Consider the following 72089-nt stretch of genomic DNA (forward strand, 5'->3'; position numbering starts at 1 on the left):
TCTATGAAAATATTTTGTAAAAGTTATTTTAAAAGGCATAAAATGTTGATTTATATCATTCATATTTTCTATTATCAAGGAGATTTCATGCTCTTGATGCGGAATTCATAAAAAGTTTTAAATACTTCAATTTTTGCTTTTGAATATATACTATTTTAAGGCTACAAATGGCTCTCCATAACTTTTGAAGTCCAACTTAGAGCTAAGTTCGACTTAGAATCTTTGTGAAACACCCCCCTGGACTAACAACATGGACTGTTCACTTCATTCTTTTCATAATGCTACTTACGAGTAATGACCAGTGCTGGAGGAAGAGGTAGCGTAGACATGCTCCTGTCTTTGGCTCAGGATGCTACGATTCAGACACCCATAAGATCATCAAATGGCAAAGACCACTTTAAAGGGTCATAGCAGACTTGGTCTTGAATAATAATTTTGAAATTACATAACCTGTATTACCAAATCATGTGTATAAAAATTGTGATAATTGATGCAGAAAAAACACCATTACTTTAAAATGGTGCTTTCTATTTTGAAAATATGGATTATTGGACATATCAGTCATATAGAGGAAAGAATTTTGTCCCTTAATATCTACAGATATCATCATTCTCATGTACATGTAGGTATAATGTATATGAACACTGACATGTATAGTTGTAGTTGATCAAATGGATTGTCTAAATCTCTACAGTATCTGTCGGGAATACGAGACTGGGGAGGGGGTTCATGACAGATATTGCTACTTGTATGCATGTAAGGAGCTTGAATGCATTGTTAATATTTTGTAAATTTTGTAGAATAAATATTGCAAACGTCAGAAAAGACTGCAACATGTTACACTTATTTGTAACTCCACCGTTTGTGCTTAATGCATTGTACAGTTACATATGTGGGTGTATGAGAGGGGGAGAGAAAAGGAGAGAGAAAGAAAGAAAGGGAGTGTGTTAGAGAGAGAGCAAAGGGGAAAGAGGGTTAGAGAAAGAGAGAGAGAGAGAGACTAGAGGTGAGACGCACACTAATAGATGAGAAAGAGAGAAAGAAGAAAAAAAAGAGAGGGAAAGATTGTCAGAGAGAGAGAGAGAGAGAGAGAGAGACTAAAGGGGAGAGAAGGGGGCCAAGTAGTAGATTGGAGTGAGAGGGAAGGGAGTATCAGAGAGAGAGAGAGAGTGAGACAGGGACTAATAGATGGGAGTGAGAAGGAAAGGAAGGGGCAGATAGACAGAGAGGTACGCCCCTCTCCTTTTCGGACAAATCTTGATCCATCCATTTATGATTGTTCCAAGTATTAGAAAAACTTCAAACCGAAACTTGACGAAACGTCGATGCAATCAACATTCCTTTCAACACCAAAGAATACTCAATGCGCGAGTAAATAAGTTACAAATTCAGCGCTCATAGAATCGGGAAAAATAGCCGATCCATAGATTAAAAAATTAGACCCCCCCCCCTTGAAACAACGATACAAAACAGTTCATTAGTGCTGTGTGTTGTTCTACACCGATACTACGGACTTTCGCGGATTTCAAACAATCCGGTTGCCCTCACCCCATCCCCCTCCATTTCCCCCACTTATTTATTGTTATTATTTTGTTAAAAGTGTACCGAATACAGACTACCGATCAATCCCTGTCAATCCCTGTCAGTTTTCAGAATTTACATTCATCATACAATCTGTCGGTTAAAGAAATTGAAAAGGTTTTTGTCCGACCAAGAATTAGTACTTTAGATAATAAACTAAGAGAATTTCAATTCAAATTGCTTTATAAAATTGTTTATGTCAATCGTTATTTATACAGGTTTTAATTCATATTAAGTGATAAATGCTCATTTTGTGGAAAAGAAGAGGAAACATATAGGCACATATTTTTTGAATGCGAAATGGTGAGAAAATTATGGGATCAATGTAGTGATAGTTTGGATATTCCAATCCTTAAAGATATGAGCTGGAAGGAAGTTCACATTGGATTAGACGAAATAACCGAAGATAGGCAAATGATTAATCGCGTGGTTTTATTAATTAAATATTTGATATTTATTAGTAGGGAAAAAAAGAAGCCTCCAAGTATTGAAGAAATAAGAGAGAAAATATTCAAAAGTAAACAGGAAGAAAGAAAGAGTGCTACTGAACGAAATACGTTGACGCTCCACTATAAAAAATGGGAACATCTCAAGGTAAACATGGACAATATGCAAGAAAATACAAGGGATGAGGAAAGGAGGGGCCTGCCCGGTTCACAGCTGTGTGTGATTGGCCGGTCTCGACTGCCATAGACTGCCCACGTCTTCTTGTTTCGTTTTTTTTGTTTTGTTTTTTTTTTTTTTTTTTTTTATTGTTTGTTTTGTTTTCTGTTTTTGTTTTGTGTTTGTTGTTGTTGGTTTTGTTTTTAACTGGGGTAGGGGATATAACAAACTTTATTCATTCGATATAACTAAGTTGATTGTAGTCTGTACTTTGTTCCAATATGTTATAAATTATAATATGTAATAGAGATACTAGTACTACAGAACAAAATATAGAGGGGGGGGGGTTATAACAATATCAATTCATTCAATATAATTGAGATTACTGTATTTTGTACTCTGTAATTGGTTCCAATATGTTATATATTACAATTTGTATGAATTAATATTATTTATTGAGTGAATACAATAAAGAATATTACAACAACAAAAAAATTCCGCCGGATAAAACCTCATGAGGAAAATATAGCGTAATGGTTGCTCCTTCTTATAATATCCCACATGGCGAATTATCATCATAGTCCTTCCTTTCATACATCAATCGACCTGTTTACTAATTTCATATACACTTCTTGAACAATACTTTCAATTTCAACCGTTTATATTACAGAACGTATGCCTTTATCAATTCAATAAAACCAGACCTCCTCTCGATCAGCCTACGAATTGTCCAAAAATCTATAGGCAATGAATTATTGATCAGTTTCTTGCTGTTACCATGGATATCACTGCATGCCTCATCTAAATGTCACTTAGAGGAGAGAAAAAATCTTCAATTTTCTCTCATTCTCGTGTTATATCTTAGCTTCACATCTGAATTATTATACAAATACACCCCTTTCTCTCACTTTCTTTTTCTCTCTCTCTATCTCTCTCTCTCTCTCTCCGACTGCCTTTCTTTTCTCTGCTTTATTTCATCTATGATTTTACCTAACCTTGGTGTCTGACTCTCGATCATTTTTTCGCTCTGTGTTTTTATCTTTCCTCTGTCTCCCCTCCCCTCCCCTCTCTCCCTCCCTCTCTCTCTCTCTCTCTCTCTCTCTCTCGCTCTCGCGTCCCCTTGTTTCCTCTTTAATCTTCTCTTTATATTTTGCTAGGAGTCTACCGTGCTGTATTTCATCTTTTTTTTCCAGTCTTTCTCCATCTCCATCCCACTTTTTCTCATCTCTTCGCCCTAAACCTTTCCCTTTATCCCACCCCACACCTTTCCCCCGCCTCCCTCACTATCTCTCTCTCTCCCTCTCTTTCTATATTTCACTGTCCCTCCATCTCTTCCTCTCTCTTTTCCTCCCTCCCCTCTCTATGTTCCGCCCTTTCTTTCTCTCACTCTCTCTCTCTCTCTCTTCCACCCACCCTCTCTCTCTCTCTCTCTCTCTGTCTCTCTCTCTCTCTCTCTCTCTCTCTCTCTCGCACTTCCCCTCTCTCCCTCTCCCCTCTTCCCTCTCCCCCTCTCTACCTCCCTCCCTCCCTCCCTCCCCTCCCCCCTCTCTCTCTTTCCATTCACCCCGGCCTTGTATATATGCTTTCCATATTCACAGTTTCTACGTTCGTGGTAAATTATTACAATTACAAAGGACAAAACACAAAATCAGTCTTTATGGTAAGGATAAATATTATATCCAATATCTCAAAACATACATAATTATCAAGACATTAGTGAACGATGAATTGAACAATCATGATTGTAGAACTGAATGTTGCATAATCAAAATCGTTCCATGAGATGTAATACATAAACTCTTCGTCTTACATCCATTTAACTATTTCATGGACATATACATGTACATCAAGGAAAGAAAATAATCTAAATATGTACAAACTGCAGCTTTTGCTTTAAAAAGCATATTACTGGGTGTTCATATTTGCTTCTCGGCTTATTACATCCCATAATGATTAGGACGGATTTTTCGTCACGCCGTACGAATATTTCCTGGTAGTTCTTTGGTATACAGTCATATAAAATTGAGAAGATGGAAAAATAATACTGATTCAGTAATGGGCCTACGGCATTCAACTTCATCATTATGCGAAAAACATAATAATCAATCAGTATCGCGCAATTTTCAACGTCATGATAAGTCAAAGCTTTCAAAGTCAGCAAATGGAAGACTATGAACTCATTCGGAATAATTATTATGAAAGTCGTGAACATAGGAAGAGATGTTTTAGGTTGAGTGAACAACTCAAATACCAGCCTTGTATTATAAAAACAAAAGTCATGAAAGATATTGATTATTTAATACCCGTTTTAATGACATCGCCGCATATCTGAAATCTTTATGGCTCTGCTTAACTATCTTTGCAAAGTCCATCATGTTTGATGCCCACTTCAAATGACCACCTCAGCGTGACATCGAATCGGATGTTCGTTCTCCTTACCGAAGAAGTACGGCCTGGTCGCCACTCCCTGCGCGTAATCTCTATGCCATCCTCCTCGCGATACAAGCTCATGCACCCAGGGCGGATGGATGTCAGAACAACTCTTAAATGACATCGACTCGTCATCATTATAACATCGCTTCCTTAAATTATCCGTCCCCTCGTTGTCTAATACGGATTCGAGTTCGACGAACTGCATGACGGTTGCGTCAACGACGTATCCCTTCCATTCGACAACCCAGTGGCTGATTTTAGAGCTCTCGAAGACGACCGGTGATGTCGGATGAGAGTTCGTCGTGCGGTGTCCTTTTTGGCGGGACTTTTCATTTCGCGATACATGCTTGTCGTCTGCGGGTAATCGTCTGCGAAAGATATGAGCGATGCGTCGTTTGAAAGGATGAGATCGTTTGGGTTCCCGCAACACCGATATGGGTTTCCGGATGATCCAACGAACACGACGTGGAGGCTGTGATGCATCGTGGTCATCGATCTCGGAGAGGAATGAGACAAGTCGTCGAGTGACGGACCAGCAATCGACGTCGAGGCGTCCCAGTCGGGCCTGACTACTGCGACAATGCTCCATGAAGAAATCTTCGATGATCTTGCGATCGACCTCAGACGGTCCTGTAGCCTCTGATTCACACTCCATAGTAAGTTTAATACAACAGTCTAAAGACCTATATCTATATTCTTAAAATAGTCATGTTTATTTTGAGGTCAGTTTTGAGACAGTTGATTGGTGCTATCCGAGTGGTCAGATAATCGTCAGACTGATATTTGAATACACTGTATATACATTTACCAATTAACAAACAATGATAGGCCTAATCGTGTTTTTGTTCTCCTCCGATCATTTGAGCAACTGAGGCATCCATATATCAAAAAGATGGTTAACATTGATATGGTGTTCACCGCTAAGCCAAAGTGGCCTTATAGTTCAATCAAGCCAGTACTTCTCCGTTCTTTTCGACTCCGATTAACCCTCTACATACGTTTACCAATTTAATAGTGATAGGCCTTCAAGGGTTTTTGTTTACTCCGATAATAGAAATCATAAATATAATGAAGATAATTACAGTTGAAATATTTCACTCGCCCTCGAGTCAATTCAACTTAAAGACGCATTGGGCTTTCATCCGTTGTCTGTATACATCTTCTACTCAAACAGGACATCTATATATACCTTTCGTATATAATGTCAAAGATAATTAAGTTAGTTATGTTAGGCCATGAAGCGAGCTAGCGCCTCACATACCAAGGATATCAAACACATCCACACCGATCTATACTCTGCGTGAGTGCATGTCGATCATCCTTCGCATCCAGAAAACAATAACAAATCCAAAGTTCAGTTCCGTGCGTTTTTCAGCTGATTCAAATATATAGTACAGAGTTAATGGTTCCTTTACGTATATTTGTTGTCTAAATACTAACAAGTTACTTGTCCGCTGTGCATGAATATAAGTTAATTTAAAGAAATCGAGCTGTGGGTGAGACACTGCATGGTCAATCGTTGCATCTGTCTTGTATTCATCTGTTCCACAAATGAAATTATATGTTTGTTATGTTCTTGTAGACGGCTGCAGAGTAAATTATCTCATGTTGTGTGGATATATGAGTGCTATAGTTTAGATGAAACCAATCGGATATCCCCCATTGCGAAGATGACGTCACAGGCAGTGTCGCACTCGAATCAGAAAAACAATACCGATTTACCCAAGTTCAATTTCGGGCGTTGCGTAGGAGCGCAGAATGAGGGTCCTTTTTCTCAGCACAAAGAATTATTATTCGCATGATATATTACTGGAAGGATGAATGCTTTACAAGAATCCGCGTCGCACAGAATGGTTTGCATACAACTGAACTGAAGGAAGACGACTTTTAACACACCAATGACCCGAGGGATGTAGCACACAAAATGGCTCACACCTATCGCGTTTCTTCTCAAGCTTTCATCAGAATCGAATCACAATGCACCCGGGAGACAGAAGCTGCATATTCAGACAATCGAAACTGAAATAGAAAGAAAGGCAGAGAAGAGAAATAATGCAGTGAATCAGCCACGGACTTGGATACAAGCCAATGATTTATAGCAGGACATAATAAATGCTGACATTGATAATAAATCAGAACGAACTTATTGACGCGGGAGGGTGATATACAACTGAACAATAATTGTCTGATGAAAACATCCCATCTAATAGGCTCTATGACGAGGCCCCCTCCCCCCCCCCCCGCCCCTTGCTCTGTGATATTATATTGCATACGTTAATTCCTCTCCTTCATCAACACCCGGCCTCCCCCTCCCCCCATCACTCTCTCTCTCTCTCTCTCTCTCTCTCTCTCTCTCTCTCTCTCTCACTCTCTATCCCTCCCTCTGTCTCTCCCTCTTCCTTTTCACGTAGAGCTGTTTCCGATATCCCTATATATATATACCGTATATATATATATTTACATTGCCTTTAATTCCTACACAAAAATATACATAGATCAAACACTTAAAGGTAATAAAGATAAGCGCTCGTTTTCTACAGCAGCTTTGCTAAATCAATATTGATGAAAATCCGACAACTCCCCCCCCCCCCCCCCCTCTCTCTCTCTCTCTCTCTCTCTCTCTCTCTTCTCTCTCTTTCTCCACCTCACCCTTTTATGTCTTATAAGTACACACCCTCCAATACCCGCACATCCCCACACACAATTCTGATTTCATCTGATTTCAACTGAGCGAACAATACGAGAAACGTACATTCATTAATTGTGCAGAAGAATAAATTAATCATTATAAATCAAAACAGCCATGAAACAAATTAAACGTGCTTCATGCATATATACTGTCGCACGCGTACTCTTTTTTCTTGTTGTCTGAAAATATGTCAGGCGACAGTCACGTCCATAAAACGTACACGATCGAATACACCATGTATACAAACCTTACGAACGAACAAACGCTGTCAATTTCATCACACGCTTTTGTCAATGAATGCTAACAGGACAAAGCCATTAAATCAAGCAAGTATAATCAAACAGTGCATTACCTGAATGTTTTGAAGATAACATGTAGCATATGGATATAGTATATCCATGCATCTCGGCTTCAGCTTCAGCATCAATAACATTGACCGAATGGGTTGTTGTCTCCTCTCCTCGAGATGATGTATGCCTCATCGGGCCTCACGGTGGATATGATCACCACGGTTGACTCTGTGCTCTGGCATCCCAAACACAAACAACTACTTGAACTTCAGACCCGACGCTTGGCTTTCCTCTCAAGTGCGAAGAGTGGGAGCTAGAGACCGAGGGAGAGAGAGGGGTTGATGAGAGAGAGAGAGTGGTGCATGGGAGGGAGATGGGGAGAGTGGGGAGACAGAGAGAAAAAAGGAAAGAGAGAGGAAAAGAGGATGGGGAGTGCGAGAGGGATAGACCGAGGGAGCGAGTGAGATGAGAAAGAGGGGTGCATGGGAGGGGGGTGGAGAGAGAGAGTGGGATGGAGATAGGGGGAGAGGGGAGAAAGAGAGAGGGAGGGAGAGAGAGAGAGAGAGGGAGGGAGAGAGAGAGAGAGAGAGAGAGAGAGAGAGAGAGAGAGAGTGGGAGAGAAAAAAGAAGAGAGAGAGAGGAAAAGAGAATGGGGAGTGATGAGAGAGGGATAGACCGAGGGAGAGAGTGGGATGAGAAAGAGGGGTGCATGGGAGGGAGGTGGAGAGAGAGAGTGGGATGGAGATAGGGGAGAGGGGAGAAAGAGAGAGGGAGGGAGACAGAGAGAGAGAGAGGAGTGGGAAAGAAAAAAGAAAAGAGAGAGAGGAAGAGAGAATGGGGGAGTGAGAGAGGGATAGACCGAGGGAGAGAGTGGGATGAGAAAGAGGGGTGCATGGGAGGGAGGTGGAGAGAGAGGGAGGTGGAGAGAGATGGAGGAGGCAGCGAGGGGAGAAGGAGAAAGAGAGAAGGAGAAAGAGAGAAGGAGAAAGAGAGAAGGAGAAAGAGAGAAGGAGACAGAGAGAGAGAGGAATGAGAGAGGGAGAGAAAAAAAAAGAGAGGGTGGATGAGAGAATGGAGAAGAGGCGGGTGAGAGACAGAGAGAGAGAGGAGAGGGAGGGCAAAGAGGGAGGGAGAGATATGTAAACAAAGGTTGTAAAGGCTTTAGTATCTTTTATATAGTACGTTTGCTTTCCAGGTCAACAAACCCCTTTCAGACCCCCAACGCCATCCGATGAAGAACGATAATTCTTTTCTCTCCGGGTCAAATTCGAAGCATTGTGCACGAACGACCTGTAGTAGATCACAGCGATGAAATTGAAAAGATAACTGTGTGAGATGATTGTAGTGCTGCCTTAGGCGATATATCAGCTCACAAAATATTTCAATTTATGCACACTCCTAGATGCCTATCTCGAGACCCTGTGTTGACTATATGCTAAAATGACATTACAGTCATCGATAGTCCATTGTGCTATAGTGTCCTTTTGGCAGTAACCCGACGTATTCCTGTCACCTATAACCTGTATGCATACTGCATTTCAATAGCCATATTAATACAGGGTGCATTGCATTGTTATAACCTCCCTGGGCTATGTCGGGTAAACATCTGGCAAGCTGTCGTCTCCAATGGTAACAATTGTGTATCTACATATCATTCATAACTTGCATGCATAACACTTTAAAGACATCGGTGAACGATTAATGCTAGCGAATAAAAACAAATATATAATACACTATTCAGTATTCGAATTAAAAAAACATACATTTACCTTTGATATACATGTATTGTTATCCGTGGCCAGAAAACTCACCCGATGCGACGTTTACCCGACATAGCAACAACTCATTGATAATAATGATTTATCTACCAGCTGAATATCACATGTTTTTATTCAATTATGGTAGCGCCTCCGTAGATATAGAATCGACGTTGCATGTGTCGTCTGGCATTGATCAGCATATACATCAAACACGGCTATATATAGAGATCATCCAGATAATGTTTTATGTCATCGCCTTGATTAAGCTTGTTGGGGTACTTACTGAAAGATGACAAAAACAATATACACGTACTCGTTCATCATAGGTTGATGATTGTACGTGCATGATGTAATACATTTATGTATTTTCAAAATGGGTCTATTTTGTGCTTAACCATGATATTGTTTTCCTTCCGGGCTTGGTATTAACGACTTGCCATTGTTTGCACATCCCCCTGCAGCGAGACGTTTGTCCCAACAAAGCATCGAATCGATCGCTTGATCCGTTTGTGGCTGCCGCCAGAATTTGTCATTAGTATTTTTAATTTTTGTTCATAGCACCACCTATTTTACATGTGCATCGCCCTTTAAGTAATTTCTCTTTGTTACTTAAGAAAGATTTACAGCGCATGCCTAGCGCGGGTCAATGTCAATAAAAGGCCTACAAACACATTTTTAGTACGCACGAGAAAATAGTTCCATACATTCAAGCATAAGAAATAAGTTATTATCATTAATTATGTACTGAAATGTAAAGTAATGTTCATTGAAATGCGAATAATATTAGTAAATTCTGTCAAAACTAAATCGTTGGTCGTTTTAAGTAAAATTCCAGTTGGACAAATTATTTGATATCCGTGTGCCGATAAGTTCGGTGAACGCGTTGACCCTTGGCTTTTCTGAATTACGACCTGGCCCAAGCAATACGTGTTTTGTGGGGTCTTCAAGAAACGCCAAAGTTTCAAGGTATATTTTGCTGCCCAAGGATGGAAAAGTCCTGCCAACGAGGTATGTTATGGCAGAAATGTATTTAGAACAATTTCATATTACTTACATGATCTATCAGTTTGTAATTTTGATACATTATAAGTGTTTTTTCATGTTGTGATTAGTAGCGTTCAGTGAGCTAGTTTTCCACACACGTGAGATTGTTTACATCTAACGCTAAATTATGGAAAGCCATTTGAATATTTCATGTTTGAGTAATTATTCATGAATAAGAATTCTCTGTAAATCAGTAGCATATAAAACTTGCTTTTATATTCATAGTCTTAACTAGTATGCTCTTAATGCATGTTTATCAAATTTCTCGTAAGAGACTTGTAGCTCATATCATAAATGTTTTATCATGAACCCTTTTTATACTCATTCTGACAAATCATATCTGTATGAACAACTCTCGTTAAGAACATCTATTTGGTTTATCAACTCTTTAAATTGACAAGTAATCTGTATATTTACTTGTGTACATATATTTGTATCTTTCGCACGGTATTTATTATTCTGTGCTATTTTATACTTTTTATGTTCACAGTTTTCACGGCACTGTTCATCACTGTTACTTTGTTTTGACAATCGTTAAGTCAAATAAAGACATTCGTCACCAGAAAATGAACATCCGTTTCAACGTTGAGTTATTTTGATCCTGCGGCAGCAACAGTGAAAACTCGGATGGACATGACACCTGAGAAATCCATAATTGGATCAACTACTCAAGCCAAATATTTGATGTGATGTCTGGAACTGCATTCGTCCTCACCTGGCCACTAAGGAAGCTGACGAGGAACTCGGCAAGACACGGGCAATCAAACGGCTTGGAGGTTGATCATCGCTCAAGGATGTCAGGTTCATTTTCATCAAAATAATTGAAGATTGAAATCAAAGAAAGAACACTAGAACATTTATATGCGATTGAAATTTCTCGTTTGGAAACTTAAGCAATAAACAAGCTAAAGATTGATTTAGGCTTGCATATCAACTTCTCGAGAGAATTTCAGATTTAAAACCTTTAAGATCTCTAACAGAGTCTTGGTTCGTATCCCAGAATTGTAACAGCTATTTATTCTGATTTGTTTGGATAACGTAATTTAAAACAACATAAGACTTGATTCCCTTATGATGTTTGGGATTTAAATTTTCAGCTAAGATTATAATTTTCTTAAAATACTTATCTAACGAGTGGAGATAAGTTTACAGAATTTGTTATGTGTATGTAACATCTCATCAAGAATAACCTTGTGTGTGCACTTATAGATGATTTTGAGACAAAATAACATGATCAAGTTCATTTGAAAGGATATTTTTTTATTAAGATTGAAAAAATTTCTGAACTAAAAAGAAACTGATTACCGATAGTGTTTTCCTTTAAGAACAAGGGAACAAAAGGTCATAATAATTTGAAATTGATTAGAAATCGGGTTACCTTGTTGATATTGGAATTGATTTGGATTCATGATAATATCATTAATTCTATGCTACGTTTGATATTTTTATTATTTCAAAGCTTGAATGTATCGAATTGTATGTCCTGCGTAGCGCTGTGTTTTTATCGTGCCCGAATTGAGATTTGGGTTAAAGCAGTTATCTTTGCTATTTGTTATCAGCTACTGCCATTTGCTGTTACCAGCCCACTCCCACACGCCCATTTCTATTTCACTTCCAAACTTTGATTCAAATTCAAACTTCAAATTTCGGTCAAGATTATTTAAATTTGATCTCAAATACTGATTTTCTCGTTGGTTTATTTACCTCAAAAATATATCGTTCAATATGGAAGGGCAACAACCAACTGAAAATAACTTGACTACTGACTCGACTAACTTACCTCCTGAAACACTTCGCCGCTCCACTCGTCCTGTCAAATTGACAGAGAAAGCATTGCAGAATAAAGAAGACGACCTTCAAGGTAAGTTTTTTGTTGAACATATAGATTTGCATTCGATCATACAATCTACTCGAAATAGCTTATTGTCTCAAAACATTGATGGTGATAGCTTAGCAGTGAATAAGCTTGACATTACTGCTAGGCTCAATTCTTTGAAGGAGATATTTGTTGAGCTAAAAAGGCTCAATGAAGACTCCATTGATGATGAGGTTATTGAGGCAATGGATGAATCTTCTATTTCTGTTCGTAATATCTTATCGGATATTGATAAGGTATCCAACATGTCTTCTTCTAGACAACCATCAATTCGGTTGGCGCACTCAACACAATCACGACTCTCGAGGACATCTTCCAGATCGTCACGACGAGTTGCAGTCGCAGCAGAAGCCGCTGCATTACAAGAAGAGCTTACAGCCCAGAAGCTTCAAAATGAACGGGAAAAGGAGCTCGAAAGAATGGAACTTGAGGAAGAAATGAGGAGGAAGCAAGTAGTTTTCAAAATGTCCGAGCTGAAAAGACAACTAGAAGAGGAAAGACTACAAGGCAAGCTCAAGGCACAAGAAGCAATTATGAGAGTCTACGATGAAGAAGATGGAACCAGCACAGTCTCTTCTTCATCCTCGCGTGGAGGTAAAACTGTTGTCAAAAAGATCGAAGATCAGCCAAATCCAACTGATGTGATCCCAAGGGCATCTCCCAAGTTAGAAAGCAAATTGATTGATGAACCAGCCTCCATCGTGTCACAGCAAGCGCAAGTAGTGCTTGATCCCCAAGCTCCGATGTTCCAGCCAAGATCACCAGTTTTAGATCTCGCTGATGCCTTGGCTCAGAGTCGTCTACCCGTTCCGGAGCCGCCAATATTCACTGGAGACCCACTCCAATATCCAGATTGGGTGTCGGCTTTCACTACTCTGGTAGAGCGAAGAGGCATCCCTCCTGGTGAAAAAATTCACTACCTTCGAAGGTATCTTGGTGGTCCAGCAAAGGAGGCAGTCAGTGGCTACTTTCTCCTGAGGTCAGAAAATGCATTTGAGCAAGCAAAGAGCACCCTTCAAAAGAGGTTTGGCAATCCATTTGCTATTGCTGAAGCCTTTCGGACAAAGTTGGATGTGTGGCCCAAGATAACCAGCAAGGATCACAATGGGCTGCAGCGGTTTGCAGACTTCCTTCAACAGTGTCTGGTAGCCAAGGCTGAGATTGTCGATCTCAACATTCTGGATGATATACGAGAGATCAACCGAATGGTTGCTCGACTACCAGATCATATCGTCCATAGATGGAATCGCTCGGTGGCACAGACAAAAAGGGAGCGACTTTGTTATCCTAGGTTTGCTGACTTCGTTTCTTTCATTGGGAACGAAGCAGACATTGCTAATGATCCTCTGCTCACTGTGGATGTTGGCAAGACTAGAGAGAGAAAACAGGAAACCGCAGTCTCAAAACGGGTAACCCTCTCTACGTCTGGCTCAACTTCACAGAAGCAATGTCTGTTGTGCAAGAGACAACATCATTCCCTGAATGACTGTCGGGAATTCCTTCGGAAAGACATGTCCCAGAGAAAGGATTTCATCAAAAATGAAAGACTTTGCTATGGCTGTCTTGAAAAAGGCCATATGTCTAAATATTGCCAAAGCAGACTGGTCTGCAAGAAGTGCAGTAAAAGGCATCCAAGCTGCCTTCATGAGGACCAAAGAGATTCGAACAAGGCCAACTTGGCATCAAGCCAACCGAAGGAAGCTCAAACCGCATCGACCTCAAATCCTCAAGCTGTAACGCACAAAGTACAAGGCGATGAACGTAGTGACCTTACATCAATGATTGTGCCTGTGTACCTTTCTAGTACAGAGAGGCCTGACAAGGAGGTTCTAGTGTATGCACTACTAGACTCCATGTCAAACACCACCTTCCTTTCCGAAGATGTCGGCCAAGACCTGGATGTACAATCCCAGCCTGCCACATTGTCGTTGACAACTTTGACAGATGAGATATCGATCTCAACCTTCAAGTATGACAATCTTCGTGTCAGAGGTTTTTATTCCTCGGAGAAAATTCGTCTACCCTCCACATTTACTAGGCAGTCTATCCCTCTGGACGACAGTCATATCCCGACTCCAGAAACTGCCTCCAAGTGGCCTCATCTCGTGTGTGTGCAGGATATGATAGCGCCAAAACAAGACTGTCCTGTCGGTCTTCTGATTGGCTACAATTGTGCACAGGCCCTTGCTCCTCTGACGTCAGTCCGAGGCCAAAATGGCGAGCCGTATGCTGTCCAAACAGACCTTGGTTGGAGTATTGTTGGAGGTCAGTCTGACTTGTCCAACAGCTTCGATTCGTTTGGCCACACATACAGGACAGTCAGCATGAAGGTAGAGGCCCCGATCGATATCAAGAAGGTGACATTCGCTTACCAGTCTCCCTTAAAGGAAGCGACTGCATCGGATTTCCTTCAGCTCATGGAAAGGGACTTCCAAGAAGCTGAACAAGCTGATGCAATGTCACAAAATGACAAAAAATTCATTCAAGTTGTCACCGAAGGTTTACGCCAGAGAGAGGATGGGTTCTATGAGATGCCTCTTCCATTCAAGAAAGGACCGCCATCTCTTCCGAACAATCGACAGGCTGCTTTGGGTCGATTAGCAGGTCTCAAGAAACAGTTCCTGAAGAAACCTGAATATCACAGTCACTACAAGGTATTCATGAAGGAGATCTTGGCACGCGGTGATGCAGAGATGGTCGGTGATAGTAGTGACAAAGGCTTGTGGTATATTCCTCACCATGGGGTATATCACCCTAAGAAGCCTGGCAAGGTCAGGGTTGTATTCGATTGTAGCGCCAGGTATCTTGGGACAAGCCTCAATGACCATCTCCTGCAAGGCCCTGACTTGATTAATCCTCTCATCGGTGTCCTGTTGAGATTTCGCCAAGGTCCTGTGGCATTCATGTGCGATGTGGAGAAGATGTACCACCAGTTTAAGGTTGCAGATCCACATCAAAACTATCTGCGTTTCTTGTGGTGGGAGGATGGGGATCTCTCCAAGACCCCAGTAGATCATAGGATGAAGGTCCACCTCTTTGGGGCAACCTCATCTCCGGGCTGTGCCAACTTTGGCTTAAAACAGATTGCGGAGGACCACAAGAAACTCGGTGACCGTGCAGCCAACTTCCTCAAGAGGAACTTTTATGTCGATGATGGCCTAAAAAGCATGTCTTCTGAACAGGAAGCAGCTGTGCTAATCAAGGACGCAACTCAAATGTGTGCTAAAGGCAATCTACGTCTGCACAAATTTGTGTGCAATAGCAAGGACGTAACCAGCACCATTCCAAAATCGGAACGTGCCACTGTCACGAATGCAAGTGTTCAGCTAGGTGAACAAACCTCACCAATCGAAAGAGCTCTTGGGCTTCAGTGGTGCGTCAGTTCTGATGAGTTCTGCTTCCGACTTACTCTGAAGGATCAACCCCTCACTCGACGAGGTATTCTAGCTACAGTTGCGTCTGTATATGATCCCCTTGGTCTCATTGCACCAGTTGTCCTTGCTGGCAGAATGATTCTGCAGGAAATGTGCAAACAAAAGATGGATTGGGATCATCCCGTTCCTGACTATCTTCGGACAAGATGGGAAATATGGAGACAGGAGATCCTGAAGCTAGAAACTGCAAAGATTCCTCGCTGCTTCCAGCCCAAAGATTTCGGAGAGGCTGAGGAAGTGGAATTGCACCACTTCTCAGATGCCTCATTATCTGGATATGGACAATGTTCATATGTCAGATTACGAAATCAAAGGGGACAAGTCCACTGCTCTCTTGCCATGGCAAAGGCGAGAGTAGCACCGCTCAAGCAGTCTACCGTCCCCAGACTGGAGCTTCAGGCAGCAACCTTATCTGCCAAGGTTGCAAAAATACTGAATAAGGAGCTAGACTACAGCTCAGTCAAGAATATCTTCTGGACCGACTCCAAGGTTGTTCTGGGTTACCTGTACAACCAGTCTAAGCGCTTCCACATGTTCGTTGCGAACAGAGTGGATTGTATTCTGAGAACCACAAGTTGTAGTCAGTGGAATTATGTTACTAGCGGTGATAATCCAGCTGACTACGCATCACGTGGACTGACAACAGAGGAACTTCTTTCGTCAAACTGGTTAGGAGGACCAGACTTCCTTTGGGAAAGTGAAGTTGCTAAGCAAGATGTCACACTAGAGGTTTCTCCTGACGACGTTGAAGTGAAGTCTTCGACAGTACATACAGTAATGTCAAAGACCAAGATTTCAACCTTTACGTCATTTGAAGATAGGTTGAACCGCTTCGCCATGTTGGACAGCGCTATTAGAGCGGTAGCTGTACTAGTGAGGTGTTGTTACAGGCGCAAGGGACATGACATAGATGATGTTGAGATCAAAAGAGTCGCTGAGAGAAATCTCCTGCATGCTGTCCAGAAAGAAGCCTTCTGTGATGAAAGACAGCAAATCAAATCTGACAAACATGCTGTGTCAAAATCTAGCCGCCTGAGTCAATTAGATCCATTTCTTGACAAACAAGACCTCCTACGGGTGGGAGGACGCATGAAGAGGTCTGAAATGGTGTATGGAGTTAAGCACCCTATTATCCTTCCGAAGGGTAGTAGACTTTCCATGCTTGTCGCACTTCACTATCATGCGAAGATTTCTCACCAAGGTAGAAATATGACCATCAACGCAATCAGATCAAGTGGATACTGGATCATCGGTTGCAGAAGCATTGTCTCATCTCTGATCGGCACATGCACCCATTGCATTAGACTAAGAGGCAAGTTGGGTGGACAGAAGATGGCTGACCTTCCATGTGAACGACTTGAGCCATCGCCCCCTTTCACTTATTGCGGTCTGGACTGTTTTGGTCCATTTGTAATCAAAGAAGGGCGCAAAGAGCTCAAGCGCTATGGCCTCATCCTGACATGCATGGCAATGAGAGCCATTCATGTGGAAGTATTGGATGACATGTCATCCGATGCATTCATCAACGGACTGAGATGTTTCATTGCTATTCGAGGAAACGTAAGGCGGATTCAGTGTGACCAGGGCTCCAATTTTGTTGGAGCCAAGCATGAACTGAAACAAGCTCTCCGTGAGATGGATGCGGACCATGTCGCCCGCAATCTTCTGGAGCAGAACTGTGAGTTCAAAATGAATCCTCCTTCCTCTAGCCATATGGGAGGTGTATGGGAGAGACAAATCAGAAATGTGCGCAATGTTCTCAATGGATTATTGGAACAGTGCGGAACGCAGTTGAATGTCTCCTCTCTACGGACATTTCTCTATGAGGCCATGGCTATCGTAAACAGCCGTCCATTGAGTGTGGATAACCTGGAAAGTCCTGATGGTCCTCTTCCGTTGACTCCCAATCATGTTCTGACCATGAAATCCGGTCTTATACTGCCTCCACCTGGAAGCTTTGAAAGGGAGGACATCTATCTCCGCAAAAGATGGCGTCGAGTCCAATACTTGACACAGTTGTTCTGGACACGATGGCAGAAGGAGTACCTGCACACGCTTCAACCAAGAAAAACTTGGACTGAAAAGAAGACCAATGTGCACGTAGACGACATAGTACTCTTGAAAGATGAAGCCATTTGTCGGACAGATTGGAGAGTTGCGAGAGTCATGGAAACAATGTCCAGTGATGATGGTCTAGTCCGGAAGGTGCGACTTCTCATGGCGACCCCAGACTTGGACAAAAAAGGTAAGCCAGTAAATAAGAGGACAACTCTTGAAAGGCCAGTACACAAACTGGTAGTTTTGATCCGCAGCACCGACAAGGCGATTGAAGACTAAGCTTGACTTTAATAGCTGACATTCACTTTTACCCAGACAAATGGCTTTGACTAACCTGGACTTTCATCCTGCCCTGACATTTTAAGAAATATTTTCTCAATTTGGGGAAGACCATTTGTATTTATAAATTTTGCAAGTCGGTCAATTCCTTGTTTTGTTTCAAATAGATAGTTTTGTTGTTTGAAAAATCAGTTAGATGATTTGGGTGGGAGTGTGGCTGCCGCCAGAATTTGTCATTAGTATTTTTAATTTTTGTTCATAGCACCACCTATTTTACATGTGCATCGCCCTTTAAGTAATTTCTCTTTGTTACTTAAGAAAGATTTACAGCGCATGCCTAGCGCGGGTCAATGTCAATAAAAGGCCTACAAACACATTTTTAGTACGCACGAGAAAATAGTTCCATACATTCAAGCATAAGAAATAAGTTATTATCATTAATTATGTACTGAAATGTAAAGTAATGTTCATTGAAATGCGAATAATATTAGTAAATTCTGTCAAAACTAAATCGTTGGTCGTTTTAAGTAAAATTCCAGTTGGACAAATTATTTGATATCCGTGTGCCGATAAGTTCGGTGAACGCGTTGACCCTTGGCTTTTCTGAATTACGACCTGGCCCAAGCAATACGTGTTTTGTGGGGTCTTCAAGAAACGCCAAAGTTTCAAGGTATATTTTGCTGCCCAAGGATGGAAAAGTCCTGCCAACGAGGTATGTTATGGCAGAAATGTATTTAGAACAATTTCATATTACTTACATGATCTATCAGTTTGTAATTTTGATACATTATAAGTGTTTTTTCATGTTGTGATTAGTAGCGTTCAGTGAGCTAGTTTTCCACACACGTGAGATTGTTTACATCTAACGCTAAATTATGGAAAGCCATTTGAATATTTCATGTTTGAGTAATTATTCATGAATAAGAATTCTCTGTAAATCAGTAGCATATAAAACTTGCTTTTATATTCATAGTCTTAACTAGTATGCTCTTAATGCATGTTTATCAAATTTCTCGTAAGAGACTTGTAGCTCATATCATAAATGTTTTATCATGAACCCTTTTTATACTCATTCTGACAAATCATATCTGTATGAACAACTCTCGTTAAGAACATCTATTTGGTTTATCAACTCTTTAAATTGACAAGTAATCTGTATATTTACTTGTGTACATATATTTGTATCTTTCGCACGGTATTTATTATTCTGTGCTATTTTATACTTTTTATGTTCACAGTTTTCACGGCACTGTTCATCACTGTTACTTTGTTTTGACAATCGTTAAGTCAAATAAAGACATTCGTCACCAGAAAATGAACATCCGTTTCAACGTTGAGTTATTTTGATCCTGCGGCAGCAACACCGTTATATCTACAAAACATGCAGGTATAGCCTTGAATGATCACCGCCTGCACGACATTACATATAATAATTTATGGTTATAATTTTATTCATATATTCCGCATGTCGGGCAAAGAAAACAGAGGCATAGCTCATCGTTGTCATGTTTGTACAGATGTGGATTGGGAATGTATGATCCATGCATGTGGTTGCTAGTTACACGTATACTCATTTCCCATAGATTATATAAAGAGACGCTATATACACGAATGATATAATTATATCAACGAGCAAAATGTTAAGCTGCTACAACGATCATAAATGCATAATCTATCACTGATGAGCAAACCTCCAACGTCTATATTTGTTGGCATTCAAAGCATTTCGTAGTAAGTCATTGATTAACAAATATGTATAAATGACATTAATTCGAAAAGTCATCTGAAACGAGACGAGCGAAATTTAAAAATACTACAACGATCACAAAATGTCATATCCATCACTGAGCTTATAATATTTCTATATCTATGGGCATGCAGAGTTACTATGAACACGAAATGAATTCGAAAAGTCAGATGAAATTAGACTTAATCACGTAAGGTCCATTTCCTGCTTTAGATCTCATAACTGCTTTGCTCTGACCACAGAAAGAAAAAGGGCGTTCCCAAATTTGATCAGTTTGTAAATATATTTATGGATCCCCTCCACCCCCCGAAAAAATATACACCAAATTGCGTTTGTATTTCTATAATTTAAAATGCACTTTGCCAACATCGTTCTGTTGCATAGTCAGGTCAGGCTAGGGAAAGCTTTGGGTTGTTATGAGCAACCATCTTAAATTGTGTTCTCATGTGAACCTGTAATATATTTAGCATGCTGGGGAATGCACATAATTATTAAGTATAATTATCATCATAACAGTAGACCCTAATCGATACTCATATTATAGCTATTTATAGTACGTACATATAGACCGCTTCATAATAAAGGTGAGACAAAATTAGGCCAGATGAGCTAAAGTTTGGTTAATAATTACAAATTAATCAAATATACTTACCAATATTGTAGATAAAGCAAATATCCAACACTGTTCAGTATCAGGATAGTATAAATATATAAATTATTTAGCATGCTGGAGAATGCCCACACGTATAATTATCATCATAACAGCATAGAACCTAATCGGTACTCATAGTATAGCTTGTATATAGTACGTATACATATAGACCGTTTGGTAATAAAGGTGAGACCAAATTAGGCCAGCTGAGCTTTAGTTTGGTTAATAATTACAAATTAATCAAATATACTTACCAATATTGGAGATAAAGCAAACATTCAACACTGTTTAGTATCAAGATAACTGAGGCCCTACCACCGTCTGTTATAACGTATGTCCTTGTGTTCCCGATAAGGTACCTGCTGCTGGGATCGTTTCCTTCCGAAAGCTTCGGGTTTCGCGCCAACATTATGAGGCGTAGGGGTCAAGTCCAGGGTCGGAAGAGAGTGATTTTAGGGACCTTTAGATTTGCACAACGACAACGTGGATTGCTGCGATCGACGTCCTTTTAATGCACTGCCTTGAATGGACGTCACACGTATCAGTCCACTAAAATCTAAAAGTCCCTATTATTTTAGAGTGCTCGGTTGAAACATGGACCTACTACGAAGGCCCATGGTTGAAATTAGAGCTATAGAAGCGAGAAGAAGGTGGTATAATTCTATCAGCGCAGAGACAGTGTTATGATAAATTGAAACCATCGATTGGGATTTTGGTATACCAGCCATAGCGACAAAACCATAACCAGGGACCAGGGGGTGTTTCACACAGATCATTCACTGGCGTACTGATGGAGGGGCTTGTGGGCAGTTGTCCCCCGCCATTAAATTAAAACGTGGTTTATTTCTTATTCGACACCAGTGATTTACAAATGTTCCTGAAATGACATGATATTCTGGGTTTTTCAAGTTCTCACTTTTGCCCATTATGCCAGAGGCGGCATTCCCGGTGGGGGGGGGGGGGGGGGGGGGGGGAATGTGCCTCAAGTTTCCATTCATCCTCAAAGTGCCCCTTTTAACATAGGACAAGTGCCCCTTTTCTTTTCGAATTACTGTCCATTTCCTCTCTTTTTATCTCTGGTGAGTTCCTCTTTTTAGGTGCGAGAAATTCCCCCTTTCGCCTCTGATATTTTTGTCCTTTTTACTTTGACTCGGGCCCCTTTTCTTTTTTAATAAGTGTACTTCTTCCTTCGTAATAAAAACCCCCTTACCTTTCCCTTAAATGTCACCTTTCACCTCTGATAAGTACCCCTTTTATTTTGACACGTGCACTTTTCCTTTCTAATAAGTACCATATTTCCTTCGGATAAGTGCCCCTTTTCATTTTTATATGAGCCCCTTCCCCTTTTCAAAATGCCCCTTTTAACATCTGATTAATGCCCCTATTAAAATTTGTTTGGTGCTCTCATTTCCATTCTCACAAGTGCCTTTTTTAATCCCTGTTGAGTGTCCTTTTTCAGGTGCAAGAAGTGCCATTTTCACCTCTGATAATCGCCCTTTTTATTTTGACACGAGCACCTTTTCTTTTCTAATAACTGTCCTTTTCCCTTTGATGAGCGCCTACTTTTCCTTTCCCCATAACATGCACCCCTAATTCAAGGCTACCTAGAACCTCTTTTTCTTCTAAGTTTCCAGTTATAGATTATAATTATGTTATTTGATATAAAGGAACTTTTCAGTCTTTTTTCATTAGATTGTGCTTAATACTCATCAGGGTTTGTTTTTTGTCTTCTTTATAAGATGTGATTTTTCGCACTGTGACCTCACAAATCTTAATATTTTTGCTCCCTCGCTTCGCTCGCTCGAAAACGAATATTCAGACCATCACACCCAACTGCAGAGTATGTTACTTAATTAAGCAGTTTCTTGTACCACGTAAATAAAGAAACAAATATTGATATCATCCCTGGTAGAGTAATCACAATCATGACGATGCAGGGGTATATACCAATGTCTAAAAATGGTGTATGTTTTGTTTATGGTTCCTTCTGTAGGTGCCCCTTGTTTCCAGAAAGTGCCCTTTTGTGTTGATGCCCCCCCCCCCCCTATTTTGAAAGCCGCTCCGCCGCCCCTGCGTGGTGATTTGGATTTTGTTGTGACCCCCAAAAAGGTTTTGCTCATTACACCACTGGAGGCATTAGGGAAGTAGATATATTTTGTAAACGGAAAACAGTAGACTCCCCTTTTATGAAGTCAGGTTCCAATTACATTTTTCTGAGTCAGATTACAATTGCATATGGCACTCGGTACTTCCTAACATTTCGCTGTAATCACGTGTATTTGTGAAAGTGAGTGTTTAGATATATTTGTAAACGGAAAACGGTAGCCATTTTATGAAGTCAGATTACAATCACATGATACTATCTAGTATCTAACGTTGTCAATGTTTGGCATCAATACGCGTGTGTTATTTTAGTGTGACTATAATCATTTTGCTGGAATCACAGTATTTTTGAAGGTGAGTGTTTAGATATATTTGTAAACGGAATGTTGAGTCAAGTTTATTGCTGTTGTCACCGGTCTGCACCAGCTAGCAGGCCGAATAAATGACTCCTTGCTATAGTATAAGTACGTTTTAAAATAACCTGGTAAGTTTGGCAGCGGTTCTCTCTAATCTGATATGTGTATATTTAGTTGTAAATGTGTGTGAACTGTGATAATGTATGCATTTCATCATCATTTCATTCATATGAAGATTATGTGTGGCCCATGGGTAGATTGAAAATAACAGTCTGATTATGGGTAATTCTTCAAAAAATTACATTTTGCCAATCTTCCCCAGCACGGCGGTTGACATATCATTATAATAATAATCCGGTTCACAATACTGACTGAGAAAGTTGATATTTCATGCCGCACCCCCATGGTCTTTTGGCAGCTCAATATTCATATTATTTTATTACCGCTTTTTGTTTACCACTAAATAAGGTTTACTGTCTTATGCCACCTTTTTCTATCTTTCCTTGTTAATTATAAAAACTTCTGGTTATCAGCCATTCTATTCACCTGCTATATGAATAATGCTGCCTGTAAGTATCGGCTTGCATGGTGATGTAGATGCTTGAGGATGCACCATGTGAGAGAGGGGGAGGATTGAGGAGTCCTGAAAATGACTGTTGATGAAGTCTTGAAAAAGACTGTTGGTTATCTTTCTTAGCTTATAGTTCTAAGGAGAACTATAGCGCTTGGAGAGGATGGGCGGCGGAAGTGGCTCGACGTTTCGAACAGGTTGACTATCCGTCGTCAGGAGACTCCTGACTCCTGCCGACGGATAGTCAACCTTTATTTTTAATAAACCATTCAATAAGTAAATAAATAAATAAACAGATCCATTAGATTTAGCAATGAACTTGTTTACTCCAATACGTGTTGAGCAACTCAAGCTTTATTCCTTCAGATCACACTAGACGTCCTCCATTTGAAAATGACTTTAGGATTGTTATTCTTTTCTTTAATGCAGTTCTACTGGAAGAAATTGATGACTCTTAACATGATGAAGGAACATGGCATGCTGTGTTGTTTTGTACCAACTATCGTCTATCTTCTTCTGCCTAGTCTTCCAATCACTGGAGCATTCGATGAATGTGTAAAGATATATAATGGTAAGCACTCGTTACCTCCACCAGTCCAGGATCTGGCCGATTGTATTTTATGAGCCTTTACACCGCGAAAATGGCGTTATCCTAAATTTGTCATAAATGATCCTACATTTCCCCCTTCAACAGGGATCCTTTATTAAATATCATCGTTCACATATGCATTCAAGAAGAGATATATACATTCAGAATTTCAAAATGATATTCTTGGCCATTCAAAATATGATAAGAACATACTTTTTATAGATATCAGTTACAAATTGGAGTTCATTTTTAAAATATCACAGATTTATTTGGCAAAAGAATTTAGAAGAAATAAACAATCAGAAACACTTTATAAAAAGTGACCACTTTTTTCATAAATTTATTTTCTTTCAGATTTGTTTGACATAATCAATTACTTTTCCATGTCATAATAACACTTTATCGCTGATATAATGTGTTTAAAAACTGGCAAACACTGTTTGCATTTGGCTGCAAAAAAATCTTTCCTTACTATAATTTTAATACAGTTGAGAGCACTGTTATTATTTCCATGGAACCCAGACAATTTATTTTGATTTCTAAACTTAATAATTATGTACATTATTACGGGACAGCTAATACTCAAGTTTTTACCATATTTCGTTTGAATAAATACAGTAACAAGATTTACGTATACTCGTTTCTTCACTGTTATTACATAATGTACATCTGTAACTAATTTAAACGTTAACAAAGCATCTTTCACATAAAGAATTCTATATACAGCCTTTTCACACACAGCTAAAATTCTATAAACATGATTAGTATAAACGTGTTTGAAACGTGTTTAAACTAATCACGAGCCTTTCACACACAGAAATTTCGGTGCGATCGTTAATCGTTTCGTGATTAACTACTGCTCGTAAAATGCGCAGTAGTGCCATTGCGCATTGAAGGTCATGCCATATCAATCAAAGTGCACGCTCCATCCAGTTTAAACACGTCTGAAACACGTTTAAACACGAATAACCTTTCACACACAAAATGTCAAGCTCTCTAGATACGAACTTCGTATCTGCAGCCTGCTTTTAGGGGCGTATGCACCGCGACTTCGTATCTATCCCAACATCGTATAAACGATGTTCACACTGGGAAAATTTTCTATAAACATGTTTAAAACTGTTGAGTTAAACACGTTTATACTAATCATCTCTGGATACGATGAATTTTAGCTGTGTGTGAAAAGGCTGTCAGTATCCTGAACTGAAACCACCCCATGTTTACATTGACAGTTGAATGAAAGGGAAGTAGGTAATAAGATATAATCTATGGCATGAAACTAGATGAGGGGTTGAATGATAATATTCGATGATGCTACATTAATCAACATCCCAATTTAATTCTTCCCTTTTTAATTGTGATTTACACGAGCCTTCCAGACGGCTATAAACAAAAACAATGGGAAAGAGATATTGGAAATATTCCAATAAGTCACATGCAATTTGATGTAAAGTTGTAAACAATATGAAAGATAGTCTAGTTATATAGCGAAAGACTGCCGCTTTTCACACTACACTACACTACGCTTTAACACTACATGATATAAACCGGAGTTGTCGAAATGCGATGTCGCTGATGATTGTCAATGATGATACACTGACAAGAGTCGACGACGATGTCGAAGAAACGAGAGTCGATGAACTGGAAGGTAAGACTAAAAATACAATTAAGGGCCCCGTCTTACAAAGAGTTGCGATTGATCTGAATCAATCGCAAGTCCTCCAATCAATCTCAAGTTTCCAGTCTCCTATCTATTGTGTATATAGTTGCGATTTAAATCAATCGCAAATAATTTGCGATTGATATCAACTCTTTGTAATTAAACGGGGCCCCAGACCTTCAAATAAAGACGATGTTGTAGAAACGAAAGTCGACGATGTGGAACTGGAAGATAAAACTATAAGAGTATAGTTCTGACCTGCAAACGAATAAACCAGAGTCTCTGACGATGTCGAAAAGGAGAAAATAACTTTATGACGATATTGGAGAAACGAAAGTCGACGACGTGGAAGGTAAGAGTACAGGTCTGACCGTAGAGAAGAGGGCTCTTACGGAACCCAAGTCTGTATCCCTATACATTTTGTACGTGGGGTTTTATGTTATCCTTTTATTTTCTTCATAGTCCTGACTCCTTATCCATTGTATGCCAGGTGGGAAAATGGTTGGGGTAGATTTTATACTTTCTTAACTTCTATGAACAAATTATATTTTCAGGTGATTGGTACACTTTAATTTTCTGTGTTTTCATATTTTTTTGTCCATACAGGTAGCTCTTTGAGATTTACAGACCCTAATGCTCAGCTAAACATCAGCGTTGAGAGAGGAAAATACATGATTCCGTCAATGTTGTGCAACGCTGAGGGTTTCACCAGCATCACCTGGCTAAAAGATGACAGGTTTTTAAACTTTCTGTGATCATAAAACAATAAATCATTAAGAAGTTTCAGTAATTGATGTAAGCCTTTATGTGGATCGGTTGTAATTGGCTGGATCGGCTGTAAGCAAATTTGTTGTATAAAAGTGACACCTGTTATTGATAATAAGTTTTATGAAATATGACTCCGTTTTTAATTGTTTTCATCATTCTACATAATGTATATAAACTTCTGTTACTTTAAAGTCTGAATCCTATCATGAAAGGATTGTCATCAGATGAAACTTGAAAAAACAAAGTTATAAAAAACAGAACAACAAACAAAAACACAATTTAAAAATAAAAAGATTTGCAAGTTGAGGGGCAAAATTCTGTGAAATTAGTAAAGGGGCAATTATCTTTTAGTTTGAATATTTGAAGTATACCAATTGGATAAAATGATGGGGGGGGGGGGGTGTTCTCCCTTAAATTCGCTTTGGCATTCCCCTACTTTGTATATGTAGTACATATTTAGCCTTTCTCCACTGTCATATTCGTTTCAGCTTTGAGTTCCCATTTGGTTTTATGCCTGGCAGCAGTAAAGCCCACACGAGTCTGACAGACTGTAATCAGACCGTGCAGATTAAAAACACACAAAAAGATGCGATCGGGAACTATACATGCATGGTGTCCAATGGTGAAGAGACGATACAGAGGACATTCCATGTAATTGTAGAAGGTAAGTGATAAGACAGGGAGAGCAGTATAATCACCGTATGGTAATATGTCCGTGGGGTAGCCTCATTATAATATTAAATTATTATTATTATTATTATTATTATTATTATTATACTTTTGTTGTTGTAGTGCTTACAATCAAAGTCTCTACTATTTCAGCTAATGTCCCGTGTTCTATTAAAGAGTTGGGATTGACTCAATTAATTGATATAATAATGATGACGATGATAATGGTGATGATGATAATGATGATGAAGATGAAGATGAACGGATGAAGATGAAGATGATGATGATGAAGATGATGATGATGATGATGATGATGATGATGACGATGACGATGAAGATGAAGATGAAGATGAACGAATGAAGATGAACGGATGAAGATGAAGATGAAGATGATGATGATGAAGATGATGATATTACTGATGATTAAATTAATGATAGTAATAACAATAAGAATAATAACAACAATAACAATGATAATAAATTAAATTAGATTAAATGTTAAATTACTCATTTTTCAAATGATTTAGAGGATTGTACGACACATGCTCCAGTGAAAATATCCTACATCAGCCAAAGTCCAAACCCCTAGACCAATCACTTCACTTTAAACCGAACCTAAAACCCGTTAACCTAACCTAACCTAAAACAGAAGGAGCATAATTATGTTGGACAACCGATTAAAGCAGGATCAAAATCATTTCTGACAGATGAGAAATTCACTGGCGATCCATCTACGATTGACCATGCCAACTGCAGTGATATGGCGGTGAAACCTGGGGAAGACGTCTACCTCTTTTGCGAGTTCTGTGCCGGGGACAAATCACATGTAACAGAAGTCAGATGGAATAAGCTGGATGAAGATGAGAATCTGGTACCTGTAAATCAGCTAACAGATGAAGAGGATGAGGATGGGAGCCGGTATTGGGAATCACCTAACATTTACTCCAGAGATTGTTTGGAAACATAGTAAGAGTATCTCTCGATTTGATTTGATTCGATTTGAATTTAAAAATCTTTGATTTAAAAAAAGGAAAAATTATGAATAGCTTGTATATTTTCTTTTTTGAATGAGATGATAATACAGCAACAAGGTCTCTCAGAAATGTACATATATTACATTATTACCCCGGTCATCGGATTCAGGCTTCTTGCCTACACATAATGTATGCACATTCTCCGCTCCCTGGAGAGCATTCCAACCAGGCCCCAATTTTTAGATGTCCACAAATGCTGGTCAAACTACACTGACTTATTGCATCCTACCCATTAAACACCCTAGCGGAAAGTGGTAAATGTGGATTAATATTTTGCCAAAGAACATTAGTGCCAGGCGGGGATTTGAACCCTCACCCCTTGGATTGAGAGTCAAGTGATAAACCACTATACCATGGCACCTCCACCTATCACCACTATCACGTATTATACAATTCACTCCTAGATCCTAATCAAATGATTGGTCAAACGTGATCACATGTGATTCATTAACTGAGAATATCACATAGATTGATTACTGAACTCACTCGCATCAGGACAGCTTCCTGCTCGCATGCGTCATGTGTATATGATCACCATTTTTGCTTTTTTCTAGCAATCTTCCAGCTGCAGTTGGAAGGCAGTTAATAATCAGAGATGTTACAACAGACATGTTTGGTAGCTACGTCATCACTGCGAATTACACCCTCAGCGGAGCATACAAGGGAGCCTCCATACAAATCACTGTATCACGAGGTATGTATTTAACCCGTTGACAGCTGAATTCTCTTAATCCCATGGGATTAATACAGAGATCAACTGAGAATGGCTTAATCTTACCATCTTCCAAAAAAAGACATTCCAAGTAAAAATTAAATTTTATTCTAGTGCACATCATACTTTTGCATTTCATAGCCAGAGATCGATTAGTGACTGCGATTGTGGGCCCTTGGTGCATGCAGATGTTTTTTCCACCTATCTGTTATGCTTAACATGGTGTTATTTTGTCCCAGTGGATTTTTTTGTTGAGGGGGGGGGGGGGGGTCTACTTTGTAATTAAAATCTTACTCAAGGATGTTAGGATGAGCATTTGGTTTAAAGGTTTCTGCAGGCATTTGCAAGTCACATGGTCAACACAATTATTATTATTATTATTATTATTATTAATTGAATTTACTTTTAGTAAAGAATCTTAAGTCTGAGGAAGGTAACACGCATGTGACATTTCACGATCAGCGGTCATTCTAAATAATACAAAACGAAAATATGAAAATCAGACAAACTCCTTTTTCAGAGCTTGTGTTGCAGCAAGTGTATTGATATTTAAAAAAAAACTCAATATCTATGTGTACTGTTAAGAATTAATTTTTACTTTAGGGTATGCTAAATTGGTTTGTGTTTTTGTTTTGTTTAATTGGGCATAAAATAAGTTCAATGAAAAATAAACTTCACATTAATGATTTGAGGTTGCATCTTTCTTGGAATATATGGGCTCTCTTTAGTCAAGTTCGGTGAAGACAATTGTCATGGAAAAAGCAAATTTTGTCTTTCATAACAATTCTATACAGGAAGTCAATGAAGCAGGTTTTGTGTATTGCATCTCATCCTAACATTATTATTAAAGCTTATCTGCCATAGTTTACAGGAGGGATTAGACCGCCCTGCAAGGTCACTGGACAGATGGTTATCTCATCAACTCAGCTCTCAGTTAAAATAAGAAAAAGAGCATCATGGGGGACCAATGGTCACCGATTAGGCATTGTTTGTTATATAGAGGGCGCAAGTAGCTACAAGTAGTGCAGTGGGCCTTTAAGTAAATTTTGATTCTATTTTTTGTTCGTATTGCTAGCACCTGACACGATGACTGAGATCACCGTTGGCGTCGTGGTATCATTGACTGTCATCTTCTTGGTTGTTACCGTGGTAACAGTGACCTGTCACAAATATCATCTGACACTACAGCTCTACTGGAAGAACCGATTTGGAAAGATTGAAGAACATGGTAAGATCTACAAGCGGGTAAATAACCATTCATCCCAATTCCAATATGTCCATTCTTGGACATCTGAGTTGATGAACGGACAATGAGAACCTTAATGTTCAGTCTTAACCACAGTGACTGCGCTTATGGGCCCTCGATTAGACCCAATATGTAGTAGATGAAACGATCAGCAGCCCAATTAAAGGGATTGGATCTTGAAATGAAAATATGCAGTTCTGATATATAATTTCCAAACGGAAATAGAAAATCGGTCGATTTTAGTCAAGAAACATTGTTTTGAATCTAAAGTAATATCAACCTGAGAGGGAGCTATACAACATAACGAGCTTATTATTCACAATTTGGACTCGATCTCAACCGCGACAACGATGGGAATATTGTAGGGTCGCATATGCTTCCAATATGTACATTCGAACCAATTTCATGACCCCATACCAAAACTTTGTATTTTCTTTAATTGATCATTAGACTAAATATTAGGACTCCATGCTAGTCAGACTACTTTTAGAATCACGATCATATTTTATGAAGGAACAAAAATGTGGAACATAAATCTTGTCGTAATTACTAAGTCATTATTTGATTTCACTCTCTTTACGTTTCTTGCTGACGTAGATGGAATGGAACATGATGCCTTTATCAGCTTCAGCGACTCACCGAACGATGGGAGGTTTGCCATCGCCGTAGCACAGCTTCTCCTTCAGCGGGGTTATAATGTATGGATGAGAGATATGCATTCTATACCAGGAGAAGGTAAGAAAATGTCAGTTCAGACGTATCACCAGATTGCTGGAAGATGACTAAATAGAGGTGTTGTAGTGGAGTGGTTTAAGCACTTGACTTGAAATGCAAAGGTTGTAGGTTCGATCCCCGGCAGACCCCTCAAACCTTCTCTTAACAAAGACGAGGAGTGCTATATACAAACTTGTGAAATTTTGATGACCCAATTATTGCCAATTAGGTCAGAAAGGTCAAGTCGGGTCATATTGCTGACAAAGGGCGTAGTGAACAGCAATTTCGAAGGTAAAGATTTTCGCCCGAATTAACAAAGGAGGTTTGTCGACAAACCTAGGTTAATGTGCGTCATTATTTTATGACGCGTTTTGATGCGTTTCAGACCAAAGTTCAGACAAACGTTCGTCTGAAACGCGTCAAAACGCGTCATAATTATGACGCACATAAACCTAGGTTTGTCTACAAACCTCCTTTCATGATTGCATGTTTGTATCCATTGCTATTCTTCTCCATCGTTGTAGCATTGATAGCGGAGGAGATTGTCAGCATGAAACGAAGCCGACGATGTATTCTCATCATCTCTCCCGAATACTCAACATCATCTCATAGTGAAGTCTTGGTGAGTGAGCTGTACTTACAGATTCCAGGACTCCCTCAGGGTTGGGGGCACAAGTAACAACAAATAATAATGAAGACAAAAATTGAGTATATCATACATCCCGTTCCCTTTTTTTACTAGGGGTCACTATAGGCTCTTTGTTATCGTGATATTCCAAGGATATTTCAAGCCAGCAGATTTTGTATCTACACTGTATATTTGACTCTTGTTATCCTGAATAAATATATTTCAATAAAATAAACAAAATAAATTTAATTTAACTGAATTTAGGAGGAGTCATGTTGGAGATGCAGCCTCATTTTTTCTTGATTTGATTCTGCCAGGTTCACATGTACTCCAATTTAATTTCTTAATTAAGACCGACTCGTCAAGTGCATATACATAAAAATTATGAACCCCATTCCATTCCGCAAGATTATTCAAAAGTTAATGAATGGAACACCAAAAGATGAGAGTTATGTGCTATTACTCTAAAAGACACAAGTAATTTCTTTACAGGATGTTCCCTTTTGAACAAACAATGCTACACCCTGAATTAATGTTGGCTCATTGCAACGTCATACACCAGAAATAAACTATGACTGTGCATAGATTTACCATGAGCATTGCACCTAGAAGTTTAGCTGATTTATGTATGCTTGGAGCAAGCGTCATGGGAGCTTGAGCTGGCAGATACCGGCCATACGGAAGACATCATTATTAATATTCTTGTAATGTTTGATCCCAACCCCCCACCTAGACTGATTTGGCAGCTGACCAGACTCTAAGGAAGAGAAGTCGAATCATCCCCATCCTCTACCGAGACGTCACCAGGGAGCATTTCAAGCGACACCAACGTCTGGCTGAGATCATCAGGGTGTGTCCCTGCATTATATGGCAGGAGATGGAAGACGCTGGTTCCTTGGATGACCAGCTTAGTAATAACATCAGTGGGAGTAGCTCAGAAGGAGTGCATGGCAATGGCTTCAGTGGGAGTGGCCTTGGAGAGATGCCAAACAACGATGTGAGTGGGAGTGGCCTAGAAGAAATGCGTAGCAACAACTTGAGTGGGCGTGGCACAGTAGAAATGCCAAGTAATGTCTCTGGGTGTGGTACTGGAGAAATGCCTATCAACAGTAACAACAGTATCAACAGTACAAATGATGATGAAGGCACAATTGCCTGCCATAGCAACAATGGAATGAGGATGACTCGTAGAGATGGAGATAGAGATCAGCTTATTGAGGACCAGGAAGAAGGGGAGAGAAAGAAGAGGGAGATGAAGATGAAGAAGCAGAGGGAAAAGAATGAGAAAAAACTCCTTTTGAAAATGCCGCCTAAACGATTAGTTGCTAGTCATGCTGGAAATACAGCTTCAATGGTAGTTTAGTCTATTCATGTGTCGGATCATAACCCCCTTTCTTTCTCTCTCTATCTCTCTCTCTGTCTTTCTCTTCCACTTCATCTCTCTCTCTCTGTCTTTCCCTTCCACTTCATCTCTCTCTCTCTCCCTCTCTGCCTCTCTGCCCCCTCTCTCTCTCTCTCTCTCTCTCTCCCCCTCTCTCTCTCTCTCTCTCTCTCTCTCTCACACACACACACGCCAAATAACTATTCAAGTATGTACTACCATCGCAGATGTAAGTGTGAGATTAACATTTTTACTATCATGCTTTCACTACAATCATGCCACCAAAAACAAGGAAGATGGCTCCCCAGCCTGAGGAAACCCATGATATATGTGATCAGATAAGTGATGAGGTCAGAGAGTATTTCAACAGCCAAGGATTTAAAGACTTGTTTCAGACATCCCTTGTTGAAGGTGTGACAAGGGAGTTGCACCATCTTCGTGATCGACTGGAACAAACAGAGAGTAAGGTAATGGATCTGGAAATTGCGCTCCAGTCACAAGCTTCCATTATAACTTCACTACAGAAAGAGCAAACTTCTAGATCTGAAGTTATCAAGTCATTGAGGTCCAAGTTGAATGAAGAAGAACAGTACTCAAGGAGGAACAGTCTACGATTATACGGCATCCCAGAAAAGGACAAAGAGGACACCGACGCAGTGATGATAAATCTTGCAAACAAAGATCTTGGTATAAATCTGAATCTGGCTGATATTGACCGCTCACATCGTGTTGGTACCCCGCGCCATGATAAGAGACCAGGAGACAAGACGAAGCCTCCACGACCCATCATCGTCAAGTTCTCTACTTATCGTGCTCGCCATCTAGTGATCAGGAACAGGAAACAACTTAAAGGGAAACACATAGGAATTGACGAAGACTTGACAGCAGCAAACAGAATGTTGCTTCAAAAAGCAAAGGATGAAGTGAAACTCAACACAAATGCAATTGCCGCGTGGTCCACAGATGGCAGAGTAACTGTTCTAGTGAAAGCCACGAACGGAGGTTCGGTAAGGAAAAGAATACACTCAGTGACTGATCTTAAGAAAATATGAAAATATTGTCATGTAAAGCGTAAACAGGTAAATGCTGAGTTAATATACATTTATGCTCATATCAGTAGACTATATCACTCAATGTAGTGAAACCATATTCAGCTGATGAGAAATAATGCGAATACCATGTATTAGTCTTAATATCCGCTTGTACTACCGATACATTATATTATATTGCAGACTTTTCCGTTTTTGTTTTTGATAGTATATAGTTTAACGTACTATGTTGTGTACTTGTATTTTATGTAATAGGCAGAATTCTACAACTTGTGATAATTGCTCTCTTTGCAATCGAAGCTCAAGAGAGTATAAATCTTTAGCTACTACATTTAATGAAGAACTTCTTCCGGATAACAAAGTTTATACTCCTGATGAATTTTATGAATCTACTAAAAATTTCGATACTTGTTCTATAGTGACTTTATTTCATTTTAACTGCCGTAGTTTAAAGCGCAATTTTGATAATTTCTTACAATGTGTCCAAACATTTTCCAGACCTATGTCAATAATTGGGGTCACTGAAACATGGCTTAAGAGTGATGATGATGATAGCTATTTTTCTCTTCCCCAATATTCCTTCCTAAGTAATCCTCGACAAGGAAAAAGAGGGGGAGGCGTAGGAGTATTTATTCATGACAAAATAAGATTTAAAAGAAGACCAGATTTAGATGTGTTTACTAATGCTGTTGAGAGTATTTCCATTGAGGTATATAATAAAGTACAGAATTATATAGTTCTTGTTATGTATAGACCACCACACCAAGGAGTACAATCTTTTATAAATGATACACAAGCACCGCTGAATGTTATTATGAATGAGAAAAAGGAGAGCATCATTATGGGTGATTTTAATGTTGATCTATTGAAACTTGATGTTATTTCATATGTTAATGAATTCATTGATAACTTTATTTCACTTTCTTACTTACCACAAATAATCAAGCCAACCCGAATAACCTCACATTCTGCGACTACTTTGGATAATTTCTTCTGTAATAATCCAGAAAAGGTTAAGCTGAGTGGAATAATTTTAACAGATGTCAGTGATCATCTTACTCCTTTTATCATGATTTTATCTCAACCTGATACAGATGATCCTCAAATAATTTACTCAAAACGTGACTTCAGTGATGTTCACATCAATACATTTTGTTCAAAGTTACAGTCTGTGAAGTGGGAATTTTTAGATCGTCTTGATGATGTTAATCAGAAGTATGAAAGTTTTCTTGAAATATATGTGAAATTGTATAACGAATGTTTCCAAAAGGTAGAGATAAAAAAAAAGAAACATGCAAACGTTAAACCTTGGATTACAATAGAAATTAAGAAAATGAGTAAACATAAATATATTTTATACAAAAAATATCTTAAAAATCCTACGACATATCGCAGAACGACTTATGTAAATTTTAGAAATAGATTTAATAACTTGATACGTGATACAAAACGTAAATATTATGATAATAAGTTTAAGGACGTAATGAACAATGCAAAGAAAACATGGAATGTTATAAATGAAGTTTTGAACAAAAGAAAAAGTAAGCATGATGTTAATGAAATCGAATATGAAGGTAGATCTATAAAGGATAAATCTCATATTGTAAATCTATTCAATGATTACTTTAGTACAGTTGGACAGAAGATTCATGATAAGTTGGATAGTGCAGTAACTACATCATTTAATAGCTTTTTACAGGGATCTGTTTGTGAGTCTTTATTTTTTAGCCCAATTACAGAATCTACTATAATTAATATTATATCGAGTTTTGATGTAAGTAAATGTCCTGGTTACGATGAAATTAGTGCTAAAATTGTTAAATCTTCTATTAATGCAATTGTGTCTCCTTTGTGCAATATATTTAATTCTTCTCTTGAAAAAGGCATATTTCCTAATGCATTAAAAATAGCTAAAGTTATACCAATTTATAAGAATGGCAGTAAAAATATGTTGAATAATTATAGACCAATCTCTATTTTATCAATTTTTAGTAAAATTTTAGAAAAAATTGTTTATGATAAATTAATATATTTTATTGAAAAACACAATATTTTGCACAATAAACAATTTGGCTTTAGAAAGGGATATAGTACTACCCATGCATTGATTGAATTAACAGATAAAATTGCCAAAGCCTTTGAAAAGAAACACATAGTGATATCTCTCTTTTTAGACCTGTCAAAGGCGTTTGACTGTATTGACCATTCAATTTTACTTAAAAAACTGAAATATTATGGAATAAGGGGAAATGCAATACAGTGGTTTGAAAGTTATTTGTGCAATAGGAAGCAATATGTAAGCGTTGATAATTTTAATTCAGAACATAAAAGTATTTCAGTAGGTGTACCTCAGGGATCTAATCTCGGCCCCCTTTTATTTTTACTTTATATTAATGATCTGCAATATGTTAGCAATATTTTATCAGTAATTTTATTTGCAGATGACACAAGTTTATTTTTATCAGGTAAAGATCCAGTTGCATTAAATAATCTATTAAATTCAGAAATGAAAAGCATACAAACTTGGTTTACAGCCAATAAACTCTACATTAATCGCGATAAAACATGTTATATGATATTTAAGAGTAGGAATTGTAGAATACAAGATAATGTAATAAATATTAAACTTAATGATCTAAGTATAAAGAGAGAAACCAGTACTAAATTTCTTGGAGTAATCATTGACGAAAACTTGAACTGGAAGGAACATGTTAATTACATTGCTATAAAAATATCTAAATCCATTGGAGTCTTTAATATTTTAAAACACATTTTACCTCTGAAGATTTTAACAAATTTGTATAACTGTATGATTCTATCACATTTTATGTATTCTAATATTGTATGGGGTGGATGCTCATTTTATTTATCACAAAAATTGTTTTTACTACAGAAACGTGCAATACGAGCAATAACCAAATCAAACTATTTAGCACATACCCAACAATTATTTAAAAAGTTAAAAATATTGAATATATTTGATATAAATAAATTACAACTAGCATCGTTTATGTTTTCTTATTCTAAACAACTATTGCCCAATAACTTTCATGACTATTTCGAATATAATCGCAACATTAATAAATATAAAATAAGAAACTCCAATAAAATGTATGTACCTTTTTATATTTTTAATTTTTCAAGAACTACAGTAAGTTTTAAAGGCCCACAGCTTTGGAATGAGTTGCCAAACGTATTAAAAGAAATATCCACTGTTTTTACATTCAGGAAAAAATATAAATGTTATCTTCTTAATTGTGAGTAGTTTTATTTGATCTAATTGCCTTTTTTGAGATTTATGTAAATAATTATGTTGTGTTTTTATGTGATTATGCTATGTTATATTATCTGTTTGTTTGATTGTTTTTATTTTTTTATATTTTGTATAATGTATTTTTTTTTTTTTTTGAAGGGTGGAAATATAGGGGATCAACCTTGACAGGCCAATGGCCTTTGTTGATCCCTCACATCCTCCACCCTTCATCCTTCTTTCATCAGTACAATGTAAATGAATGTTGTTGTTTTTTGTATATATTTATATTGTTTTAATTTATGATTTGTTTGTATATCTTTTGATGTGTTTTTAAAGTGATGTGAAATAAATTGAAAAAAAAAAAAAAAAAAAATTGAATACAATGTGTGTTAAAATTTGTAAAGTTCACCTCAAAGATTACAAGTAAGGTTAGGGTAAGGATATCGCACAAAAATGAATACAATGGACAGAAAGTAGTGTTCAATATATATATGTATATGTATGAAACAAAATATGTGCACACGATGTTTGATGAGATGGAATGCTATTCGAAGACACTGTCGGCAGTGAAAAATGAAATAAATTATATATCAACGGAAAGCTTATAAGCCATAGATTACAATAATATCACCACTGTAACTGCGGCAAATTCGACCCCTGTTGACCTGTTATTTGGAGGGGTGCGGAAAATGAGGTTTTAAATTTTTTTTTTAAACTAATTTGTATTGTACGTTCATTGAGCTTTCCATTGATATAAAGTGATATTGTCTTCAGATAGGGTCTTTAAATGTAAAAGCAGTATGAAATCTGAAGTATGAAGTATTTATTTTGGGTTGGTATGACCATGATGATTATTGTGTTGAATCACATATTGAATTCATATGTAGAGATGTTGTATGATCCATTGGATGAGTCTCTGGACTGTGAATCCAAGGTACGGGGTTCGAATCCCTGCCGCAGCACTAACGTCCTTTGGCAAGACGTTAATCTATATTTGCCACGCTCCACCCAGGTGAGGTAAAATGGGTACCTGGTAGGATCATTCCTTGAAATGCACTGTGAGCTGATAACGGCTGCCTGAGCTAAATCTAGTGTAATAATTTCCAGAGCTTTTTGGAAGCGCATAGGAACGTTATATCATTATGTGTTATATGTGTTATAGAATGGATAATTATTAATATATAATATATTTTATTGTACATGTATATTATGGCCTTGCTGTAAAGCAGCTCTTAGCTCTTGAACATTCGTATATAAAATTCAACAACACTGCATTCAAAAAGAAAAATAAATAGCACTATCTATAATCTACTTTTATATATTTTTAGTTTACTTGTTTATGGTAAAGTAGAATGTATATTTGTGTATATCTAGAACTTGATCATAGTAGATTGCATATCTTTGATGCATGTTGATCATACAAAGATTTGTATGTTTTGTACAAATGATAATCTTTCAGTGTTGATTGTAAATCATGATATACTACATTATAGTTGATTTGCATTTATTATGCAATATTTAAAAAAATTGCATCTTTAATTCAAATTTAGTTAAATGATACATGTTCATGTATGTATCTGACTTGATTGCAAAACTGATTGGCTATTGTGTCCAGCAATCGCCCCCCCAGGCAACTTACTCCAAGGACAACTACTCCAGACATCCTCCCCCAGACAGCTGTCTCTAGATGAGGGCATGATATCAAAGAGCGGGCTTAGTCTTTTGTTGATGTAATACGGTATGATACAGAAAGAACGCTGCTTTCCTGTAAAAATATCTTCATGTCCCACAAACTATGAAAAAAACTTACAGGGAAATTTCTTTTTCATATGCAGCCTTTGTTTGCTGGAATAACTTGCCGTAATACCTTAAATATACGAAAAGTTCAGAAGTACATGTAATTTGCTAGTATTTTGTTAAACATTGTACTGAAACATAATGAATACGATTACAGTGTACTTTATTCATAAGGATGCCAATATAATTTATTGAGCTTAAGTGATACAAAGCCTTTTCATTTTGCACTGTTACGTCATTGTTATGTATGAATGTTATCTATGAAGAGCAATTCATTAACACTTTTTACAATTTAAACTTATGTATTGTTCAGGCTCATTTTGTGTGTGCATGTCAACTTTCCACTTCTTTTTATTCCTCTATGGATTGATACTCACATCCAACTCTCTCTATATTTTACTCTTAGTTATTAATGTAACTATGTATTGAAATTATGGAAATAAAAACCTCGCTTGAGGATAAGAGAAGGAAAAAAGAAAATCCTCTTTCACACTCTACCCCTAACCCTCCCTCTAAAGGCAGTTTCTCCGGTTGGAAATGTCAATTTTAGTTTCTCAATTTTTTTCGTCTAATCTCATCCAGAATTTGACCCTGAAATTATCGTCAACGAAAACAACAAAAAGGTAAAGGCAATATATATACAAAAGTGATCTGTTTTGATTACACAGAAGATCATGAAATTGATGTTCCTTTTGTTATTCGCCATTATTCTATTGCATTGGTGACGAAGCTCTCATTGGCGCAAAGTCTGAGCAAATCACGTTGTTAAGTAACCTTCACACCAACGCCCCCGGCATTCCGGACGAGCTAAAGTTAATTCGTATCTCTTATTGTCTCCTGGATCGAGCTCTCTCATTGGTGCAGAGTCTGAACCAATCACGTTGTTACGTAACCTTCACACCAACGCCCCCGGCATTCCGGACGAGCTAAAGTTAATTGGTATCTCTTATTGTCTCCTGGATCGAGCTCTCTCATTGGTGCAAAGTCTGAACCAATCACGTTGTTACGTAACCCTCACACCAACGCCCCCGGCATTCCGGCGAGCTTTAGAAAGTTAATTGGTTGTCTTCCATTGTATTCAGGCGGAGCTCTCTCATTGGTGCAAAGTCTGAACCAATCACGTTGTTGCGTAACCTTCACACCGTACGCCCCCGGCATTCCGGGCGAGCTTTAGAAAAGTAATACACCAGTTTACAGTTGTATCAGTGCGCATGCGCAGACAGAGGTCAGAGGTTATTGGCCCAAAAATTGGGGCCAATAACCTCTGACCTCTGGTATTTATGCGTAGATTAAGATTGCGCCCATGCAAATGATGATATGCGCGCACAACGCAGCGCGCAGGCAGTGATATCATCATAATTTGCATGGGCGCAATCTTAATTTACGCTTAAATACATGACCTCTAGGTCATATTGGCCTTGTTTAAAATGGCGCACACAACTGTAAACTGGTGTATTGGTTGTATTCTATTGTCATCGGGACGGAGCTACCTCATTGGTACAAAGTCTGAACCAATCACATCAACTAATCACTTTGTTGCTAATTCAATGGGTAGGATTTCTATAAAATACTACACTTTTCTTCTATATCTTCAGTCTACTCTTTGACTTTCTTGACCGTGCGTTCACGCTGCATCTTGCTCATTAAATTTCTCTCAAATTACCATACTAAACACCAAAGGCCTTACCGTTTACCGAATTATCCCTTATTACTTCGCATTTTCCAAGCTTCTACGTATTCCAAAATGTCTACTGATAGCATGTCGTGCAGCTCTTCCGATTCCGATCGCGAACCTCCTGTTGTTCTTGTACTCGGTCACAGTTACATTAGCCGTCTCAATCAGTACATCGCGCGCGATCCCAAGCGGGATAACCTTAGTCTCGAGAAATCGTCCGTTCTCTCTTTTATGCACGATGTCGGCCACGATCAGCCGGGCAGCGTGTTCTCCGCGTCATCGCAGCTCGATCTCGTCTGGAATCTCTCCCCAGACGCCGTTGTGCTCGATCTCGGATCCAACGACCTGTGTGACGGCCGGGCGACTACCGAATCTACCATGCTTTCTATTGTTGATCTTGCGCTTCGTATTGCGCGCATACCCGGCGTGCGTCATGTACTCGTGTGTAGTATTATCCCGCGTTTGTTTGTACCGAATTGGAAGCCGAACTTCAACGCAAGTGTACAAGATACTAACCGTCTGCTCGCCAAATTTCTTGAAGGTCTGCCGAACGTGCACTTTTGGCGCCATCGCTCTTTTGCGCTCAATCACACCAGGCTTTTCTCGTCTGACGGTTTCCACTTCAACGACGCTGGCATGTTGAGGTATTACCGTAGCGTTCGCGGCGCTGTCATGAAGGCTTATAAGATGGATTGAGATCATATTTGATTCTGCTTATTCTTTTTATTTTACTCAATCGACAGGCGAAACTTCACGCGGAAGCTTGTTGCTGTCAGACGCCTGGTAATCAGGCGCTTAAATACTTTGGTTGAATAACAATTGTGTGAATCAAAAGCAAAAGCAATATTATCCTACCTACAAAAAAGGATTTCGACGTTACTCTCTGGCATGTTGTAAGAGATTTGGTCGCTGTGTAGGAATAATAGGAACCGGCTCGCGGAGCAGCTAGCAGATGAGTCTAGTAATATTTGATATTTACATTTTTAAAACGAATTGCTTTTGTTCGATTTTGTTTCAATTTTGAAAAAAAATTCTACTCGGTATTTTTTTCAAGTTGGATGATATTATGCATCATGTTAATTCGCTCCCACCCCTTTTTTGTATGCCCATACCTGCGTAATCCGAACGCGATGTATATGAAACATCCATTATTGAGTTGGGTTGATCTTTTGAAATAATTTGCGATCGTGCTACCATTAGTTTGTAAGACTTATCTTCGAAAAGTATAAATAATATCCCTACATAATGGTGTTTGGAATGAATCAATCGAAATTACTCATATTATATGCTTATTCAGGGGCGTACGCAGGATTTTTTCAAGGGGGGGGGGGGTTTTTTAAATATTTTGCTCCCGAAAATTTGAAAATCGCGCCGGCCGAAAAGGGGGGGGGGGGGGGTAAGCGGACACATTTTTTTTTTTTTTTGGTCTCGAAATTTCATAATTTGACATTTTTTGTCGTTGGGGGGGGGGGTAAGGTCACCTTATTTAGGTTAGCCGTGGGTATAATTTTTTTTTTTTTTTTTTTTTTAAATAATAAAAAAAAAAAAAAAAAAAAATACCAAAGGGGGGGGGGGGGGGTTGAACCCCCAAACCCCCCCCCCCTGCGTACGCCCCTGTGCTTATTGATTATACTCAATGCATTTATTCAGTAAAACAAATTCAAATCAATTTTAATCCATTAAGGGATGAATGTTCTTTTAATTGTTTATTAAACAGTGCATTAAATATTTTAGATAAATATAATGCAATGTCTGGTTTAAAAGTTAATATAGACAAGACACATGCGATTTGGATTGGAGGATAACAATATATAAGAAAGATGGTGTTCTTTTGAATAGAAATCCAATTTGGGTGTTTGGTGATTATTTCAGTTATTTATGTATAGACTTATGTACGGATTAGCCCAAATTGGTAATTCACAATTATAATGACAAATTTAAAGAAATCATAGGTCAAATGCCATCGTGGTTAAAGCGATACTTAAATGTTCTTGGAAGAATAACTGTCGTCAAATTATTGTTGGTATCCAAATTAAACAACCTTATTTTGTCCCTCCAAAATCGTGATGAAAATCTTTTATAAGATATAAATGCTCACTTTCATAGATTTATATGGGGGGGAGAAACCTGATAAAATAAGTAGAAATCAAATGTCACAAAGTTATTCCGACGGAGGGGTTAAAATGATAGATATTATAATCATTTAACATTTCCTGGATTAAGAGATTGGTAATTGGCTCAATAGAAAGCAATATCCTCTGTCTTTTGCAATCTTTCTTGCTTGAACTGCAAGATTTATTATTATACATGGGAAACAATTATTTTAGGGAACTGGCAGGTATAACAAAGAACCATTTTTGGAAAGAAATGTTCATGGCTTATACTAGGACGCTCTTGTTCGTGCATTATGATAGCATTTCTTGCCAACCCTTATGGTTACATTAACATAGGCAATAGCTCAATATATAGTATAAAATTGTGTAAAAAGGGAGCTCGTTTTGTTAATGATATTTTAGAGACAAATGGTGATTTTTTTTCTCTCTCTGGAACATTTCCCAAAAAAACTATAATATTCAAATAATTTGTTATCGTGGATTATGCGTTGCAATTAGACAAGGGTTTAACAATTGTGTTTTTTTTTAACAAAGTGCCACAACCTCTTTTCCCAGTTACAGTGGCATTTGTTATGAAACGTATTAAAGGATGTTTACATATCTATGCAAGAAAAGGACAATGTAAAAGTTTTCTTAAATGGAAATGTATTTTTGACCTGAATGATAAGAGTTGGGAAACATATTGTTCTATTGTACCATTGATGTGGGCTTACGATGGTTTCAGTTTAAAGTTTTGCAACGCATATTATATACGAACGATCTACTGTTTTAAATGAATTTAGTCCCAAGAAAAGAATGTACATTTTGTAATGAACAGATTGAAACAGTTATACATCTGCTATGAGACTGTACGCATGTTAAACATATTTGAGATAGGTTGAAGCACTGGATTTATACTGGAACCGGATATAAATACTGCTCAAGCATCATACTTGCAGTTGGGAGCGAGTGAGCATAATTTGAAAGATTTGTAAGGTCAAAGTGCAAAAAAAATAATGTAAACAATATTTTTTTGTTAATGATAAGTTTTAGGCACAATCTAATCATGAAAGGCACATGAAAAGGTGTCACGTGAGTGACTCTTTAAAAATTATTTACACTGCTACACTGCGTAAATATCCCCGTCGACTTTGCAGCTCATCTCTATCTCTGTCGATGACTCCCCTGGTCGCTTGGTCAGTCTCTGGAGTGCGTAGAAGTCCCTGTCGACTTGACAGCTTATCTCGCCCCGACGTGAAAGTCTCTCTGAAGAAAATGTTTCTCCTACTTAATAAATCTACCTCGTGCATTGAACGTCTGCACCGTAGCACTGACTTCAAGGGTTCTGCCCATCATTCTACAGCAACTTCCCTTTATCCTTTCTGTGTCAGGTCCTTAACATTCAAAACCTCTTGGGTATGGCAGCTATTTCTATTTCTATCTTCATTCAATAGCCAACCCAAAATCATGCATATCAAAACCCCCATATACTGTGTGTCTTAAATGCAAATGTATGCAATAATGCATCCTACGCTTGGCTACCTCGGTCTGACCTTTGAGTAGTACATTTCCCTTCTCGCCTGGAAAAAATTCCTTTCATGACAAAAGGGTATTCACCAGAGATGGAAAATTCACTTTGAATGAATCGATTAAATGTACCAGGTGACTATTTGAAGGGAACATCATAATCTTGATTGCCACACAAAGTATAGTCGTCTAATTTAAAACAATTCTTTAAAAAAAAAAAATGTTTTTTAAACTATTTATATGTATTAAAGTTGTAAATTTAAATGCATATAACTATTGAAGTAGTGTGAAAAATTGACAATTTATATATATAGTAACGATTATTTTTTTAATATCAAGAATTTATATATACATCGCCGACCTTACCTGCTGCAGAAGTACAATTGATGATAACTTCCAACGTCACAAAACAATCTTTGAGAGGGCAACCCAAGCGCGTTTCCCTATTTTGTTAAAATATGCAAAATTTCAAGTACAATTTCAAATCACTCGTTAACATTGCAATAGGTGGAATGGTATATTAAATCCAAGTCATCGCTTTGTGACGATTTAAATTCACCTATAATATATTTCAATTTGAATAATATAGTTGGGAGATTTAAGGGATCGATCAGATCAGTTTATACCAAATTTTATAATTAATATTGGTCTGTTTTCACTTAAACTTTAAGATTGTCTTTAATTGTACATCTATCATTAAAATCACTATCTTAGCACCATTTTATTTCATCTGAACAATGGTACCAAGACCCTTTAAAGATAAAGACCAGTTATGGTCATGCGATTGCATTGTGAAAAAAAAAACGTTGTGGAATTGATCAGAAAAGGTTGATCATCTAGCATAGAAATGAATATATAAGGAAAGGGGCACGTGTCAAAATAAAAGGATCACTTATTATAAGGGGAATGGGCACTTATGGGGTCCCCAAAAGGGGGAAAAGGAAAAGGGGGCACCAAAAAGGGGGGGCCCTTTGCCCTCCGGCCTGTCGTTATAATGAATAATGATAATGAACAATTCACACAATAATAAGAAGAAATAAAACATTCCCCCCCCCCCTTCCACAGGGTTCCTTTATTAAATAGTATCGTTCACATATGTATACAGGAATAGATATATACATGCACTATTTCAAACTGATATTCTTGGCTATTCAAAATTTGATAAGAACATACATTTGTAGATATCAGTTACAAATAGGGGTTACATAATTATGTCTATTTAATTCACTCAAATGCATGGCATGTATAAATAAATGGAACATTCTAAAATCTAATTGTTGTTCCCGGATCGTATTGCTCAACAATGGGTAGCTGTGGCATTGATACGTACTTTTCACACTTGGCTCATCAGGACCTAACAAAAGAAGATGAAATGCATTTCTTTTGTCTCTGGAAGAGCTCTCTGATTGGTCCAATTATAGGCCAATCATATCGGCCCGATGTTCAAGTAAATTCAATGGTGGGCATTGTTACATAAATCTCACACCTCCGCCCTGACATTTCGTAATACTATAGAAAGTTAATTGGTCACCTATCAACGTCTCGGGGATAAGCTTTTGCATTGGTGAAAAGTCTTGGCCAATCACATTGGCTTGCTGTTTTATTAATGTGATTGGACCGTGGTAAAGTTATTATTACGTACATTCCGTAATCAGAACATGATTTCTATGAAACTTCAAAGATTAGGTATTAAAATTGCAGATTTGTTTTATCTTTCAAAATTAGTTGCGATCATATTACTTTCACGTATGAAAAGGAAAAATAGTGTCCATTTTAAAGAAAATGTGTGAAGTCACAATTTTATCAATTGTTATGAATTGATGATGATAGTTATGAATAATATCCCCCCAAAATGGTGTTTGTATTGAATCATTTGATAAGATTATTGATTTTGATTGATATGGTATTTAAATGTCTCAATGAGTACTGTCCTGAGAGTGAGGTTGTTGCTCTTGTGATAAAATCGATGAAAAGAATATATCAATTCGCGGTATTAAGTGTCATGTGTGATATTTTTCTGAATATAGGGTTTATAAATGAGAAAGGTTTGAATTGTATCATTTTGATAATTATACTGTTATGTTTAATAATGCGTTTATGCCCAAATTTGTCTCTTTTATGGACTTACCCGATCACAACTTCTCGCGAGAACTCAATTTAATGCAATTTCAAGAGCGTTTTGCGTCGCCTATTTCTAACATAAGAATGACTATAACATGATCCCTATGAAACATCCAGTATTAGTTAGTTATTGAAATTGACCTTGAATTGATGTTTTGAAATTAGTTGCGATCGTGTTTTACTTTTACATACGAAAATTTGGCAGTCATAAGTTCATAGTTTGGGAATTATGAATAACTTCCCTACAAAAGGTGTTTGGATTGAATAATTTGATGGAATTCATAATTCATAATCTCTTTGAACCATATTTTCATATCATACTACTTATTGGATTTTATTTACAATATTTAGAAGATAAATCACATTTCATTGCTAATTATCATAAGATATTATGATATCATGGGACCGAGCTCTCTCATTGGTCAAAGTATAAACCAATCACGTTGTGACGTTACCTTCACACCCGCGCCCCCGGCATTCCGGGCGAACTATTGTGTCTGGGACCGAGCAATCTCAGTGGTCAACGGATTAAACCAATCATGTCGTTACGTAATCTTCACACCCTCGCCCCCGGCATCCTGGGAGAGCTATTGTGTCTTGGATCGAGCTCTCTCATTGGTGCAAAGTCTGTACCAATCACATCGATTTTGCACTTCGTCACTAATTCAATGGGGAGGTTTTCTATAAATTACTGAACTTTTCATATTAATTTTCAGTCTAGTCTTGACCTTTTATCGTGTTTTCACGCTGCATCTTGCTCTCGACATCTCTCAAATTACTGCATCTACGCCAAAGGCATTACCGTTTACCGAATTATTCCTTATTACTTCGCATTTTCCAAGCTTGAACGTATTCCAAAATGTCTACTGATAGCATGTCGTGCAGCTCTTCCAATTCCGATCGCGAACCTCCTGTTGTTCTTGTACTCGGTCACAGTTACATCAGCCGTCTCAATCAGTACATCGCGCGCGATCCCAAGCGGGATAACCTTAGTCTCGAGAAATCGTCCGTTCTCTCTTTCATGCACGATGTTGGCCACGACCAGCCTGGCAGCGTGTTCTCCGCGTCATCGCAGCTCGATCTCGTCTGGAATCTTTCACCAGACGCCGTGGTGCTCGATCTCGGGTCCAACGACCTGTGTGATGGGCGGGCGACTACCGAATCTACCATGCTTTCTATTGTCGATCTTGCGCTTCGCATTGCGCGCATACCCGGCGTGCGCCACGTACTCGTGTGTAGCATTATCCCGCGTTTGTTTGTGCCGAATTGGAAGCCGAACTTCAACGCGAATGTACAAGACACTAACCGTCTGCTCGCTAAATTTCTTGAAGGTTTGCCGAACGTGCATTTTTGGCGCCATCGTTCTTTTGCGCTCAATCACACCAGGCTTTTCTCGTCTGACGGTTTCCACCTCAACGACGCTGGCATGTTGAGGTATTACCGTAGCGTTCGCGGCGCTGTCATGAAAGCTTATAAGATGGATTGAGAAGTTCATGATGTCTTTATTTCTAATTTATATATTTTCTGCATTTGTTTAATTATTTTCAAGAGATGCGAAACGCGCGGCAGCTTGTTGCTGTCAGCCACTTAGTAATTAGGCGTTGTGCGCTTAATTATTTATTTGTAATTAAGTTGAATAATAAATGTGTTATCTGCAAGATAAATTTGGTCAAAAAAGATTCGAAAAGATCGAAATTAGTTGCGATCGTGTTACCTTAACACATGACAAATTTAATGATGGTTTTGAATTATATCAAACAAAAAATGGTGCTTGTATTTATTTGATAAGATTATAACAAATGAGATAGGTATGAATGGTATCATTTGATAATTATACTGTTATGTTTAATACTGCGTTTATGCTCAAATTTGTCTCTTTTCTGGACTTACCCGATCACAACTTCTCGCGAGAACTCAAATTAATGCAATTTCAAGAGCGTTTTGCGTAACATATTCTAACATGAGAATGACTATAACATGATCCCTATGAAACATCCAGTATTAGTTATTGAAATTGACCTTTGATTGATGTTTTGAAATTAGTTGCAATCGTGTTTTACTTTTACATACGAAAATTTGGCAGTCATAAGTTCATAGTTTGGGAATTATGAATAACTTCCCTACAAAAGGTGTTTGGATTGAATAATTTGATAGAATTCATAATTCATAGTCTCTTTACACAATATTTTCATATCATACTACTTATTGGATTTGTATTTACAATATTTAGAAGATAAATCACATTTCATTGCTAATTATCATATCAACACACTACTTTCCATGATAAAATTTCAATTTGATAAAGTATATTGTATCCCTTTCTTTACCTATTTTCGATCTGCACAGTTTCCTCTTTATGACACACATTTTTTTAATGGAACTTATATGAGGACAATGCTGTCAAATTTCACATTATTTGTGCCATGAAATTGAGACTTATTTGATATGAACAGTCAACAATATTGATGCCCAGTTCTCTGATACAGGCATTTATACTTATGCTTATATACATCAGGTTATTAATGTCATTTATGATGCAGCTCCATTTTCAATAATTATCAGGTTTGTTGCCGTTGTAAACTTTTTACGTATTTTAAACTTGCTTTGACAACTACATATCGTCTGTAAAAAGCACCATCTTTGGTATATTGAACGCCACAAGTGTGGGGGCGTTTTAAACAGAAACACCACCTTCTAGACCTTAGTAGGCCTAAGAACGTTGTTAAGTATATTATAGGAGTTCACACTCCGCCCCCGACATTCCGGGTGAGCTGTAAAAAGAGTTATTTGTTATCTGTTAATGGATTGGGGACCGAGCTCTCTCATTGGTGCAAAGTATAAACCAATCACGTTGTTACGTCACCTTCACATCCTCGCCCCCGGCATTCCGGGCGGCGTTATTTTTTTATGCGGCACAGATTGGGGCTTTTTTTAAAAAGGGGTCTTGATTTACAGACTAATAGTGGTCGTGTGCGTACTAGACAGTAGAAGAGGTCTGTTTGTGTAATCCACTACCGTATAGAAAATCATTACATCAACAATTAAAATGAAATTGGAAATCTGAAGAGGAGGCAGCACGTCAATAAGGAGAACATCACAATAATTAGTCAATAAAACTTAACTAACTTAAACGAAGAGGAATGTTATCTAAACACATAGTTCGCGATGGATATTCAAACTTCTTCGCAGCGCTAATGCGCTAGCGAACATGACTAGTCTCACGTATGTGCAGACACTATTCAGAAGGGAAAGCACGTACTTCCCATAGGCTCAACACGCGCCATGCCCCAATCTGTGCCGCATAAAAAAATAACGCTTCCGGGCGAACTATTGTGTCTGGGACCGAGCTCTCTCATTGGTCAAAGTATAAACCAATCACGTTATTACGTTACCTTCACACCCGCGCCCCCGGCATTCCGGGCGAACTATTGTGTCTGGGACCGAGCAATCTCATTGGTCAACGGATAAACCAATCATGTCGTTACGTAATCTTCACACCCTCGCCCCCGGCATCCTGGGAGAGCTATTGTGTCTTGGATCGAGCTCTCTCATTGGTGCAAAGTCTGTACCAATCGCATCGATTTTGCACTTCGTCGCTAATTCAATGGGGAGGTTTTCTATAAATTACTGGACTTTTCATATCAATCTTCAGTCTATTCTTGACCTTTTATCGCGTTTTCACGCTGCATCTTGCTCTCGACATCTCTCAAATTACTGCACTTCACCGTTTACCGAATTATCCCTTATTACTTCGCATTTTCCAAGCTTGAACGTATTCCAAAATGTCTACTGATAGCATGTCGTGCAGCTCTTCCGATTCCGATCGCGAACCTCCTGTTGTTCTTGTACTCGGTCACAGTTACATCAGCCGTCTCAATCAGTACATCGCGCGCGATCCCAAGCGGGATAACCTTAGTCTCGAGAAATCGTCCGTTCTCTCTTTCATGCACGATGTTGGCCACGACCAGCCTGGCAGCGTGTTCTCCGCGTCATCGCAGCTCGATCTCGTCTGGAATCTTTCACCAGACGCCGTGGTGCTCGATCTCGGGTCCAACGACCTGTGTGATGGGCGGGCAACTACCGAATCTACCATGCTTTCTATTGTCGATCTTGCGCTTCGCATTGCGCGCATACCCGGCGTGCGCCACGTACTCGTGTGTAGCATTATCCCGCGTTTGTTTGTGCCGAATTGGAAGCCGAACTTCAACGCGAATGTACAAGACACTAACCGTCTGCTCGCTAAATTTCTTGAAGGTTTGCCGAACGTGCATTTTTGGCGCCATCGTTCTTTTGCGCTCAATCACACCAGGCTTTTCTCGTCTGACGGTTTCCACCTCAACGACGCTGGCATGTTGTCGTATTACCGTAGCGTTCGCGGCGCTGTCATGAAAGCTTATAAGATGGATTGAGAAGTTCATGATGTCTTTATTTCTAATTTATATATTTTCTGCATTTGTTTAATTATTTTCAAGAGATGCGAAACGCGCGGCAGCTTGTTGCTGTCAGCCACTTAGTAATTAGGCGTTGTGCGCTTAATTATTTATTTGTAATTAAGTTGAATAATAAATGTGTTATCTGCAAGATAAATTTGGTCAAAAAATATTCGAAAAGATCGAAATTAGTTGCGATCGTGTTACCTTAACACATGACAAATTTAATGATGGTTTTGAATTATATCAAACAAAAAATGGTGCTTGTATTTATTTGATAAGGTTATAATAAATGAGATAGGTATGAATGGTATCATTTGATAATTATACTGTTATGTTTAATACTGCGTTTATGCTCAAATTTGTCTCTTTTCTGGACTTACCCGATCACAACGGTTCCATGACACATGCTCCGCCGACGATTGCTCCGCCGACATTTACTCCGCAAAACGCGACAATTGCTCCGCGACATTTGCTCCGCGACATTTGCTCCGACGTCAAATGCTCCGCCGACAGGTGCTCCGCCGACAGTTGCTCCGCCGACAGTTGCTCCGCCGACAATTGCTCCGCCGACAGATGCTCCGCCGACAATTGCTCCTCCGACAATTGCTCCGCCGACAATTGCTCCGCCGTCAATTGCTCCGCAAAACGCGACAATTGCTCCGCCGACATTTGCTCCGCCGACATTTGCTCCGCCTGAAGCGACACTTGCTCCGCCGACATTTGCTCCGCCGACATTTGCTCCACCGACATTTGCTCCGCCGTCAATTGCTCCGCCGACAATTGCTCCGCCTGAAGCGACAATTGCTCCGGTGACATTTGCTCCGCCGACAATTGCTCCGACGACATTTGCTCCGCCGACACTTGCTCCGCCGACAATTGCTCCGCCTGAAGCGACAATTGCTCCGGTGACATTTGCTCCGCCGACAATTGCTCCGACGACATTTGCTCCGCATGAAGCGACACTTGCTCCGGTGACATTTGCTCCGACGACATTTGCTCCGCCCAAAAAGTGTCCCATTAAATACAAATGCTACTAGTACTACGACAAATGCTTCGCCGACAATATTTTTTTTTCACGAGTTGTTTTTGTTTCTTTCTTTTTTTTCATTTTCTGAATGCATTTCATGAAATGATGTAAATGAAATGAAATGAATGAATGTTGATAATGTGGGAGGAAAAAGCAGTTGCCTAAAAGTCATTTCGAATATACTGAAATAACTTTCCATCTATCACTGTACGTCCCACATAATGTACACTAAACACTCATTACATGTCATGGGAAGTTTTTTTTTTTTTAAGTAGAGCAGCAAGCCACATTCCCCAATACGTGCATACCTCCTAGTTAATTTCAAACAGCTCATCAATATGTAAGACCTGAAATTACCTCAATGAAAGAAGACTAATAACATGAGAGGAAAGAAAAGAGCAAAAATGACAACCGTTTTTTGCTATTCCCCATAATGTTTGATTTAAAAAAATAAAAAATAAAATTATAGCTCCTTACGCAAGTTCTGCGGCGAAAGATAATTACTCCGCTCAAAATCTGTTTCATGTATTACTCATTAGCTGATCCAAAGCTCAAGGCTATCTCTCTCTCTCTCTCTCTCTCTCTTTCTCTCTCTCCCATGCTCCTCCTTTTCCTGTTTACACCGTTTTCTTGTCTTCTTTGCTCTTTTATTTCCTCTCATGCTATTAGTCTTCTTTCATTTCCATCACTTCTTCTCTGCTCCCCCTCTCGAGTTCTATTTCTCTCGTGAAATTGAAACGTAAAGTAATACAATCATGTAGTACATTCTTGTTTAGAATAATATTTTCAATAATATCCAATCCATTTTCTAAAGGTTTCTTTCCTTTAGTTAAGTGTATGTAGCTTTTATATATATATGTTAGTGTGCAAAACACTCCGTTTCATTCGAGTACTTTGTTTTCACTAAATAATTTAAGGGACTCACGAAGCCACCGGAAGAAGAGCAATTGGCTTATCATGAAGAACTAACATCAAACTGCAACAAAATGATTTGTATAAATGTGAATAAGCAGAAAGGCTGCCATCTCATTTTCCCGTCTGAATGGGTTCTCTTCCTTACGTATATAAGTGCCCTTATTTTCTTAACTTTTTTTTTATATTTGTGTGTTTATTAAATTTTCAATCATATAAAAATTACATATTTACAAGTCATTGGTAATAATTAGACAAACAAAAAAACCAATATGTATAAGAACAACTAACAATAATGAAAGGACAAGAAAGTTATAAAAAAAAAACATTATAGTAAAAAAAAAATACACTGTACACATATAAATCATAGTTTGAACTCCAGTGCATAAAGGGGAGTGAGGGGGCACAGGAATAAAAGTTAAATCAACACGAGTATCATAAGTCAAATCGCCATTTCTTAAAATGCGAAACAAGCTTGTTCCTTTTTTTCGCTGAGAAATATTCAATATCTTTTTGTTTCTTTATAAAACTCTTAAAATCCCCCTTACTTATTTTCTAAACTTCCATGATGACCTATTACATTGTATAATGCTTTACCTAGTAAGATGCATTGATCGAGGTAATTTCAGGTATATTGATGAGCTACTTGAAATTAACTAGTATGCGCGTATTGGGGAATGTGGCTTGCTGCTCTACTTTTTTTTTAAAACTTCCCACGACATGTAATGAGTGTTTAGTATACATTATATGGGACGTACAGTGATAGATGGAAAGTTATTTCAGTATATTCGAAATGACTTTTAGGTAACTCCTTTTTCCTCCCACTTCATCAACATTCATTCATTTTATTTCATCTACATTATTTCAAGAAATGCATTCAGAAAATGAAGAAGAAAAAAAGAAACGAAAAAAATAGGTGTAAAGAAAATATTGTCGGCGAAGCATTTGTCGTAGTACTAGTAGCATTTGTAGTTTATGGGACACTTTTTGGGCGGAGCAAATGTCGTCGGAGCAAATGTCGGCGGAGCAATTGTCGCTTCAGGCGGAGCAATTGTCGGCGGAGCAAATGTCGGCGGAGCAAGTGTCGCTTCAGGCGGAGCAAATGTCGGCGGAGCAATTGTCGCTTCAGGCGGAGCAATTGTCGGCGGAGCAAATGTCGGCGGAGCAAGTGTCGCTTCAGGCGGAGCAAATGTCGGCGGAGCAAATGTCGCGTTTTGCGGAGCAATTGACGGCGGAGCAATTGTCGGCGGAGCAATTGTCGGCGGAGCAATTGTCGGCGGAGCATCTGTCGGCGGAGCAATTGTCGGCGGAGCAACTGTCGGCGGAGCAACTGTCGGCGGAGCAACTGTCGGCGGAGCATTTGACGTCGGAGCAAATGTCGCGGAGCAAATGTCGCGGAGCAATTGTCGCGTTTTGCGGAGTAAATGTCGGCGGAGCAATCGTCGGCGGAGCATGTGTCGGGTTACCATCACAACTTCTCGCGAGAACTCAAGTTAATGCAATTTCAAGAGCGTTTTGCGTAACATATTCTAACATGAGAATGACTATAACATGATCCCTATGAAACATCCAGTATTAGTTATTGAAATTGACCTTTGATTGATGTTTTGAAATTAGTTGCGATCGTGTTTTACTTTTACATACGAAAATTTGGCAGTCATAAGTTCATAGTTTGGGAATTATGAATAACTTCCCTACAAAAGGTGTTTGGATTGAATAATTTGATAGAATTCATAATTCATAGTATCTTTACACAATATTTTCATATCATACTACTTATTGGATTTGTATTTACAATATTTAGAAGATAAATCACATTTCATTGCTAATTATCATATCAACACACTACTTTCCATGATAAAATTTCAATTTGATAAAGTATATTGTATCCCTTTCTTTACCTATTTTCGATCTGCACATTTTCCTCTTTATGACACACATGTTTTTAATGGAACTTATATGAGGACAATGCTGTCAAATTTCACATTATTTGTGCCATGAAATTGAGACTTATTTGATATGAACAGTCAACAATATTGATGCCCAGTTCTCTGATACAGGCATTTATACTAATGCTTATATACATCAGGTTATTAATGTCATTTATGATGCAGCTCCATTTTCAATAATTATCAGGTTTGTTGCCGTTGTAAACTTTTTACGTATTTTAAACTTGCTTTGACAACTACATATCGTCTGTAAAAAGCACCATCTTTGGTATATTGAACGCCACAAGTGTGGGGGCGTTTTAAACAGAAACACCACCTTCTAGACCTTAGTAGGCCTAAGAGCGTTGTTAAGTATATTATAGGAGTTCACACTCCGCCCCCGACATTCCGGGTGAGCTGTAAAAAGAGTTATTTGTTATCTGTTAATGGATTGGGGACCGAGCTCTCTCATTGGTCAAAGTATAAACCAATCACGTTATTACGTTACCTTCACACCCGCGCCCCCGGCATTCCGGGCGAACTATTGTGTCTGGGACCGAGCAATCTCATTGGTCAACGGATAAACCAATCATGTCGTTACGTAATCTTCACACCCTCGCCCCCGGCATCCTGGGAGAGCTATTGTGTCTTGGATCGAGCTCTCTCATTGGTGCAAAGTCTGTACCAATCGCATCGATTTTGCACTTCGTCGCTAATTCAATGGGGAGGTTTTCTATAAATTACTGGACTTTTCATATCAATCTTCAGTCTATTCTTGACCTTTTATCGTGTTTTCACGCTGCATCTTGCTCTCGACATCTCTCAAATTACTGCACTTCACCGTTTACCGAATTATCCCTTATTACTTCGCATTTTCCAAGCTTGAACGTATTCCAAAATGTCTACTGATAGCATGTCGTGCAGCTCTTCCGATTCCGATCGCGAACCTCCTGTTGTTCTTGTACTCGGTCACAGCTACATCAGCCGTCTCAATCAGTACATCGCGCGCGATCCCAAGCGGGATAACCTAAGTCTCGAGAAATCGTCCGTTCTCTCTTTCATGCACGATGTTGGCCACGACCAGCCTGGCAGCGTGTTCTCCGCGTCATCGCAGCTCGATCTCGTCTGGAATCTTTCACCAGACGCCGTGGTGCTCGATCTCGGGTCCAACGACCTGTGTGATGGGCGGGCGACTACCAAATCTACCATGCTTTCTATTGTCGATCTTGCGCTTCGCATTGCGCGCATACCCGGCGTGCGCCACGTACTCGTGTGTAGCATTATCCCGCGTTTGTTTGTGCCGAATTGGAAGCCGAACTTCAACGCGAATGTACAAGACACTAACCGTCTGCTCGCTAAATTTCTTGAAGGTTTGCCGAACGTGCATTTTTGGCGCCATCGTTCTTTTGCGCTCAATCACACCAGGCTTTTCTCGTCTGACGGTTTCCACCTCAACGACGCTGGCATGTTGAGGTATTACCGTAGCGTTCGCGGCGCTGTCATGAAAGCTTATAAGATGGATTGAGAAGTTCATGATGTCTTTTATTTCTAATTTATATATTTTCTGCATTTGTTTAATTATTTTCAAGAGATGCGAAACGCGCGGCAGCTTGTTGCTGTCAGCCACTTAGTAATTAGGCGTTGTGCGCTTAATTATTTATTTGTAATTAAGTTGAATAATAAATGTGTTATCTGCAAGATAAATTTGGTCAAAAAATATTCGAAAAGATCGAAATTAGTTGCGATCGTGTTACCTTAACACATGACAAATTTAATGATGGTTTTGAATTATATCAAACAAAAAATGGTGCTTGTATTTATTTGATAAGATTATAATAAATGAGATAGATATGAATGGTATCATTTGATAATTATACTGTTATGTTTAATACTGCGTTTATGCTCAAATTTGTCTCTTTTCTGGACTTACCCGATCACAACTTCTCGCGAGAACTCAAATTAATGCAATTTCAAGAGCGTTTTGCGTAACATATTCTAACATGAGAATGACTATAACATGATCCCTATGAAACATCCAGTATTAGTTATTGAAATTGACCTTTGATTGATGTTTTGAAATTAGTTGCGATCGTGTTTTACTTTTACATACGAAAATTTGGCAGTCATAAGTTCATAGTTTGGGAATTATGAATAACTTCCCTACAAAAGGTGTTTGGATTGAATAATTTGATAGAATTCATAATTCATAGTCTCTTTACACAATATTTTCATATCATACTACTTATTGGATTTGTATTTACAATATTTAGAAGATAAATCACATTTCATTGCTAATTATCATATCAACACACTACTTTCCATGATAAAATTTCAATTTGATAAAGTATATTGTATCCCTTTCTTTACCTATTTTCGATCTGCACATTTTCCTCTTTATGACACACATTTTTTTAATGGAACTTATATGAGGTCAATGCTGTCAAATTTCACATTATTCGTGCCCTGAAATTGAGACTTATTTGATATGAACAGTCAACAATATTGATGCCCAGTTCTCTGATACAGGCATTTATACTAATGCTTATATACATCAGGTTATTAATGTCATTTATGATGCAGATACATTTTCAATAATTATCAGGTTAGTTGCCGTTGTAAACTTTTTACGTATTTTAAACTTGCTTTGACAACTACATATCGTCTGTAAAAAAGCACAATCTTTGGTATATTGAACGCCACAAGTGTGGGGGCGTTTTAAACAGAAACACCACCTTCTAATGTACTATTGGCGTACGTAGTAGGCCTAAGAGCGTTGTTAAGTAAATTTCACACTCCGCCCCCGACATTCCGGGTGAGCTGTAAAAAGAGTTATTGGTTATTTATTAATGCATTGGGGACCGAGCTCTCTCATTGGTGCAAAGTATAAACCAATCACGTTGTTACGTTATCTTCACACCCTCGCCCCCGGCATTCCGGGCGAACTATTGTGTCTGAGACCGAGCTCTCTCATTGGTCAAAGTATAAACCAATCACGTTGTTACGTAATCTTCACACCCTCGCCCCCGGCATCCTGGCGAGCTATTGTGTCTGGGATCGAGCTCTCTCATTGGTGCAAAGTCTGTACCAATCACACCGATTTTGCACTTCGTCGTTTATTCAATGGGGAGGTTTTCTATAAATTACTGAACTTTTCATCCAAATCTTCAGTCTACTCTTGACCTTTTATCGAGTTTTCACGCTGCATCTTGCTCTTGACATCTCTCAAATTACCGCACTTCACCAAAGGCTTACCGTTTACCGAATTATTCCTTATTACTTCGCATTTTCCAAGCTTGAACGTATTCCAAAATGTCTACTGATAGCATGTCGTGCAGCTCTTCCGATTCCGATCGCGAACCTCCTGTTGTTCTTGTACTCGGTCACAGTTACATCAGCCGTCTCAATCAGTACATCGCGCGCGATCCCAAGCGGGATAACCTTAGTCTCGAGAAATCGTCCGTTCTCTCTTTCATGCACGATGTTGGCCACGACCAGCCTGGCAGCGTGTTCTCCGCGTCATCGCAGCTCGATCTCGTCTGGAATCTTTCACCAGACGCCGTGGTGCTCGATCTCGGGTCCAACGACCTGTGTGATGGGCGGGCGACTACCGAATCTACCATGCTTTCTATTGTCGATCTTGCGCTTCGCATTGCGCGCATACCCGGCGTGCGTCACGTACTCGTGTGTAGCATTATCCCGCGTTTGTTTGTGCCGAATTGGAAGCCGAACTTCAACGCGAATGTACAAGATACTAACCGTCTGCTCGCTAAATTTCTTGACGGTTTGCCGAACGTGCATTTTTGGCGCCATCGTTCTTTTGCGCTCAATCACACCAGGCTTTTCTCGTCTGACGGTTTCCACTTCAACGACGCTGGCATGTTGAGGTATTACCGTAGCGTTCGCGGCGCTGTCATGAAGGCTTATAAGATGGATTGAGAAGTTCATGATGTCTTTTATTTTCTAATTTATATATTTTCTGCATTTGTTTAGTTATTTTCAAGAGAGGCGAAACGCGCGGCAGCTTGTTGCTGTCAGCCACTTAGTAATTAGGCGTTGTGCGCTTAATTATTTATTTGTAATTAAGTTGAATAATAAATGTGCTATCTGTAAGATAAAGATTCGAAAAGATCGAAATTAGTTGCGATCGTGTTACTTTAACACATGACAAATTTAATGATGGTTTTGAATTATATCAAACAAAAAAATTGTGTTTGTATTTATTTGATAAGATTATAATAAATGCTCTTTGATTGTTAATGCTTTGTATTCAATAAAACAGCTTCGAATTCAATTTAATTCACTTGTATTAAATCTTTTGAAAATGTCAAAATTAGTGTTTTCCGAAGGTGACGTTGTTATGTAATAAAATCGATGAAGAGAATGCGATTTTCACGATATCTGTTTTGTTATAACTAGTGTCGTGTGGTGATATTTTTCTGAATGGGGTGTACAAATATCAACAATTTTGATTAAGACTTCACACAAAAAAAAAAATTTAATCGAATTTTATTTTTTTTAACTATACAAAAAATTATAATGATGAACAAAGCATAGAATTCATATAAAATCAGAATAATAAAGAGCCCTTTATAAAAAGCCTAATGAAGCTTGACAGGTTGATCTCCTCAAAAATCAGTAATTGATAAGATTAATATTTTGGCGGGGAAAAATGGTAAAACATAGCTGTTGGGGGTATAGAATTCGAAAATTAAATTTGAAAACCTTTTAAAATGATGATTACCTACTGATACGACGTTAACACGTACGTAAAAAAAAAAGTTAAAAAAAAATAAATTGTGCTAAATAAAAGGAGAATTCCTTCCCCCCCCCCCCAAAAAAAAAAAAAAACTGGGGGCGGGGGGGATATATTGTGCTCTTTCCCCATAACAAGTACCCATAATTCAGAGCGACTGTGCCCCTTTTCTTTACTTTTTCCTCAAAAAACTGGGAAAACAAATACTGTGCTCTTTCCCCATAACAAGTGCCCCTAATTCAGAGCGACTGTGCCCCTTTTTCTTTAGTTTTCCTAAAGCTCATTCGCATTAATAAATGTTATAATTATGTTACTTTATTAAAGAACTTTTTAGTCTTTCTTCATTAGATTGTGCTTAAAACTCACCAGGGTTCGTTTTCAGGGTTGCATATAAAGGGGCTTTTATCAGAAGGGAAAGGGAATTTATCATAAGGAAAAGGGGCACGTATCAAAATAAAAGGAGCACTTAATGGAAGGGGGAATTAGTAGAAAGACAAATTATTGGAGGTGGAGGGGGCACTTATCAAAGGTGGTAAGAGGAAATTCTCGAATCCGAAAGAGGGGCACTTACCGGAGATGAAAAAGGGCGATTATGATAACGGGGAAAGAGACACTCACTGCAAAGGCAAAAAAGCACGTGTAAAAATAAAAGGGGCACTTCATAGAAGAGGAAGGAGCACTTATTGGAAGGGGTAATTCTTACAAAGGAAAAAGGGTATTTTTCAAGCAAAATGTGCATTTTTTTAAATGTAAAAAGGGCACATTTAGTGTACCTTTAAAAAAGTGGGAGCACTGTGCCCCCCCTCCCCTCCCCAAGGGAGCGCCGTCTATTCTTGAGGTCTAGTCTAGTTATGGACCCTATATGATTTTTGTTATTCGCCGACTATAAACGTTAAGCCGATTGATGGCACGATCCTTATTGGCTGTGATATCCCCCACTAACAAAAATCATGTAGGGTCCAGAACTAGACTACTTGAGGTCGTGATGAGCGATGATATTCTGTAATTGTCTTTTCTCCTTATTTCATCAATTTTCCTTCACCCATCTCTTTCTCTCTACTTCTCTTGGATCTTATACCTACTTTTCATGATAAATTTGATAACGTATATTGTACCACTTTCTCACCTATTTTTGATATGCACATTTCCTCTTTATGACACACATTCTTTTGAATGGAACTAACATGAGGTCAATGCTTTCAAAATTCACATTATATTTGTGCCATGGTAATGGGACTTGATATGAATAGTCAACAATATTGACGCCCAGTTCTCTGATTCAGGCATTTAAACTAATTCTCATATTCATCAGGTTATTAATGTCATTTATCATGCATATACATTTTCAATATTTTATAAACTATCAGGTTAGTTGCCGCTGTAAACTTTTAACGTGTCTTAAACTTGCTTTGACAAAATTATACTTGTATGTTAAAAGCCCGATAATTCGGCACAAGTGTGGGGGCGTTTTAAACAGAAACACCACCTTCTAATGTTCTATCGGCGTAGTAGGCCTAAGTATACGGTTCACACTCCGCCCCCGACATTCCAGGTGAGCTGTATAAAGAGTTAATTGGTTGGGGACTGAGCTCTTTCATTGGTGCAAAGTACGAACCAATCACGTTGTTACGTCACCTTCACACCCGCGCCCCCGGCATTCCGGGCGAACTATTGTGTCTGGGACCGAGCTCTCTCATTGGTCAAAGTATAAACCAATCACGTTGTTACGTTACCTTCGCACTCACGCCCCCGGCGTTCCAGGCGAACCATTGTGTCTGGGACCGAGCAATCTCATTGGTCAACGGATAAACCAATCATGTAGTTACGTAATCTTCACACCCTCGACCACGGCATCCTGGGAGAGCTATTGTGCCTTGGATCGAGCTCTTTCATTGGTGCAAAGTCTGCACCAATCACATCGATTTTGCACTTCGTCGCTAATTCAATGGGGAGGTTTTCTTATAAATTACTGAACTTTTCATATTAATCTTCAGTCTACTCTTGACCTTTTATCGTGTTTTTACGCTGCATCTTGCTCTTGACATCTCTCAAATTACCGCACTTCACGCCAAAGGCATTACCGTTTACCGAATTATACCTTATTACTTCGCATTACTCCAAGCTTCAAAAATGTCTACTGATAGCATGTCGTGCAGCTCTTCCGATTCCGATCGCGAACCTCCCGTTGTTCTCGTACTTGGTCACAGCTACATCAGCCGTCTCAATCAGTACATCGCGCGCGATCCCAAGCGGGATAACCTCAGTCTCGAGAAATCGTCCGTTCTCTCTTTTATGCACGATGTCGGCCACGACCAGCCTGGCAGCGTGTTTTCCGCATCATCGCAGCTCGATCTCGTCTGGAATCTCTCCCCAGACGCCGTTGTGCTCGATCTCGGGTCCAACGACCTGTGTGACGGGCGGGCGACTACCGAATCTACCATGCTTTCTATTGTCGATCTTGCGCTTCGCATTGCGCGCATACCCGGCGTGCGTCACGTACTCGTGTGTAGCATTATCCCGCGTCTGTTTGTGCCGAATTGGAAGCCGAACTTCAACGCGAATGTACAAGACACTAACCGTCTGCTCGCTAAATTTCTTGAAGGTTTGCCGAACGTGCATTTTTGGCGCCATCGTTCTTTTGCGCTCAATCACACCAGGCTTTTCTCGTCTGACGGTTTCCACTTCAACGACGCTGGCATGTTGAGGTATTACCGTAGCGTTCGCGGCGCTGTCATGAAGGCTTATAAGATGGATTGAGAAGTCAATGATGTCTTTTATTTTCTAATTTATATATTTTCTGCATTTGTTTAGTTATTTTCAAGAGAGGCGAGACGCGCGGCAGCTTGTTGCTGTCAGCCACTTAGTAATTAGGCGTTGTGCGCTTAATTATTTATTTGTAATTAAGTTGAATATTAAATGTGCTATCTGTAAGATAAATTTGGTCGAAAAAGATTCGAAAAGATCGAAATTAGTTGCGATCGTGTTACCTTAACACATGACAAATTTAATGATGGTTTTGAATTATATCAAACAAAAAAATTGGTGTTTGTATTTATTTGATAAGATTATAATAAATGAGAAAGGTATGAATGGTATCATTTGATAATCATGCTGTTATGTTTAATAATGCGTTTATGTTAAAATCGTCTCTTTTCTGGACTTACCCGATCACAACTTCTCGCGAGAACTCAATTTAATGCAATTTCAAGAGCGTTTTGCGTCACCTATTTCTAACATGAGAAAGACTATAACATGATCCCTATGAAACATCCAGTATTAGTTATTGAAATTGACCTTTGATTGATGATTTGAAATAAGTTGCGATCGTGTTTTACTTTTACATACGAAAATTTGGCAGTCATAAGTTCATAGTTTGGGAATTATGAATAACTTCCCTACAAGAGGTGTTTGGATTGAATAATTTGATGGAATTCATAATTCATAGTCTCTTTGAACCATATTTTCATATCATACTACTTATTGGATTTGTATTTACAATATTAAGAAGATAAATCACATTTCATTGCTAATTATCATATCAACACACTACTTTCCATGATAAAATTTCAATTTGATAAAGTATATTGTATCCCTTTCTTTACCTATTTTCGATCTGCACATTTTCCTCTTTATGACACACATTTTTTTAATGGAACTTATATGACGTCAATGCTGTCAAATTTCACATTATTTGTGCCATGAAATTGAGACTTATTTGATATGAACAGTCAACAATATTGATGCCCAGTTCTCTTATACAGGCATTTATACTAATGCTTATATACATCAGGTTATTAATGTCATTTATGATGCAGATACATTTTCAATAATTATCAGGTTAGTTGCCGTTGTAAACTTTTTATGTATTTTAAACTTGCTTTGACAACGACATATCGTCTGTAAAAAGCACAATCTTTGGTATATTGAACGCCACAAATGTGGGGGCGTTTTAAACAGAAACACCACCTTCTAATGTTCTATTGGCGTACGTAGTAGGCCTAAGAGCGTTGTTAAGTAATATGACACTCCGCCCCCGACATTCCGGGTGAGCTGTATAAAGAGTTAATTGGTTATCTGTTAATGCATTGGGGACCGAGCTCTCTCATTGGTGCAAAGTATAAACCAATCACGTTGTTACGTCACCTTTACACCCGCGCCCCCGGCATTCCGGGCGAACTATTGTGTCTGGGACCGAGCTCTCTCATTGGTCAAAGAATAAACCAATCACGTTGTTACGTTACCTTCACACCCTCGCCCCCGGCATTCCGGGCGAACTATTGTGTCTGGGACCGAGCTCTCTCATTGGTCAAAGAATAAACCAATCATGTCGTTACGTCATCTTCACACCTTCGCCCCCGGGATCCTGGGAGAGCTATTGTGTCTTGGATCGAGCTCTCTCATTGGTGCAAAGTCTGTACCAATCGCATCGATTTTGCACTTCGTCGCTAATTCAATGGGGAGGTTTTCTATAAATTACTGAACTTTTCATATTAATCTTCAGTCTACTCTTGACCTTTTATCGTGTTTTTACGCTGCATCTTGCTCTCGACATCTCTCAAATTACTGCACTTCACGCCAAAGGCATTACCGTTTACCGAATTATCCCTTATTACTTCGCATTTTCCAAGCTTGAACGTATTCCAAAATGTCTACTGATTGCATGTCGTGCAGCTCTTCCGATTCCGATCGCGAACCTCCCGTTGTTCTTGTACTCGGTCACAGTTACATCAGCCGTCTCAATCAGTACATCGCGCGCGATCCCAAGCGGGATAACCTTAGTCTCGAGAAATCGTCCGTTCTCTCTTTCATGCACGATGTTGGCCACGACCAGCCTGGCAGCGTGTTCTCCGCGTCATCGCAGCTCGATCTCGTCTGGAATCTTTCACCAGACGCCGTGGTGCTCGATCTCGGGTCCAACGACTTGTGTGATGGGGAGGCGACTACCGAATCTACCATGCTTTCTATTGTCGATCTTGCGCTTCGCATTGCGCGCATACCCGGCGTGCGTCACGTACTCGTGTGTAGCATTATCCCGCGTTTGTTTGTGCCGAATTGGAAGCCGAACTTCAACGCGAATGTACAAGACACTAACCGTCTGCTCGCTAAATTTCTTGAAGGTTTGCCGAACGTGCATTTTTGGCGCCATCGTTCTTTTGCGCTCAATCACACCAGGCTTTTCTCGTTTGACGGTTTCCACTTCAACGACGCTGGCATGTTAAGGTATTACCGTAGCGTTCGCGGCGCTGTCATGAAAGCTTATAAGATGGATTGAGAAGTTCATGATGTCTTTTATTTTCTAATTTATTTATTTTCTGCATTTGTTTAGTTATTTTCAAGAGAGGCGAAACGCGCGGCAGCTTGTTGCTGTCAGTCGCTTAGTAATCGGGCGTTGTGCGCTTAATTATTTATTTTTAATAGGTTGAATAATAAATGTGTTATCTAAGTATTTGTTGACCATCAATTTCAATTAATCAGTAGAGAAACAAAAATTACATTGGCGATAACGCCGAACTCTTTAGCATACTGTAAACAAAATTTGGTCGAATTTTTGTTTAATTTCAAAGGCGAAATAAAGAAAATACATTCGACTCGTAATACAAAAAGGTATTTGTATTTGCAATTTTAATTCGTCCATACTCGATTACGACACGATCACAACTTTTTTAAAGAAATCATAGATTGACGGTTTCCATAAAACTTCCAAAAGATCTTTATTGATTTTTCGCCGACTATAAACGTTAAGCCGATTGATGGCACGATCCTTATTGGCTGCGATATCCCCACTAACAAAAATCATATAGGGTCCAGAACTAAACTACTTGAGGTCGTGATGAGCGATGATATTCTGTAATCGTCTTTTCTCCTTATTTCATCAATTTTCCTTCACCCATATGGCATTCGGGCACTAAGTCTCAAGTAGACATGTTACAAAAATTACAGAACAGGGCAGGTAGAATTATTCTTAAATATAAATTATCTGAACATAAACCAATCAGTGAAATTCATAATATTTTAAATTGGGAAATGTTAGAAAAGAGACAAGTTAGGCACAGTTATACTTAGATGTATCGAATATTTCACGATTTGGCACCTGTATATTTGAAAGAGAAGTTCATTGTTAAGACTACTAACTATGCCCTTAGAAGTACCAATTTAGTTTTGCCTAAACCGAAAACACAGAATTGTAAGCGTATGTTTCTATATCGCGGAAGTAAATTGTATAATGGATTGTCTATGCACATTCGACAATCAAAAAGTTTGGCTATATTTAATAAAGAAATACAAAGTTTAGTTTGAAATGTTATGACAGAGATAATATACACTGGAGGACTTGGAAAGGGGTAGCGGGAGGGGTTGGCAGTATCGAGAGGGTGGCGGGGGTGGTGAGGTTAGGGAGAACGATAAGGGGGGGGGGGGTAGTGTATTGGTAAATTACTTTGATTTTTATAAAAAAATGATATTGTATGTAAATTAATGTGATTTTTACTTTTGGACCCCATGGAAGAACAGGACCATTTTGAAAATGGTTCTGAAGTGGGCTATCCACCCTTTTGTCTATACTTTACACATTTACTTACTTTCTTATCGTTTGTGTTTGTGCCGAATTGGAAGCCGAACTTCAACGCGAATGTACAAGACACTAACCGTCTGCTCGCTAAATTTCTTGAAGGTTTGCCGAACGTGCATTTTTGGCGCCATCGTTCTTTTGCGCTCAATCACACCAGGCTTTTCTCGTCTGACGGTTTCCACTTCAACGACGCTGGCATGTTGAGGTATTACCGTAGCGTTCGCGGCGCTGTCATGAAAGCTTATAAGATGGATTGAGCAGTTCATGATGTCTTTTATTTTCTAATTTATATATTTTCTGCATTTGTTAAGTTATTTTCAAGAGAGGCGAAACACGCGGCAGCTTGTTGCTGTCATCCACTTAGTAATTAGACGTTGTGCGCTTAATTATTTATTTGTAATTAAGTTGAATAATAAATTTATAAAATAATTTATCTGTGAGATAAATTTGGTCGATCGTGTTACCTTAACACATGACAAATTTAATGATGGTTTTGAATTATATCAAACAAAAAATGGTGTTTGTATTTATTTGATAAGATTATAATAAATGCTCTTAGATTGTTAATGCTCTGTATTCAATAAAACAGCTTCGAATTCAATTAAATTCATTTGTATTAAATCTTTTGAAGATGTCTAAATTAGTGTTTTCTGAAGGTGACGTTGTTATGTAATAAAATCGATGAAGAGAATGCGATTTTCACGATATCTGTTTTGTTATAGCTAGTGTCGTGGTGTGATATTTTTCTGAATGGGGTGTACAAATATCAACAATTTTGATTAAGACTTTAAAAAAATATCATTTTAATCGAATTTCATTTTTTTTAAAACTATACAAAACCTATAACTATGAACAAAGCATAGAATTCATATAAAATCAGAATAATAAAGAGCCCTTTATAAAAAGCCTAATGAAGGTTGACCTCCTCAAAAATCAGCAATTGATAAGATTAATATTTTGGCAGGGGAAAAATGGTAAAACATAGCTGTTGGGGGTATAGAATTCGAAACTTAAATTTGAAAAACTTGTAAAACAATGATTACCTATTGATACGACGTTCACACGTACGTAAAAAAAAAGTTTAAAAAAAAAAATTGTGCTAAAGGAGGCGAAATTCCCCCCCCCCTCCCCCCAAAACTGGGGGAAAATATATTGTGATCTTTCCCCATAACAAGTACCCCTAATTCAGAGCTACTGTGCCCCTTTTTATTTAATTTTCCCTAAAGCTCACTCGCATTAATAATTTTTATAATTATGTTACTTTATTAAAGAAATTTTCTGTCTTTCTTCATTAGATTGTGCTTAAAACTCATCAGGGTTGCATATAAAGGGGCATTTATCAGAACGGAAAGGGCATTGATCATAAGGACAAGGGGCACGTATCAAAATAAAATGAGCACTTAATGGAAGGGGCAATTAGTTGAAAGAAAATTTATCGGAGTTGAAGGGGGCACTTATCAAAGGTGGTAAGAGGAAATTCTCGAAATCGAAAGAGGGGCGCTTACCGGAGATGAAAAAGGGCGATTATAATAACGGGAAAGAGACACTTACTGCAAAGGCAAAAAAGCACGTGTAAAAATAAAAGGGGCACTTTATAGATGAGGAAGGAGCACTTATTGGAAGGGGAAGGGGTACCTCTTACAAAGGAAAAGGTTATTTTTCGAGCAAAATGTGCATTTTTTAAAAATGTAAAAGGGGCACATTAGGGGTACCTTTATAAAAAAAAGTGGGGGTACTGTGCCCCCCCCCCTCTCACCAAGGGAGCGCCGTCTCTGCTTGAGGTCGTGATGAGCGATGATATTCTGTAATCGTCTTTTCTCCTTATTTCATCAATTTTAGTAGTGAGCACATTTTTTTTTTTTTGATCCTCAAAAAAATTTCAATTTGCACCCCCCCCCCCTTGAGCGCCAGGGGGAGGGGCCCAACCCCCAATAAAGGTAAAAATCACGTGATTTTACATGATTTTTTTTCTCAAGGGGGGGGGGGGGGGCCGGGCCCCCCCCCCTGGATCCGCCACTGAATAGAGGGGTTTTGTTTTTATATTAATTTCTTTAAAAGGAGAGATAGACATGTAATATATATATATATATCTATAGAGAGGGAGAGAGAGATCTTGCATACGATTCCCTATTCAGAAAATGTGCTACGTTAAAAAAATGTGACCGAATTATTATTAAACAAAGCTTGTAATCAAATGAAGATAACGTATATAATAAAAGGAATAGTAGGGGTAAGTTACGTAACTTTCACAACTCCTTCCCTACATTCTGGGCTGGCAATATAAAGTTAATTGGTCATCTATTTCAACATCTCGGGGATAAGCTTTCGCATTAGTAAAGACTATAGGACAATCACTTTGGCTGGCTGTTTTGGTAACGTGATTGGACTGTAGTAAAAGTGTTGTTACGTAACTCTCAAACCTCCGCCCCAGACAATCCGGGTTTACTTTTTATCTTCTATTGTCTCGGGGAAAGGTCTCATTTGATGCTCAGTCCATGGTTTGGGCCATAGACAGCAGTAATCTCCGAGTCTTTTCTTTGTTTTTTCCCCGTTAATCTTTTTTCCCCCTCTAAAGGTAACCCACGTCCGGGGGTAAATGATATAAATTCTGAAAAGAAATGAAGAGGCTGGTCAGAATAGGTGTTTACTGTGAAGCATCATGTATAGAACTCTTTAATAACATAAACATGGAATAACATATTACACTAATGAAACTAAATACAAGTAATACAGATTAAATATGAATATGAACACAGCTAACTCTAAATTCATAAACAACATTGGCATAGGCATCTGACTGCTTATCTTCTAATCTGAACACGGCTAACTGTAATTGTAGACCAAGGTGAACCAGTTAAAAGTCGTTTTGTGTCTTTTTACTCAATAACCCAACTTTCTCCCATATCCTGACCTGTCTATATTCGCAGTAACCCTAAAATCCTTTTCTAAAATAATACCAAATTACTTTCTCAATTCTAGCAAAACTCTTCTCTATATGCAGGGACAAAAGTAAAATAAAAGATGCAAGGAATATATTCTAACAAAATCACACTCAATCTTCTAACAGTTAAAGAGAGAAACCAGAAATGAGAGGGAGTAAAAGAGAGAGAGACATGAGAGAAAGAGAAAGAGAAAGAGAGAGAGAGAGAGAAACTATAAATGCATAACAACTCATTTATCAAAGACCTGAATCTTGAACTATGAACCCAAATTCTCTCTTTTCTACGATATTCCCTCATTTCTCCAGTTGGTGGACTACTGCTGATCACAAGTCATTAGTCATAGCATGTCACAGTTATCTCTGATAAAGACCAGAGAAACTTCCCCCAATGCACAGACTATTGAATTGGTATCAGGATTAACTTTACTACTACTCTTGTATAGTGGGGTATGAACTCGTCACTATACATCTCACATTAAGCATACACACATTATGAGGTGTGTTCACACTAGTTGGTTTAACCCGACTTAGTATGAATATATAAAGATTTACTACTTCTACTACATAATAATACGACCATTATATAATCTAAATGCTTCATAAACATAACTACCACCATACAATAGATACATGTCACGTAGATACATATGTTAAGCCTGCATCTCTCATGATCAGTCTGGTTTGATAAAATACACTTAATTGGTTCTAATATCACTAATAACATTCACTTCATCATTAAACACGAGTTGCAGCACAACAATGTAATATATGAATTGAACAATAATAATTAACTTAGACAGACAGAATTGAAAGAGATTAAAAGTTGTAATTTCTTACCTGAAAAGAAATGAAGAGGCTGGTCAGAATAGGTGTTTACTGTGAAGCATCATGTATAGAACTGATGCTATCAGGCAGAAACCACTGACATGACCAACGCCTTCGATTTGGTTTCGTTTTGGGGAGAGGGCACAATATGAGTCACCACTTCTTGGAAACAGGGGTTGGGTTTCTGCATCTTTGCAGCAAGCCCTGAAGAATGTGCAAACTTTTTAAGATACTGGTGTGTAAAATATATGACAATACTAACAAGATAAATGTATGCAAAATTTTGAGGGAGGCCTATTTTCCAGGGCCTTACACCAAGTTTTGGCATGGGATCCTGAATTTGGTTCAAATGAACATATTGGAAGCATATGCGATTTTACAATATTCAATGATCATTTTCGCGGTTGAAATTGAGTCTAAAGTGATGAAATTGTACATAAACAACTCATTATGTTGTAAAGCGCCCTCTCAAGACTGATATTACTTTAGCTTTAAAACAATGTTTTTGTACTACAATCGACCAATTTGCTATTCCCGTTTGAAAATTATATATCAGAACTGCATATTCTGAGATTTTCTTGGATGCAGCTACCATGGAGTGGCCTTAGGTGCTATATAGTATATGAAATATTTGAAATTACCTGTCGGTATATTTTTGATTTTTCAATTTCTCGAAAGCAGAAGTGTTTTAGGGGCTACATTTTCTAGTACTTATAATACACCCACAGGGGCATCCAAATATATCAACATTTTAAAGAATTACTATCAATCCAATTTTCAAAATTTCCAAAAAACTTTGCATTACCTTTAAGGTCTCAAAATTGACCGATATGATCAATATATTTATCTGGACTGATTTGGTAGTGTTACTTTAGGATCAGTCTCATTAAAGATTCGTGTTGGTCTTGTTGTGACCACTAAATATAAAAGGAAGGTGGAACAAAATAACTGTTCCATTTCTAGTAACTCTTACAGCCGCCCCCCCTACCGATCCGACACGAAAACAGAGATACTGTAGAATGTCCCTTATTGAGAAACTGTACTCAAATAGAAGAAATCTTTCACTTTTAAAATTTTGCTTTCATTCAATGTTTTAATGTTGAGAATCGAATACGAATAACTTGCTTTATTGAATGAATTAATGTGTCATGAATTTCTCTTAATTGTAATGTGAGAATTAGCTACGTTTGGCCAACGCATTACCGACACTACGACGGGGACGTTTCTCATTCAGTGTCATGTAAGCTCTAAAAAGAGCTTTTTGGTGATGGGAGGCCCTAAAAAGGGCTTTTGGGTTGTGGGTGGACATTCAAACTCTCTTGAAATAGTCCAGAATACTTGACTGCCTGGCCGACTCGGCCTCCTTTAGTGATTCTGCCTCCACCTCCATCAAAGCTTCCACAAGACCACTGCACCCCTTCATCACTGCGAAAGCCTTCATCTCGGCCAGCTTTTCAGCAAAATCTCTGAAGTTCTGGATGCTGGTAGGGTACGGCGGCTCTCCAGCATCCTCTCCATCACTCTCCTCTTCCTCTTGTTTAATGGCCGTGTAGATGAGTAGCGGATTCTCCTTCTCCCCAAGGGCGTTGTCGCACTCCATCACTGTAACCCGCTCTTTCGAACATTTGCAGGTGGCACAGATCTCAGGAACCTCCTCCTTCCACCCGTCGACGGTGTTGGTGTCCACGCCTTCACTCTCTGCATTCATATTTCCGAACACGATGTTATGTCTCCTTTGAAATGACTCCAGCCAGCCGTTGGAAGCCTTGAAATCATGGTTGTCCAGTTGCTTCGCGATTTCTAGGGCCTTCCGTTGAAGTAGTGGACCAGACACCGGAAACATTCTTGCTGTAGAATCTTTATACCATTCATAAAGGAGGTCATTCATCTCCTCGTTCCCCGTCTTTTGTGACTTCTTCTTCCGACCAAGAGGGATGTTACTCTCATAGTTGTCCAACCACCTCCTCTTGCTCTTAATGATGCTCAGCACTTGTGTCTTTCCGCAGCGAAGCCCGCGACTACCAAGCGCCTCAACGATTGCTCGGCTGCTCATGTTCAGCTGGTCGTGCATCTTGATGACTTCCAGCTTCATCTCAAGTGATAGCATGTTGCGAGAAGGAAAGCGATAAGGATTGCAGTAATTTGCGTTAGCAGCCATTGACAGTGAAAAGTTGAAGAAAGGGGAAATAGGAGTTTGGGAGTCCATGTACGTCCAGCCGTAAATGGAGATATAAAGCTGTAAAGCTTTTTTATTCAATCTGCAGATACAGATAAAAATAACAATAACAGATTTAGTACATTTAGTAGATT

The 72089-nt window shown here is 38.6% G+C and overlaps 4 protein-coding genes across 7 annotated transcripts in view; 2 read left to right on the plus strand and 2 right to left on the minus strand.

Moving 5' to 3' along the window:
• Positions 1-3838: 3838 nt before the first annotated feature.
• LOC115922732 lies at positions 3839-20938 on the minus strand. Of its 3 annotated transcripts, none has more exons than XM_030982233.1 (3): positions 20701-20938; positions 7659-7909; positions 3839-6636 (listed from the first exon to the last, which is right to left on the minus strand). In XM_030982233.1, the coding sequence occupies exon 3, from the start codon at positions 5270-5272 to the stop codon at positions 4574-4576; it is 699 nt and encodes a 232-aa protein (XP_030838093.1). In that variant the 5' UTR covers positions 5273-6636; positions 7659-7909; positions 20701-20938; the 3' UTR covers positions 3839-4573. The 3 variants fall into 3 exon arrangements, with proteins under 3 accessions (XP_030838093.1, XP_030838094.1, XP_030838095.1); XM_030982234.1 differs by lacking the exon at positions 20701-20938 and adding an exon at positions 20447-20581; XM_030982235.1 differs by lacking the exon at positions 20701-20938 and adding an exon at positions 9465-9846.
• On the plus strand, positions 9871-19366 carry LOC115922731. Of its 2 annotated transcripts, none has more exons than XR_004063584.1 (2): positions 9871-18759; positions 19286-19366. XR_004063584.1 is itself a non-coding variant. In XM_030982232.1 (2 exons), the coding sequence occupies exon 2, from the start codon at positions 12126-12128 to the stop codon at positions 18045-18047; it is 5922 nt and encodes a 1973-aa protein (XP_030838092.1). In that variant the 5' UTR covers positions 9871-10364; positions 10891-12125; the 3' UTR covers positions 18048-19366. The 2 variants fall into 2 exon arrangements, 1 of the variants encoding a protein (XP_030838092.1); XM_030982232.1 differs by having other exon boundaries at positions 9871-10364; positions 10891-19366.
• Positions 20939-26129: 5191 nt separating the features above from the next.
• LOC100892172 lies at positions 26130-32862 on the plus strand. The gene is made up of 8 exons (XM_030982236.1): positions 26130-26461; positions 26982-27157; positions 27870-28128; positions 28751-28890; positions 29984-30136; positions 30752-30889; positions 31393-31490; positions 32230-32862. The coding sequence occupies exons 1-8, from the start codon at positions 26397-26399 to the stop codon at positions 32857-32859; spliced, it is 1659 nt and encodes a 552-aa protein (XP_030838096.1). The 5' UTR covers positions 26130-26396; the 3' UTR covers positions 32860-32862.
• A 37050-nt stretch (positions 32863-69912) lies between these two features.
• LOC105438111 (tigger transposable element-derived protein 4-like) overlaps positions 69913-72089 on the minus strand; it is a 3404-nt gene continuing 1227 nt past the window's right edge. The window contains exon 2 of the mRNA XM_011665493.2: positions 69913-72037. Coding sequence (XP_011663795.2) covers positions 71089-71985 — 897 coding nt within the window. The 5' untranslated portion in view covers positions 71986-72037 and the 3' untranslated portion in view covers positions 69913-71088. The remainder of the gene's footprint in view (positions 72038-72089) is intronic.

This window comes from Strongylocentrotus purpuratus, unplaced genomic scaffold (assembly GCF_000002235.5).
Source record: "Strongylocentrotus purpuratus isolate Spur 01 unplaced genomic scaffold, Spur_5.0 spur5_scaffold_12, whole genome shotgun sequence".
In the NCBI taxonomy this organism is placed as follows: Eukaryota; Metazoa; Echinodermata; class Echinoidea; order Camarodonta; family Strongylocentrotidae; genus Strongylocentrotus; species Strongylocentrotus purpuratus.

What these genes read in the sequence shown, in the direction of transcription:
- LOC115922732 (XM_030982233.1), bottom strand. Translation starts at nt 5,272, where the DNA reads ATGGAGTGTGAATCAGAGGCTACAGGACCGTCTGAGGTCGATCGCAAG.
- LOC115922731 (XM_030982232.1), top strand. Translation starts at nt 12,126, where the DNA reads ATGGAAGGGCAACAACCAACTGAAAATAACTTGACTACTGACTCGACT.
- LOC100892172 (XM_030982236.1), top strand. Translation starts at nt 26,397, where the DNA reads ATGATTCCGTCAATGTTGTGCAACGCTGAGGGTTTCACCAGCATCACC. An exon ending in ACCTGGCTAAAAGATGACAG is followed by an intron (nt 26,462 to 26,981) that starts GTTTTTAAACTT and finishes TATTCGTTTCAG; the next exon opens with CTTTGAGTTCCCATTTGGTT. An exon ending in TGGAAAGATTGAAGAACATG is followed by an intron (nt 30,137 to 30,751) that starts GTAAGATCTACA and finishes TTGCTGACGTAG; the next exon opens with ATGGAATGGAACATGATGCC.